Raw genomic sequence first — 60,948 nt, 5'->3', positions numbered from 1 at the left:
CTGGTTGACAGGTCAACGCTGGTCTGGTCGGCTGGTCAACGCTAGTCTGTTCGACGGTCAGCTGGTCTGGTTGACGGTCAGCTGGTTAGCCAACTGGTCTGGTCGACTGGTCCGCTGGTCTGGTTGATGGGTCAACTCTGGTCTGATCAAAGGTCGGCTTGGATACTGCAGAGCTGATGGTGGGTGTGCTTTTTTAAACTTTTATCTTCATGGTCTTCTTTTCACCTCAAGATTGTAAGACCATAACACTATTCCTTCAGATGTCTAGGCCTACTAAAATTGTATGTGTATGCGCTAAATTGATATAGCCACTAATCTTTCAGAGAGGATGAAAACAAATTATTTAAAACGTCTATATTCCAGCACAGTACGATCCTATGAAGTCTTCGCCAAAGTCATCTGAAGAATCTGCGGCCTGTGCGGTCCCTTCTGTGTCATGTGAGCTGAGTTACTAACCTACTGAAGCTTCTTTCCTTCCTCTCTTCCCGGCTGGTGGGAGGAGAAGAATCCTATTAGTTTGCTCCATAATGGCGGACACGTGTGGCCAAGTACTTCTGGGGTCTGGATTAACGGTCCTTTCCCACCCCCTCATGTACATCAAAGTTCTAGTTCAGGTAAGATATATATATAGAGATTTAACAAACCAGAATGTTTGATCCTACTAGCTTTACGTCGAGGCCGCTTCTGTAACTGACAGGATACTGTAGCTAACGTTAGCTGCAACAACAGCCATAACGACTAGCTAGCTAACTAGAACTAACGTTACTTTCCATACTCCTCATGGCTGATACATTCAAGCTGATCTCATGACAATATATTACCTAAACAGCAGTTTACTTATCGTTTCAAACCGTATGTTTCTATGGCTAGCTAGAATTAGTAGCTAGGGGGTTGACGCCACGCAAAGGTTAGGAGCTAAGCTACGTTAGCTTGTTAGCTAACTAAGGAAGTGGTTTCGACATTTTGTCGGTTTTGTCGCAGATAAACAATTACATTGTTTTACAATTATTTATATCTAGCGGTTTTATCTAGTAGTGATGCAGCTTTTGTCAAATTTGACTTTAAGTAGCAGGTTATGATAAACAATGACATGTACTGTAACAGGTTGGGAGAATTAGGTTAAGTTTAGGGAAAGGGTTAGCTAAAATGCACAAAAAATACTAATTTGTACCTAAATTTGACACAGTATCCCAACTAGACATGACCCTATTTCGCCAGCTATCATGTTAATTTGTGTGACATTATCAATACCTTGAGAATAACGACTGGCTAACGTTAGCCAGCTAACGTAACTAGTTCTCATTCAAAACGTTCATGACAGGATGGGTGCCCTTTGGCCCACTCACCCGAGTAACGCGGGCTAGCAAATKAGTAAGGTTATAACACGACCGGGTAACTTAGTTCGCTGGATCATAATGCATTACTGTGTTTGCTGTTGTCAGATAAGATGTATGATAATTGTACTGTGTCAAATGTCTGCAAAGAAAGTAAAACAAATGTAGCATATTGTTAATCTAGCTAGCCTAACAAATGGTACTAATTCTAACTATATAACTGACTGACACTTGGCCTCATATACTGACGTTCACTGCAATGTATTATATAATTACCCAGATAGCCTAATAAATGGCAATTGCACATGTACTCCTTTTTCAGGTTGGACATGAACCTCTCCCTCCGTCCCTAGGAAGAAACCTGTTTGGTAGACAAGTGTACCAGCTGCCAGGACTGTTTGCCTATGGTGAGACCTGAATTCCAGTCTACACACTTGCAAAATGATTAGCTGGTTTTTCAATTAGCATCGGGCTGGTTGCACAAGTTAGTTGTAAGTGGGTCGTAACTCTACAGGCCACCTTGGTATTCTTTTGGTATTGACTCGCGCATAGACAACTCGAAAAGCGGTTGTGAAATATGAAAGATAGTCCCGTATAAACTACGCCTAGTAGGGAGCAGGTGTAGGGTGTTAAATTGGTACTATTTTATATGATATTCACAGAAAATAATAGCAATTACATTTTTCAAAAGTATGTGAGCTTCGTGTTCATTTTTCACAACCGCTTTTCGAGTTGCCTATGCGCGAGGCAATAGCAAAATAATACCAAAGACAGTACAGAATAGGGCTGGGCGATATGGCCAAAATATAATATAATGGTATTAAAAATAAAGACGGCACATTTGCTTTTATTAGTAGTGCGAGACCGATCCAAGGGTGCCAACAAATACTGTTAACTAACCCCATTCCGTACAAATTTTCGCCACCGCGGCATTCAAATGAGGCTGCAATGAAAACTAATGCGACTGTGTTGGCATAAAAATATGGGGTGTGAACTACGTTTCTATTCAAGCTTTGATTTATATGGTAATGGCTCGATAGTTTTGGAGAAAAGTTGAGAGAAACGGACCGCTCTGACGCTGTACGTTAAATCTTGACATTTTTTAAAAAGACCCAACGGAGCTCATTGCTTCAGTCATGCAGAGACGGGGAGGTCTCGTCATTGATTTTGCTGGAAAGTGGAGAAATTGACCTGGAAGTATTACGTTTTTTGGGCACTAAAATAAGGTCGATTGTACATTACAGCGCAAAGTACAAAAGTGCGTTAGCTAACTATACATTCTAATTGATTTCAATGGGTCTTTCTCTATTCTGATTGTTTTATACTGTTCAACTCAACTTCAACCAAAAATAAATTTCAGCATTTTCATACATTTCTGCATTTCCTGCACTCATTTCAGATCATTTCCACACTGCCACATAGAGCTGCATGATTTGTGCAAACAATCTAGGCCTTCATTTTGACCAAATGTTGCAATTGCGTTTTGACTTGTGATTTAGAGCAAAACAGTTGGGTGAACTGTTGGAATCATGGAAATTGAATGATTATTCAAATTCTATAGTTGGAATATAATAGTGGGCTCTTTAAATAGTGTTTGATATGACGACAAATTAAAATGCCAGGGAGGAGTTATTGTGACAGGGCAGGAACCAAAGTGTTGACAAGTGTTTCCTAGGGGACCCTATAATCTTTGGCTACATTTGAATGTTTTCTCTTAACTACTTAATTTAACTAACATATTGTTTTGCGTATTCCTCTTTGATTTAGAAGATACTGTTGCACAAAAAAACATGCAGATGTACAGTACCAGTCAAAAGTTTGGACACCTACTCATTCAAGGGTTTTTCTTTATTTTTACTATTTTCTACATTGTAGAATAATAGTGAAGACATCAAAACTATGAAATAACACATATGGAGTCATGTAGTAAGCAAAAAAGTGTTTCAAAGTAACCTTGATGATACTGTAGCTTTGCATACTCTTGGCATTCTCTCAACCAGCTAAATTAGGTAGTCACCTGGAATGAATTTCAATTAACAGGTGTGCCATGTTAAAAGTTCATTTGTGGAATTTCTTTCCTCCTTAATGCGTTTGAGCCAATCAGTTGTGTAGTGACAAGGTAGGGGTGGTATACAGAAGATGTCCTATTTGGTAAAAGACCAAGTCCATATTAGGGCAAGAACAACTCAAATAAGCAAAGAGAAATGATAGTCCATCATTACTTTAAGACATTAAGGTCAGTCAATCTGGAAAGTTTCAAGAACTTTGTAAGTTTCTTCAAATGCAGTCGCAAAAACCATCAAGCACTATGATGAAACTGGCTCTCGTGAGGACCGCCACAAGAATGGAAACCCCAGAGTTACCTCTGCTGCAAAGGATAAGTCCATTAGTTACCAGCCTCAGAAATTGCAGCCCAAATAAATGCTTCACAGAGTTCAAGTAACAGACACATGACAACATCAACAGTTCAGAGGAGACTGCGTGAATCAGGCCTTCATGGTCGAATTGCTACAAAGAAACCACTACTAAAGGACACCAATAAGAAGAAGAGACTTGCTTGGGCCAAGAAACGAGAGCAATGGACATTAGACCGGTGGAAATCTGTCCTTTGAGTCCAAATTTGAGATTGTTGGTTCAACCGGCGTGTCTTTGTGAGACGCAGAGTAGGTGAACGGATGATCTCCACATGTGTGGTTCCTCCCTGTGAAGCATGGAAGAGTTGGTGTGGGGGTGCTTTGCTGGTGCCACTGTCAGTGATTTATTTAGAATTCAAGGCACACTTAACCAGCATGGCTACCACAGCATTCTGCAGCGATACGCCATCCCATCTGGTTTGCGCTTAGTGGGACTATCATTTGTTTTTCAACAGGACAATGACCCAAAACACACTTCCAGGCTGTGTAAGGGCTTCATGAAATGGAGCCCTTGCCTTGGCCGAGCAACCGCACGCAAGCCTAAGATCACCATGCGCAATGCCAAGTGTCTGCTGGAGTAGTGTAAAGCTTGCCGCCATTGGACTCTGGAGCAGTGGAAATGCGTTCTCTGGAGTGATGAATCACGCTTCACCATCTGGCAGTCCGACGGACGAATCTGGGTTTGGCGGATGCCAGGATGAAGCCGCCTGCCCCAATGCATAGTGCAAACTGTAAAGTTTGTTAGAGGATGAATGATGGTCTGGGGCTGCTTTTCATCGTTCGGACTAGACCCCTTAGTTCCGATGAAGGGAAATCTTAACGCTACAGCATACAATTACATTTTAGATGATTCCATTCTTCTAACTTTGTGGCAACAGTTTGGGGAAGGCCCTTTCCTGTTTCCGCATGACAATGCCCCTAAGCACAAAGCGAGGTACATACAGAAATGGTTTGTCGAGATCGGTGTGGAAGGACTTGTCTGGAGTGCACAGAGCCCTAACCTCAACCTCATTAAACACCTTTGGGATGAATTGGGAACGCCGACTGCGAGCCAGGCCTAATCGCCCCACATCAGTACCCAACCTCACTAATGCTCTTGTGGCTGAATGGAAGCAAGTCCCTGCAGCAATATTCCAACATCTAGTGGAAAGCCTTCCCAGAAGAGTGGAGGCTGTTATAGCAGAAAATAGGAGACCAACTCTATATTAATGCCCATGATTTTGGAATGAGATGTTCGATGAGCAGGTGTCCATATACTTTTGGTCATGTAGTGTACTGGAGCAGTGCAGAGCTGTTGTGAAGGAAGTTGTCAAGGAAGTGAGTTTCTGTTTATACAGGACCTCCCACCTACTGTCAACCAATCATATCAATCAAGAGCTATACGGAGCTCTTTGTTGTTAAAAAATTTGGGAGGCGCACGACATTTCAGTACGGACTACGGCGCTCAGTTAGGCCTCTGCGTGCCTCCGGAGGCTCCGCAATTGTCACACCCTCCATACGGAGCCTCCGAACACATTTTCGGATCAAGCATAATATATAAAATGTGCTGTAGACTAGTCAGACGGCAAACATTTTTGTTGACAGGGTGCACGATTTATTTTGCCAAATTTTTAAGTTATGTTGGTGCTTATATTTCCGACATTTTGGTAAGCTATCCGTTAGTCAACTTGTCTAAATTTGATACATGCAGCTTATCTTCTGTCATTATGTTGGCCTAGAAGACTAAATAAGCCCTTGCTTACCAGAATGTCATAAATCGTTAGAATGAATGCARTCTTGTTGACATCAGTAAAGTTTTCTGTCATCTCTGCTTCTTTTGTGGAGCAAAGACATTTAGGGACTGGGAAGAAAATGCAATAAATAACAAGGAAAGATTTGGCTAACTTTCCAAATGACATTAGTTTGACCGGTTGTAAGGAAATGGAAGGCTGTGACAGATTTCAGTTAGGCTTGGATGCATATTTTATGTGGTTGAAATACAATCAGCTTTTATGATGCTGATAAAGATAACATCTCTCCAGATGGCATCTAAATGTGGATTTGCATGCTGTTAAGATGCTGAAAGAAATAAACCATATTTCTCCACTCCTGTTCCGGAGTCAAAATGTGTCCTACACTTGGTAAATAATTTTACTGCAAGAAATGCTTAATTCTGCAGGAGTTCATATTAAGGATATGTGAGARGTTATAAACCTACAGTCAGAGTCCAGATTTCAGCTTCCATTTTAACCCATCTGAACAGTAGGCTACAGTTCCCTTGACGTGCCATAGGTCTATTTGAGTCCCTGTCTTGACTGCGAAATTTTTATAGCACCTCACAATCATCACACACAACATAGCTGGCACTGCCATCATCCTCTTTTACCACTTCACCAAATCTTTCCAAATCTTTTTCAACTCTCCATTTCGCGGCTTTTCTCTYATTGAATTAAACTCCAACATTGTCCTTTTTKCCCCCGTGGATCGATGTTAACTCTTTCTGCCCGTTGGCAAAAGCGTTTGACGGTTGGCGTGTAGGATATTTGGTTGGTGTACAGTTAGGCCCTAAAGCTTATATGCATAGGCACTAATGCCAGAGGGCATAAAATAATGAAAKAAAAAAATCWAKTTTGCCTATAGATACATMGTTTTTTTTAAAGGTATTGTTTTCTCTTTATTCAACCTGGCCTTCATTMACACAATATTTCATGATACTAAACCAGCCCGCCCAGCGGATATAACTGCGGGTTATGAGTCAACCTGCGCAGCACTACTAGTGATGGATTTAAAACTAGACTTATCTTGATGTTAAACTCCAACTAGTAGGCTACTCGGAAATAAGACTGGCCTATCCGTACCATACAGTCTGACTAATGAACATATTTTCTGTGTCCTTTTGATCCTCTAATTTCTGTCTTTTAGCAAAGCACATCATAAAGATTGATGGCAAGGCAGGTCTCTTTAATGGCCTAGCCCCCAGGCTCTGTGCAGGGACCATCGGCACCCTTGTACACAGCAGAGTCTTGCAGGTGGGTCTAACTAACAAGCTGGCTTAATGTAGCTTCCTAAATAAATGTTATCTGATGTTTTCAGACCTCAGCAGTAGTCTAGCCTCAAACATAAATGAATGGGAAATGTGATCACATTCTGTATTGAAAGTCATGCTCGTCAGAGAATAAGCTATATGCTGGCTTGGGAATTGACTGACTTGAACTGCATTGGCCTTTCACTGTCTTAGGATGGTGAGTGTGACAAATGCTATTTGTTTCTAAATTCATAAATGGCAATGTGTCGACACACCACTATGGAAATGKATCTCTGTTGAACTAATCACTGCTGTCTTTAACAGAGATGCCAGGATGCAGGCAAATATGAGGTAAATATTTTGGCCTGGTTATGGATTAATTGTATAATTTTCTCTTATTTTATTAAATCTTTTATCTTTTAAATGCAGGCTGTGGATATGGATGGTCAGTTTTCAATCTTTTTTAGGTCTCTGGAACCAGTCAGAAAGCTGAAGAGGGATCCTTACAGCATGTTGTGAATGAGGTATGAATTAATTTGTCCAGTAAAGCAGATGGTTTGACAGATGTCTTTTTTTTAGCATGTTATTGCTTTTGACACAACCAAGATCAATCAAAATATTCAGATTTGTTTCACAGTTCTGTTAGATGTGGCTTGAACAGACCTYATTCTGTAAATTGTCGCTTAGCTGTGTTTTTTGACCGTACGGAAGTAAGTTAATATCTTTAGGGGAGATGGTTCTTGGTGTAAGGGGAATTATCCCCAGCTTAAGCTGTCCAAACTGGATTCATGTTTTCTCCCAAATTCTGCATCTCCATTCTTTCTGATTTTCTTTTACCAGACAACCAAAGAGATGATAGCCCGCTCCTGTGCCACGATCATCACACACCCCTTCCATGGTAATTGTACCGTTTGTGTCGAGCAACTTTTGTCATGTCACCCTTTGCCTCAAATGTTCTCATAGGATAATGATTACTGCATGGATACTGAGTTCTGAATGGTTAATTTTCTGTTTGTTCCAAAGTGATCACCTTGAGATGCATGGTCCAGTTTATCGGTAGAGAAACCAAGTACAGGTGAGTTTTTCTTAACCTAAGTTCAATATGTGTTTTATACGATTTATAGCCATGTAATACTGAATATTACAAATGTTTCTYGTTTTCTTGCAGTGGAGTGTTTGATTCCATCGTCACTGTCTACAAGAATGAAGGAGTTCTGGGATTCTTTGCGTAAGTATGATCTTCCTTTGGCTACATGACCAATGTTTCATCAAGGGCAACCTTTAGTCTTGACCTGCTAAATTACTAGAATACATTTGACCTCAGTAAATTTAGTCAATCCTTTTTGAAGTTATTTTTAAAAGTAGGTTTATGCTTGCTCCTGAATCTTGCAAATTAATTGTTGTCTAGAGGCCGTTTTCTCTGGATGTCTGTACCATGACCTATTTTTCCCTGTCGTCTTAACCCCTGACTAATAGCTGTGCTCTCATGCAGGGGCCTTATTCCTCGTCTGCTGGGTGACGTACTGTCTCTGTGGATCTGCAACATGCTTGCCCACCTCGTCAACACATACGCCATTGATGACTCAGTAAGTCAGATGGATTTGGGGATTTTGACACTTGTTTAAAGGTCCAATGCCGCTGTCTTTATTTCCGTGTCAAATCATTTCTGGGTAACAATGAAGTACCTTACTGTGATTGTTTTCACCGGCAGGCCAAAACCCACCAAAACAGGCTGAACATTCAGGCGGCCTTTTCAGACTGCTCTTACACTTAAAAGGGCATTATAATTTTCACAGTATTATTCCAACCTCATAGTGTGGTATTCTATATAGATTTTTTTAAACATAGGAATATCACATTTTTGACTGCACTGGGCCTTTAAAGTAGATGTGGACCTCACATTTTAAAAAAACAATCCTGTACAGAAGTAGATTGTCAGTGTAGAATGTATGGGTAAGTGATTATTTTATTTTTTGATCTTTTCCTCACAGATGAGTCACACAGGAGAAATAAAGAATTGCTCTCAGGCTGTGACTGGGGTAAGTGTAAAACATTTGTTTTAAATCTATAATTTGTCAATGTAAGACCATAACACAGGCAACTATTAATACCATACAGGTAATAAACAGTTGATGGGATTTTTATTGGGGTCCAGTGTGGCAGAGCATGGCGCTTGCAACACCAGGGTTGTGGTTCAATTCCCACGGGTGACCAGTACAAAATGTAAATAAATGCTCTTTATAAGAGCTGCTAAATGACTAAAATGTTAAAGTATTGCCTTGGTTGCTGATGTTGTCAATTTGTTGGACTGTTTTAGTATCTCCCTCTTGTGTTCCAGTTCTTCGCCAGTATGCTCACATACCCCTTTGTTTTGGTGTCAAACCTCATGGCTGTCAACAACTGCGGGTAAGTAGCTGCGTTTGGATGTTTTTTACACCAACATCACCAGTTAGTTTAAGTTCATAGACCAATAACACAAAGCGTTTCAAATAGGTCTGGGCGATATATCAAATGAATTTGTTTTTGGGTAATATTCCAAATCTGTATCTCAAGAATCCAACTTTATTTTTGTTTTCAGGAGCATTTGTCCCCTTGTTCTCGTTTCGGTCTCGTCTCCTTCGATCCTTCTGTGCTGTGTACACCTTCCCATTTACACCAAAGATGCGTATATAATGAGATGCACATGTCTCTGCCCCGAAGGCAGGCTAAGGTCCAAAATAAAACCCATGGAAACGCATTGGGCTTATTCTGGACAGATTTTGGCGAGAGTGAAACCTCACGCTTTGCATCTTCCTCTCTGTTTACACACACCAAACCCCTCCCCTGCCACTCACAACAACATAGATGAGATGACTTCTTCCTCTCTGACAAGTGGATTCAACTCTCTATTTGCATTTGAGGTTTGGTTAAACAGAATCGGTCATATGAACGCCGAAACATTATTTTACTGTAATAGAGAAATTAGCCTTTCTAACGATACCCTTTGTCTCCACTCCTCAAATTGCACGCAGAGCAGACAACTAAAATGGGAATATTGATCCTGTAAAATGTATGATCAGTTTGTCGCGCGGCATTGCAGTACCACTAGCAGCACTTTAGCCAAAGACTGTCTAATCTGTTTTCTAAATGTGCAATAAGCTTAAGGTAGGTCACTTGATTTCCAACATCTGAACAAAGTGTATAGACTAGGATGCTGTTCAAACAGTATTCCAAAAAAGCAGGTTGAACCAATAAAATTATTAGTGGAATGCTTATTTAGCCTATGTACACTGCTCAAAAAAATAAAGGGAACACTTAAACAACACAATGTAACTCCAAGTCAATCACACCTCTGTGAAATCAAACTGTCCACTTAGGAAGCAACACTGATTGACAATAAATTTCACATGCTGTTGTGCAAATGGAATAGACAAAAGGTGGAAATTATAGGCAATTAGCAAGACACCCCCAATAAAGGAGTGATTCTGCAGGTGGTGACCACAGACCACTTCTCAGTTCCTATGCTTCCTGGCTGATGTTTTGGTCACTTTTGAATGCTGGCGGTGCTTTCAACTCTCAGTGGTAGCTGAGACGGAGTCTACAACCCACACAAGTGGCTCAGGTAGTGCAGCTCATCCAGGATGGCACATCAATGCGAGCTGTGGCAAGAGGTTTGCTGTGTCTGTCAGCGTAGTGTCCAGAGCATGGAGGTGCTACCAGGAGACAGGCCAGTACATCAGGAGACGTGGAGGAGGCCGTAGGAGGGCAACAACCCAGCAGCAGGACCGCTACCTCCGCCTTTGTGCAAGGAGGAGCACTGCCAGAGCCCTGCAAAATGACCTCCAGCAGGCCACAAATGTGCATGTGTCTGCTCAAACGGTCAGAAACAGACTCCATGAGGGGTGGTATGAGGGCCCGACATCCACAGGTGGGGTTGTGCTTACAGCCCAACACTGTGCAGGACGTTTGGCATTTGCCAGAGAACACCAAGATTGGCAAATTCGCCACTGGCCCCCTGTGCTCTTCACAGATGAAAGCAGGTTCACACTGAGCACATGAGCACATGTGACAGACGTGACAGAGTCTGGAGACGCCGTGGAGAACGTTCTGCTGCCTGCAACATCTTCCAGCATGACCGGTTTGGCGGTGGGTCAGTCATGGTGTGAGGTGGCATTTCTTTGTGGGGCCGCACAGCCCTCCATGTGCTCGCCAGAGGTAGCCTGACTGCCATTAGGTACCGAGATGAGATCCTCAGAGCCCTTGTGAGACCATATGCTGACACATGCACATTTGTGGCCTGCTGGAGGTCATTTTGCAGGGCTCTGGCAGTGCTCCTCCTTGCACAAAGGCGGAGGTAGCGTCCTGCTGCTGGGTTGTTGCCCTCCTACGGCCTCCTCCACGTCTCCTGATGTACTGGCCTGTCTCCTGGTAGCGCCTCCATGCTCTGGACACTACGCTGACAGACACAGCAAACCTTCTTGCCACAGCTCGCATTGATGTGCCATCCTGGATGAGCTGCACTACCTGAGCCACTTGTGTGGGTTGTAGACTCCGTCTCATGCTACCACTAGAGTGAGAGCACCGCCAGCATTCAAAAGTGACCAAAACATCAGCCAGGAAGCATAGGAACTGAGAAGTGGTCCTGTGGGTCATCACCTGCAGAATCACTCCTTTATTGGGGGTGTCTTGCTAATTGCCTAWAATTTCCACCTTTTGTCTATTCCATTTGCACAACAGCATGTGAAATTTATTGTCAATCAGTGTTGCTTCCTAAGTGGACAGTTTGATTTCACAGAAGTGTGATTGACTTGGAGTTACATTGTGTTGTTTAAGTGTTCCCTTTATTTTTTTGAGCAGTGTATAATTTCACAAGCCCTGAATTTGTTAATTATTGCTGACTGTTTGAAATGTAGTGTATTTGACCTTTTTTAATTGTACAACAAAGCTTATTTGGATAACCTTTATTTTGGGGGGCTGATAAATTGTGAAACAGCCATAACTAAAAAGAAAGAGGTATGATTGTTAGGCCGTATCGCCCATCCATAGTTTCAAACCTCTGCCAATGACGGCTAGTTTTCAGGTTACATATCCCTCGCATATAAGGCTCGTCCAAATAGGTCCCTCACTCCAACAGTCTTAGGAAAATTCTTGCTTGAGACCATTTCAATTAAAAACAATCACAGTAAGGTGCTGGTTACCCAGAAATGATTTGATAGCGATTTAAATTGCTCCATTGGACCTTTTTTTAAAGTTTCCCTGTAGTGAGTGGTTTATGTCTGAGGTTGGCTGTCCACGTAAGCATTCCTGTCTTTTACAGTCTGGCTGGCGGCCTCCCCCCCTATGCTTCAATATATCCAACCTGGGTGGACTGCTGGAGGCACCTGAGCTTAGAGGTAGGTTGCTGCTACACAAAAACACAGGTGTAACAGACATGGCTTGCAACCATAAGATCCTTAGTTATTCACGTTGGTTAACGTGTTAAAAATTATGAATTAGTGCCATTAAGCTGTTTTTGTATTCTCTCTATTCATAGGGAAACATGAGCAGAGGCAACAGTTTATTTTTCCGGAAGCTGCCTGTGGGGAAGACGTATGCAATCGACCAGAAGAGATTTTTTTAAGTCTTGAACTACCTGCATAGAATCTAATTGTAATAATATAAATTGACATTGCCTGAAAGGGGGTGGATCGCTGGCATCTAATCCTTTGTATGCACTTGTTTACGATTTTTTTTTTTTTTTTTTAACAACCTGTCCGAGTCTGTCATCAAGTAAAGATAAAATTGCAATGTGCTGCTTTGATTGGAAATGTGAAGAGCTTTATTTTAATATATAGAAATTTGTAAAACTGTACTGCAGGATAATTAAATGGAGCTGTTTCACCTAAATCCAGGAATAAACAAGATTGCAATAGTTCCCAGTTCACCTCTTTCTGTGATGGGAGACTAAATCGTATGTCACCTATTGCCAATATACAAACTTTCGGAATACCCTGTATATCTGGCTGGCATGGAGTGGAGGCCCTCCCTGTGCTCTGAATAAAAKATGGAAGTTTTAGCTAATCTGCATGTAACGTTTAATTCAAAAGTTATTGGGAATTGGGACCTTGTATTGATGTATGTAATCATGCGATAAGAAATGGATGCGTTAAGGTAACTTGGGGCCACACTGAGCTATGGAGAATGAGTTGACATGTCTATGGCCTTGTCGAAGCAGTCAGGTGCTTGTATTAACTCATTTTGACTGATCCAAATAAAGATGCTTTTTTGGACTTCTTGCTTTCTCTTACAGCATTGGGTTTTAAGCTTTTGATCTCATTCTCCAGTGTGTAGCTAGTCCCCTGAAACATTGATTCAAAATGAGTCATTTCAGACAAGTTACACCCTGAACATTTGCAACACAAACTGAATAGAATGACAATAGGTGATTAGTTTCACAGAAGTACATTGGCTGTTTCTGTCAAAGGTACAACTGAAGTCGACTGTCGGACAAAATGGTCCTTTTGACACTCCATCGGAAGTACTCGCCGGTAACAGCCCGAATATGGTGGCAAAATGCCCCTCTCATAATATTTGTAAATGGTAACATCTGAAATATGTGGCAATGTCTGCCACAGCTTGTTAATTATTTCCATCTAGCCAAATGGCTTAATGAAAAAAGCTTTTTTTATTCTTTCATGGACCATTGGTACCAAAACATGTCTCCAGTCCCAGCCCAAACAACTTCCGAAGCACCAAAGAGTGCGAAGTGGCAATTAGTGTTGTACACTAATGTGGACTATTATGGCTGCACAAATAGTACAGATTGGTTCATGTTTCGGATACAACTGGAGAGTATCACACACTTCCCCTGAAGAGTCTTAGGCGTAGTACTGCAGGTTGGCCTTCTTCTTAGCTTGTACTTCCAAGATGCCTTCCATGTAGTCCTCATGATTGAGCTCAGTTGCCCCCCTGCGAAGGGCGATCATACCCTGGAAGAAGGAAAGAAAGTAAAATCCTTGTTTGTTCTTGTTCCTAAATATATTTATATATTTTAAGAAAAAAGGGCAAATTAAGTCTTCCAATCAAAACCTTGACACAGGTGACTGATAACAGTATTTCACCAGGGGAAAGGAAACAGCGTAACTGTACTTTAGTTAATAGGGCTGGTTTAGTGTGAGAGGTATGACTCACCGCCTCCACACACACTGCTTTGCACTGGGCGCCGTTGAAGTCATCAGTGCACCTGGCCAGCTCCTCGTAGTTGACGTCAGGGCTGTGGGAACAAAACCAGTGTATAACTTTGAGCTAGACAGTACATTTAATCATAACATGCATATCAATTTGGCTAATGTAGGATGAAGCATAGTGGATTGGTCCGAACCTGACGTTCATCTTGCGTGAGTGAATCTGCATGATGCGGGCTCGTGCTTCCTCATTGGGAACTCAATCTTACSGTCCAAACGTCCAGAACGCAGCAGTGCGGGATCTAGGATATCMACCCTGTTAGTGGCAGCGATAACCTGGCAGAAGAGGATCAGAAAGYCAAGGTGTCAGCGTACAATATAGTAGTCTGGCTAACACCTAACTCGAAGTCCGCCYGACCTCAGTTTGGAAAAAGTTGATGTTGTCGATAATGAAGGGGGCTGTGCTTTTACTGATCATTTCTCCTCCGTGTCTTTCTCACTCAAACACCCACACACAAAATGAAATGAAGATACTCGTTTTAACCGAACAATATAATGCTTAACTCTGGTAGGCATAAAACATTCTCACCAAGTTCAACTGTCGGAGTCAGTTGGAGTGCCAGTGAGCACTGCCTTCATAGGCCTGCGGTAGCTACGGTTAATAACCATACCACATAAAAGTTGCTGAGCTTTATTGTGCTAATAAAAGTAAGTCAAGTCATTGTTTATAGGGAAAATACAAACAGGTTACTATAATGCGCCATTACATTACGTTTTGCATCTTGCCCTCTGATTTATCCTTTTCATGGTTTGAGTGCGAAAAGCATAGTAGGATTACCGGTAATTCTATTATATTGCGGCATACATTACAGCTGGAATTTAATTTGGCTAATGAAAATGGCTCAACAGAATGAAATCTTCAAAAAAAGTTTAACAGGCTCGGCCTATATTGCAGCTATTACCAACAAAGGCGATTACCTACCAAACGACAGCAATAGGCGAATTCAATTTATTTTACAACAAACGTATAATAATCATTAATGACTAAACAATTAAGAATAAATTCAAAAATAAATAAATTAAAAGGTATAAAATTGTTTCATACTTGAATAGTGAGTTGTCCATTTGGCCGTGCCAACGTTCTTCTCATCTTTGTCCACAACAACATTAAAACTTGTCCCCGAGGACAATCCCCTTGTCAGCTTCTTTTCACTATACTCTTTCTCCTCTCATTTTACTTCAATGAAAAATAACTCCATCTTCGCAATCAACAGTAGCCTCGTCCAAGGCTCCTTTTACTCTCCTCAGAGGAGAGCAGCTGGAACCAGTTTCAGCTGGACATAAGCTATACGTTTTATTGAGTTGCAATTGGCTGACATAACAAGCTCATGCAGTTCTCATCACACAAACAATAAATTAACAAAGGACAGGTCCAGTCGGTAAATAMATTTTTACCCAAGACCTGAGACAAAAGTCAGAATTTAGAACACTCTGGGTTTCAGGTCTGTTAGAATTTCGGATCTGTTGGACCTGTGAAGACCTTTAGAATAAAGATCACATATTGCAAACAAATAATCGGAACATCGTGTCAGTACAAAACTCCAGACATTTTGTAATGTCTGTGCATCCATGMCAATCGCTAATCAATATCCAAAAACACGTCATCATCTCTCTTTTGTGGCACCAATGTGAGGGGTTATGGCAGGGGAAATGGTGCTTTGTGTTCACATTTCCCTGAAAATGAAAACTGAAGTCAGACCACCTCTCGAGATGGTCTCAGTTCGGTTTGCTTTGGGGGCTCTTTTGAGGGGTCTAAGTTCTTTTGGAGTTCACACTGCACACAAAAAAAATTCAGCAATGAGAACCAATCAATAATGCATTTACAACAGCCTATCCAGACCAGTGCATCACAGCTCTCCCTGCACTCTGAGTCACGTGAGTCGCATCAGCCAGGCTAACAATATAGGGCCTTCCTCATAGCATAGTGAAACAGACACTTCTCCTTCGGTACCAGGTATCTTGGGTACCTCAAGTACAGCTGATTAAGATTTTTTTTTAAAGAACTGAGTAATACCTTAACTTGCATGTTGGGCTGGAACCCATCCAGCTGGTTGAGGAGCTCAAGCATAGTTCTCTGTACCTCCCTGTCACCTGCTTTCTCACTGTCAAACCTGGAGAAATCAAATGGATCAGAGGCTTGTGTCGATGCTATTAACTTCTTTGGGACTGGGGGGAAGTATTGAGTAGCTTGGATAAAAAGGTGCCCAGAGTAAACTGCCTGCTACTCAGGACTAAAAGCTAGAATATGCATATAATTAGATTTGGATAGAAAACACTCTGAAGTTTCTAAAACTGTTTGAATTATGTCTGTGAGTATAACATAACTCATATGGCAGGCAAAAACCTGAGAAAAAATCCAAACAGGAAGTGGAAACTCTGAGGCTGGTAGATTTTCAACCAAGCTCCCATTGAAATTATAGCAAGATATGGATGAGTTTTCACTTCCTACGACATCCACTAGATGTCAACAGTCTGTAGAACTTTGTCTGATGACTCTACTGTGAAGGGGGGCCGAAGGAGACAGGAATGAGTCACCACTGCCATGAGGTGACCATTCTTTGACCATGCGCGTTCACATAGTAGGGAGCTCCGTTYCATCGCTCATCTGAAGTCAATGTAATTCTCCGGTTGGAACGTTATTCAAGATTTATGTGAACAACATTCTAAAGATTGATTCAATACATCGTTTGACATGTTTCTACTGACTGTTACGAACTTTTGGACATTTCGTCAGGTTTTAGTGAACGCACTTCGTGACTTTGGAATTGTTTACCAAACGCGCTAACCAAAGTAGCTAATTGGACATAAATAACGGACATTATCGAACAAATCAAGCATTTATTGTGGACCTGGGATTCCTGGGAGTGCATTCTGATGAAGATCATCAAAGGTAAGGGAATATTTATCATGTAATTTCTGGTTTCTGTTGACTCCAACATGGCGGCTAATTTGACTATGTTCTGAGCGCCGTCTCAGATTATTGCATGGTTTGCTTTTTACGTAAAGTTTTTTTGAAATCTGACACAGCGGTTGCATTAAGGAGAGGTATATCTATAATTCCATGTGTATAACTTGTATTATTATCTACATTTATGATGAGTATTTCTGTTGAAATGATGTGGCTATGCAAAAATCACTGGATGTTTTTGGAACTAGTGAATGTAACGCGCCAATGTAAACTCAGATTTTTTTATATAAATATGAACTTTATCAAACAAAACATACATGTATTGTGTAACATGAAGTCCTATGAGTATCATTTGATGAAGATCAAAGGTTAGTGATTAATTTTATCTCTATTTGTGCTTTTTGTGACTCCTACCTTTGTCTGGAAAAATGGCTGTGCTTATTGTGGTTTGGTGCGACCTAACATAATCGTTTATAGTGCTTTCGCTGAAAAGCATATTTGAAAATCGGGCACTTTGGTGGGATTAACAACAAGATTACCTTTAAAATGGTATAAGACACATGTCTGAGGAATTTTAATTATGAGATTTCTGTTTTTTGAATTTGGCGCCCTGCACTTTCACTGGCTGTTGTCATATTGATCCCGTTACCGGGATTGCAGCCATAAGAAGTTTTAAGATAGGAACGGTCTTGGAAGCCATAGCAGGCCATTCAGCTGAACTACAGAGGGTTGTCAAGCGTGTGGATGAGGCGGAAGGAAGAATTACTACTGTGGAAACTTCAACTACATCAATGGACACTAAGATAAAGGCACTTCAATTAAGGAATCGTTATGGTTGAAATGTAACTAATGACCGCTAGCCCCAGTATTTTATTAGCTAGGTGGCTTGTACACAATTGTTACCGATGATACTGTATATACCAGCCTACTCRTACTACAGAAACATAGTGTAATGAAACAGGCAGGGAGCAGGTCTCGAACCCTCGGCCTCCTAGCCCGAAGTCCAGCGCGCTATCAACTGTGCCGCAAAAGCATGCTCGTGCGGCAGAGTCGATAAACCCAGGGTCGTTATAATACATTGTATTGGTTCTCTCTGTATTAATCCTGTTTCCCAAATATAGCAGGTAACTTGTCTGTGTCTATGTTGAGTTCAACTTGCCTAGTTAAATAAAGATTAAATAAATTWGAGAATTTAAAATATATGCTTTGGCCCATTTCAGGTAACCTCAACATGCTTGATTCTTTTGAAGAACTTTCCAGTCGTTTGTGCTTTACATTCCGACTTTTGAACGTATGTTTATTGGACATATATATTAGTGTCTAATAAAAAAGAGCAACGTATTTAAAGCATCCCATTTGTTTTAAGGTTATAGTGTGTGTGTGTGGTAGTTTCCCTTGTTGTCCACTAGGTGTCAGCACAGTTTCAATAATGTCACACCAGGTTCACATGTGTAACAAATCAAATTGTATTTGTCACWTGCGCCGAATACTACATGTGTAGACCTTACAGTGAAATGCCGACTTACAACCCCTTAACCAACAATTTAGTTAAGAAAAATATGTGTTAAGTAACAAATAATTAAAGAGAAGCAGTAAAATATAAATAGCGAGGCTATATACATGGGTACCGGTACAGAGTCAATGTGTGGGGGCACCAGTTAGTCCACTGGTGTAAATTACTTAACAAAAATGTATTTAAAGTACTCCCCTACATTCCGTTTATCTGCACTTTTAATTTTACTTCACTACATTTCTGAAGAAAATAATGTATTTTTTACTCCATACAGTTTCCCTGGCACCCAGAAGTACTTGTTGCATTTCGAATGCTAAGCCAGACAGGAAAATGGTCCAATTCACACACTTATCAAGAGAACATCCCTGGTCATCCCTACTGCCTCTGATCTAGCGGACTCACTAAACRCATGCTTCATTTGTAAATTGTCAGAGTGTTCCCATGGCTATTTCTTAAATACATTTTTTTTTTTTATAAAAAAGAGAATCATGCTGTCTGGTTTGCTTAATATGTGGAAGGTCAAATCATTTATACTTTTACTACTGATACTTAAGTATATTTTAGCAATGATGTTTACTTAGTATTTTACTGAGTGACTTCACTTGAGTCATTTTCTATTAACTTCTTTACTTTTACTCAAGTATGACAATTGAWATGACAACTGTTCAAGACATTTAGCACCCAAGACCCAACATTCACTTGGAGGCTTGAAGTAGGGGTGTTGAACTAGGATCTGTTTTAGCATTTCTGAGTAGAATTAATAACATTACTTTGACAGGGGGGACTGATTCCAGTTCAGCATTCTTAGCTGGAGACATTTAATAAATGCGTACAGAGGAGTACTGTTCTATGATCAGCTTTGCCTAGATCATATTGAATCAGTTGTCTCTGTGTAACCGATGTGAAATGGCTAGCTAGTTAGCGGGGTGCGCGCTAATAGCGTTTCAATCGGTGACGTCACTCGCTCTGAGACCTTGAAGTAGTTGTTCCCCTTGCTCTGCAAGGGCTTTTGTGGATCGATGGGTAACGATGCTTCGTGGGTGGCTGTTGTGTGCAGAGGGTGCATGGTTCGAGCCCAGGTAGGGATGAGGAGAGGGACAGAAGTTATGCTGTTACATCTGGAATAAGATTATATGGACAGGGGTGGGTTTGATCAGAGATCAGCACTCCTACTCAACACCAGTTGCTGTAACATAACATTTATTAATCCAATTTCCCTTGCTGTCTATGTCCTTCCGGAACCCCACCTCAACATTGTTCTGTCAAGGCAACAAAAGCAAGTTGGCATGCTTTTGCAAGGATTTTAACTCACAACCTCTCCTTTGGGAATTCACCACCATAACYACTACTACAACTATTTCTAAACTATCTTAACATATGGGCTTCTTCAGGGGGACCAAGGTTAAGAACAACTTTAAATGGTCTAYAAAGCATGYCCCCAGGTAAAAGTAGGCTTTTGCAGAGAATGGTTGTATTGTTACTCCTCAGCATAATGTTATCATAACTCTATTGGAAGTACATTTGAAATAAGGTGGCACTTCATTCTTGCTATTTGATGGGAACTAGCCCCTGTCCCCCTACATACCTCTTGTTTGCTCTTTCAGGCCCACAAAGGCAACAAGAAAAAGTTACCCCATTAACTGCTCCTCTGGGATTTGAACTTTCAAAGCCTCCTTTGGGGAGCAACCACCACTCTACCAGACAGACAGAGTCAAAATGTTAAAGGCTACTTGAAAATGCACACAAAGACATTTCAGAGATTGGGGAAGGGTGTGGGGGCTTGTACTTCTTGGATCCACCAACCGTTCCTCAATCTTCTTCTGATGACTACAAGCATAGATTATGAACCTTCAAAACCTACACTATAGGATGGATGTGTTTAGGAATGGGGGACGAAATTCGAAAGGTACGCGTTTCCAATCACCAGCAAATAGGACRCTAGAAATGTTATACCATCATCTTATTATTGTACCTTTTTCCCTACTACTGTTTCTAAGCTATCATAACATGTGGKTTTTTTCACAGGGACCAGGTATCAGAAGACCTTTGAATGGCCTACAAAGCATGCCCCCAGGAAAAAGTAGCCATTTGCAGAGAAGGTTTGTATCAAATCCAAATTAAAGTTTGTTACGCCATTACATAATCTGATATCACAACACTATTGAAATAACATGTTACAAGGTGACTGGAGTCTTTGCCCTTTCTCTGACACTGCCTAGTATATACAGTAGGTCCTGGATGGCAGGAAGCTTCTACCCAGTAATGTACTCGGCCATACACAATCAAATTTTATTCATAAAGCCCTTTCAAAAATCAGCCGATGTCACAAAGTGCTATACAGAAACCCAGCCTAAAACCCCAAAACAGAAAGCAATGCAGATGCACGGCGGCTAGGAAAAACTCCATAGAAAAGGCAGGAACCTAGGAAGAAACCTAGAGAGGAACCAGGCTCTGAGGGGTGGACAGTCCTCTTCTGGTTGTGCCGGATGGAGATTATAACAGTAAATGGCCAAATGTTCATAGATCACCAGCAGGCTCAAATAATAATAATCACAGTGGTTCTAGAGGGTGCAACAGGTCAGCACCTCAGGAGTAAATGTCAGGTCCGGGAAGAGGTAGCACGTCCGGTGAACAGGTCAGGGTTCCATAGCCGCAGACAGAACAGTTGAAACTGGAGCAGCAGCACGACCAGGTGGACTGGGGACAGCAAGGAGTCAAAGTGGCCAGGTAGTCCTGGGGCATGGTACCAGGGCTCAGGTCCTCCGGGATAGAAGGGAGAGGCAGAGAGAGAGAGAATTAGAGGGGGCATACTTAATAACCTCTTGACGCTAGGGGTCAGATTATTATTATTATTATTTTTTTTTTTAAATAACGTTCCCAAGGTAAACAGACTATTTCTCAGGTCCAGATCGTAGAATAGGCATATAATTTTACAGATTAGGATAGAAAACACTCCAAAGTTTCCAAAACTGTCAAAATATTGTCTGTGAGTATAACAAAACTGATTCTGCAGGCAAAAACCTGAGGAAATCTAACCCAGAAGTAATTTTTTATTTTATTTTAATCTGTGTTTCCTTGCCCGTCTTTCTTCTATTTAAAGGGGTATCAACCAGATTCATTTTCCAATGGCTTCCCCAGGCTGTGACTAGGCTTTAGACATAGTTTCAGGCTTTTATTTTGAAAAATTAGCGAGATTTTTCAAAAGTAGTCAGGTGTCCTTTGATTAGTTCCTGCGCGCGAGAGGGGTAGCTCTCCATTTTCTTTCTCTCTTTTATTGAATAGGTTACRGTCCGGTTGAAATATTATCGATTATGTTTGTTAAAAACAACCTGAGGCTTGATTATAAAAAACATTTGACATGTTTCTACGAACATTACGGATACTTTTGGGAATTTTCGTTGAACGGAACGAGGCTTTGGTTTTCTGAACATAACGCGCAACCCAAATGGCGTTTTTTTGTTATAAAAGTAATATTTATCGAACAAAAAGAACATTTATTGTTTAACTGGGAGTCTCGTGAGTGCAAACATCCGAAGATTATCAAAGGTAAGCGATTAATTATTGCTTTTCTGACTTTCGTGATCATGCTAATTTGGGGATAGCTGTTCTAGCATTGATTGATACACTCACAAAAGCTTGGATTGCTTTCGCTGCAAAGCATATTTTCAAAATCTGACACGATAGGTGGATTAACAACAAGCTAAGCTGTGTTTTGGTATATTTCACTTGTGATTGCATGATTATAAATATTTAGTAATATTTAGTAATATTAGCATGCAATTCAGCGGTTGTTTAGGAAAATTATCCYGCAAAAGGGATCCGTAGCGCAGAGAGGTTAAATTCACACGGGAAACCGGATTAGACAGAATAAATACTCCAGGTATAACATCCTGAACCTAACTCCCCTACACAAACGACTGCAATGTAAATACCGGGGGCTGAGACAGGAGTGGTCAGGAGACACTGTGACCCCGTCCGAYGATACACCCTCAGTAGCGCCTCACGGTCAGATGCCAAGCAGTTGCCATACCAGGAGTGGATGCAACCGGTCAGGATGCCTTTTTGGACATTATGGACAAGCAGGTTTTCCAGGATGATGGAAACAACTGGGTGGCTCCACTACACTCGACGTCGCCTTCCTAATAACAGGGAGCAGGCCATAAACCGTCTCAMATCACTTCGCAGGACTTTAGACAAAAAGCCTGACATGAAGCGTCATTTTATTGACTTCATGCAAAAGATGCTGGATAACGACCAGGCCGAACCTTCACCGCCACTAGAGGGAGACAAAGAACGTTGGTATCTGCCCATATTTGGTGTTTACCATCCACAAAAGCCTGAAACAATTAAGAGTAGTATTTGACTCCAGTGCTAAGTGTCAAGGCGTGTCACTTAACGACGTCCTGCTCAGTGGTCCAGACTTAAACAACACACTCTTGGGTGTCCTAATGCGCTTCCGCAAGGATTGCATTGCACTAACAGCAGATGTGCAACAAATGTTTTACTGTTTTGGTGTACGTGAGGATCACAGAGATTACTTAAGGTTTCTCTGGTATGAAGACAACAATCCAGATAGAAACATAACTGAGTACAGGATGAAAGTACATGTATTTGGGAACAGCCCTTCACCAGCCGTAGCCATCTACTGCATGAGACGAGCAGCGCTACAGGGTGAGAAGGAACACGGATCAGAACCCAAGCAATATGTAGTGAGGAACTTCTAGGTCGATGATGGGCTGACAGTAGCTACTACAGAAGAAGCTATCAACATTCTAAGAAAAACACAAGCAATGTTGGCGGAGTCCAACATGAAACTACACAAGATTGCATCCAATAGCAAAACAGTTATGGAAGCCTTCCCTATGGAGGACCGTGCAAAAGACTTAAAAGATCTGGACCTAGGAGTGGATCCTCTCCCCTTTCAACGGAGTCTGGGACTTTCCTGGAACCTGGAAACAGACAGCTTCTCATTCCAGGTGTCCCACAATGAGAAGCCTTTTACGCGGAGATGCATCCTGTCCACAGTGAATAGTCTTTATGACCCCCTTGGGTTCGTGGCTCCAATAACAATGCAAGGTAAAGCCTTAATCAGAGAACTCTCTTCTGATCAGAGTGAGTGGGATGCCCCTCTTCCCCCAGAAAAATAAGAGAAATGGAAAATGTGGAAGGCATCTTTGATGGAGTTGGAACATATGTATATTCAGCGGACCTACATCCCAGTCTCCTTGTCTACCACTCAAAGAGAGCTACACATCTTCTCGGATGCCTCTACAGTAGCCATAGGAGCGGTAGCCTACCTGAGAGTTATTGACTCGGAAGGTCAATGCCATGTTGGATTTGTCATGGGGAAATCAAAATTGGCCCCTCGTCCGGCCCACACTATCCCACGCCTAGAACTGTGTGCGGCTTTGCTAGCTGTTGAGATGTATGAACTGATCAGAGATGAAATTAACATTGATGTAAATGCGGCCAAGTTCTACACAGACAGTAAGATAGTTCTCGGTTACATCCACAATGTCACCAAAAGATTCTATGTGTATGTTGCCAATAGGGTAACTCGCATCAGGAAGTCTACCCATCCAGATCAGTGGTGTTATGTAAACACTGACAGCAATCCAGCAGACCATGCAACCATGCCTATACTTGCTGCGCTCTTAAAGTACACCAGTTGGTTCTCAGGTCCACCTTTCCTGACCTAAACAAACTCAAGTGAGCCTGAGAACATAAATTTTGACCTTGTAGAGCCTCACGCAGACGCAGAGATTYGACCAGACGTCACTGTCTTCGCCTCTAAGGTTTCTGGAGCTCAACTCGGCTCTCATCGCTTTGAGAGGTTCTCAAGCTGGAAAGCTCTCAATCGAGCCACAGCACGACTCATTCATGTTGYCAGATCCTTCCATGAAGGTGCGGACAACACCAGCTGCAGAGGCTGGCATGACTGTAATAAACCATGCGGTACAAGCGAGTTGTCACAACCCAAAACAGCAATCATTCACTGTGTGCAACATGAAGCCTTCAGAGAGGAATTCAAATGCCTTGAAAAAGGAAAAGAATTCCCTAAACAAAGTACACTCAAAAAGCTGAACCCAGTGATTGATGAGGATGGATTGCTGAGGGTGGGAGGCCGCTTATCCTCCGCCGACATGTCACAAGACGAAAAACATCCTCTCATCATCCCACGGACACATCATGTCGCCACCCTGCTGGTAAGACATTATCACGAGCAAGTGGCTCACCAGGGCCGTCATTTTTCAGATGGAGCCAATCGAGCAGCAGGCTTCTGGATTATTGGGAGCAAACGTCTGGTCTCTGGTATCATTCACAAGTGTGTCACCTGCCGCAAGGTTAGAGGAAGGTTAGTTGACCAAAAGATGGCTGACTTGCCTGCAGACAGACTCTCATCTGAACCACCATTCACCAGCGTTGGACTTGATTGTGTCTTGGACCATGGAATGTCATAACTCGTCGCACTAGAGGTGGTAGGCAGACTCCAAGTGCTGGGCGGTGCTCTTTACATGTATGTACTAGAGCAGTCCAAATCGAGCTCATCGAATCCATGTCCACATCCAGCTTCATCAACGCGCTGAGGCGTTTTTTCTCTATCCGGTGCCAGCAAAAGTGCTACGCTCTAGAGGTACAAACTTTATAGGGGCCTGCAGGGAAATGGGTATCGACACAAATGACTCAGAACTGACTAAATACCTCTCAGATAAGGGATGTACTTGGATATTAATCCTCCACACTCGTCTCATATGGGTGGTTCTTGTGAGAGACTCATTGGGGTTGCCAGACGTATCCTTGATGCTATGCTGTTCAGACGGGCCCCACTCGTCTCACACATGAGGTCTTGAGCACTCTTATGTCTGAAGTCATGGCAATAATCAATGCGAGACCCCTAGTGTCAGTGTCAACCGACCCTGACATGCCTGCCATTCTCACACCCTCAATGTTACTGACACAAAAACCCAGCGCTACCTCAGCCCCTTCTGGATACTTCAGCATGAACGACCTTCATGGAAAACAGTGGAAGCAAGTCCAGTGTCTCGCTGACACCTTTTGGAAAAGGTGGAGACARGAGTACCTGACAACGCTGCAGAGACGCAGAAAATGGACAGCAGAAAAGCCAAATGTAAAAGTGRGAGAYGTTSTCTTATTGAAAGACAGTCRGGCACACAGAAATGACTGGCCAGTCGGGCTTGTGGTCAAAACCTTTCCCAGTACYGACAAAAAGGTTAGGAAAGTAGAACAAAAATTGTCAAGGAAGGAGCTGCGAAGGTGTTTGAGACCAATCTCAGAGATTGTTGTTCWTCTTTCTGAAGCATCCTAGAGACAAAATATAAAAATAAAGAAAGGACATTATTTGTTTCTTGATATGTTTTATTTCATAGTGGCACAATTTCATTATACCAGGCGGGGAGTGTGCTGCCATCCTGTTAGAAGGTAACAGATTATTTTATTACAATGGTTAAAATGGATTTTAATTGTGTTCCATGGTGTTATTTGCCCCCTAGTGGAGCTTTCTGGTACTTAGACTGTACGCAAACAGGAAGTAGAGAATTCGTTCTGCACGCATAGAAGCAGCTAAAAACAACGCTACGGTGCAGGTCTTTCAGTGTAGTTATTTCTTGTCACGCTTCAGCCTTGGAAAATATTTGTTTGTAAGTTCGATTCAAGCATTTAGCTAATGATGATAATCTTGTTATTGATAGAGTTGGTTACATATCAATGTTGGTTGGTTGCATTTACTCACACAAATTGCAATGCCTTCCATGTATGCCGCTGTATTACTTTGCTCGTGCGTCATGCAAACGAATTGTAAAATATACAATACTGTAGTTTTGTTACTGTTTCTAGTGTAATATGCTTTGTTATTCTACATAGATGGTTGTACATTATTCGAGTAATGAAAGGAGTTAGTCAATTACCATATGAGTAACAATTAGCTATATGGTTTGTCATCATGCCAGATGCATGGTGCCTTGTATTTATGCAACTTCAAAATGTATAATGTAMAGCTACAGTATGTTGGTGTGAATTGAATACTAAAGTACATTCTTTTCTGTATTTTGCAGTTTTACAACAAACGTTTTCAATATATTCATTCAAGAAAAGTCACGCCTTGGGAGTTTTATTGAAGACTTAGTCGTTAGCCATCTGTCTAGTTTTGCATGGGAACGCAACTCAAGGGCAGAATACCCTGGCTTTATACATCTACAGAAATAAGACCGTTCCTGCTTCTATTGGCTGTGAGTGTTTAATAGCTTACTGATTCCATGAGCGTCAAGCCTCATGCAACAGCAAAAATAAATGAATCCAACAGTGTGCTTCAACATCAGACAAGCTCATTGCATATGTAGTGGGTTCTTCAAACACATAGGGCGTGTCTGTCTATATGGAAAAATACATTTAAACCAATCGATTGGTGGAAAGAACAGGAAGACCAAGTCGACCAAGATTTTTTCCCGTTGGGACAGCCCWAAAATATACCCTGTAAATCGTTTACACCTCTGGACATTATATCAATTTGACACAGTATCAACCCAATAGTAGCCTTGGTGTGCAGGTATTCAATTGTGGCAGGGTGGGCATATCCATCGTAAGGCAGGATTATCCATGTGTTGATTTTAAATGATGATGGATACCCCAGCACAGGAGGTGTAGGATCAACTGGAGCACTCCATCTGTGAAAGTACATGTCAATTAGGCCATTGATTCCATTATATGATGTCACAGCTGAAAGGACAGCTCAGCTGCCATTCGATTCTAGAAGAAATCATTGACCGACAATCCATTCAAGAGGTGATTTAGCCATGAATGTGGCGAAGAGGGGAAATTGACAGTTTGAAGAAATTACAATTAGCATTTGTTGGCAGTGGCTTGTTAAAAAAAAAAACTGAAGATTGAAGTAACTACCCGCTTTAAATGTAAGAAAACGTTTAAATGAGGGAAATTACTTACCCATCCCTTTTAGGTTATAAACATATATTCACTACAAAACTCAACACCCCCTTAGACCACAGCAATTGCCTACACTCCGGCCATTGTTCATAGAGCAACGGAAATGTTTGAGCCCCTTCAAACAATGAAAGGTCAAAGTTCTTAGAGAATTGTCATGTCAACTGTGTGACAAGGAGTTGGAATGCTAACTGACCGGCACTCAGGCTTGCTTTGGCGTAGCTTACGTGAATGTGTAAAATTATTCTCACACAGTTGCCCCCCTCAACTGCAGTTGAGTTTCCTGTCAAGTTCTGAAAGAAAAAAGGAAACATGTCAGCTATATCACATAATGCCTTAGGATGATATACTATATAGAGTTATTGGCAAATATATGGTCACCCTTACAATTCTTAAATAATTATTAATTTCTTCTAAAAGATTWAAAAAATGTTTAGGTGGATTTGAGAAGTTTAGTCGGGCTTCGCGTCTTTCAGCAGTGGGGTCTTTCTATGTTTACCAACAACCAAATTAATAATTAAAAGAAAATGACAACCTCCCTACAATCAAACATGGGGAGGTTATGTTAAGTTATAGGCTACTGAGGAATTATAATTAGTCGGTCAGCTACTTTGACATCCATGTAGGCTAAAACTACAACAAAATGTTGCCAAACGCAAACATGTCAGGTAAAACAATAGTGCTATCGAACACTATTAATAGTCTATTAAAGTGGGGCCAGGACAATGTAGCAACAGTAAATGAGATAAGGCAGCAGGGGCTTGGCTGTAGCACCTTATTTCCCATCACACGGTAATGAGGAGCAGTGTATGATGTAGACTAGGCTACAAGTCTTCAGCTTTCCATTGTCAGATTGCAAAAAAAGTGATAGACAATCTCACCTTTGTCCAGGATCTCTTTGGCCACCTCCATTCTGGCACCACCGATGTTAACATGCATTGGGACAGTTGGGTCACTTAGTGCCTTCTCCCTCTGCATTAACGCTGTCAATCTATGTAGTACATAAAGGACAGACAATGGGATAAATATGTCTACCATCTATAGGGCCATTGGGAAATATAAGATCATGGGAAAGCAGGCCTCCAACTGCCTTGTCATGTTAACAATAGTAATCATTTGAGTCATTGGGATAATCTTACACTTTGGAAAACCTTTGTTTCTTGGCTGTAATCATGAACACAAGGCAGCACACTGGTGATGTTGAAGCTCCACTGATTTGATGATATTACACCATCATTTCATTTAGAGTTTGTCACATAGCAACCAAGTTCCCTATTGACCTGGGTCATATTCATTAGTGGACACCATAGGACATTGGTTAGCAACAGAAATAAATGGTTTCTTCTTGAACACATACTTTCCTTCCCGTTTCAGACCATTTTCTTAGGCGTGCACATGACAGGTGTGAAATGTATACTAATTTGTTATGCTAATCTAATCCTTTCAACGGAACGACTTTGGCTAAACCCTCAAAGATCTCTTCATGTGAACATTGGGTGCATTTGCTTTTGACCCGCTTTTGGGTGGCCTACCATTAAAGGTTACCCACAGATGTCTAACATAACAGATTTGCCTACTGAATTATCCTGGGAACTAATTATCATATGAACTCACCAGCAGCACATAAACTCCCCAATTGTAGCCGTCGCTTTGCTTGGTGTGCGGTATTGTTGTCGCCTGCCAGGGAACATTGCTGAACACAGATTCTGTACCAGTTCATTCCTCAAACCAGTATCTGTTTGGGGAGGAAAACATTAATTGTTTCTACATAGGCCATGACATTCTCTCCTCACTGTTATACTTCCAACATTCATACACTGGCATAACRCATGAATGRCTGCTCATGATTGAAAACGGCATGCCTGAACAGAAATCAATGCTTCATAATTCTCTTCATAGCATACAACATTCATAACATGAACACATAGGCTAATTGAGTCAATATGCAACCGGACCATAAAAGTAGTCTCAACATTGACAGGTCAACTTACCTGGTATGCCGGATATTGTAGAAATGGTCAAACAATATTTTTGCCTGACCATACAATAGATGTACTCAGTTGTGGGAAAGTACTGGGGTGTAGAAATCAGAATTAGCTAAGTAACAGATAATTAAGATGTCTTATCTGCAGAATATGCTTATATGATTGAACTTGTCATTAGAATGTCTCCTTTCCGACTCAGGTGTTGGCAGCTGCACTGCCTCCCTCATATGGGCCTCAGTCACCTGGGCCCAGAGAGGGGAGAAGTCAGGCTCGTCTTTCACATGTCCCCGTTGCTATGCAGAATATCAGCAAGGAATATGGCAAAGGAGGTAAGAAGGAAACATTGTTTCCATATGTGAACTGTCTTTATTGCAAACCTTGAAGGGATGGCGTGAGTTACTTGGGAACCAATCAATTGTCTCCAGTGTGTGCGGCAGTCACCCCCTAGGGGGAGAGAGTTCAAGGTGAAAACTAGGGCAGAGAAAACAAATTAACAACAAATGTCCTAAGTTCTTAGTACAGAAGTTATTGGTATTTGGGGCCTAAGGTCTGGCACAGGATGTGTGGGGTTTGTGTTTGGAACCATTGTACGTCATCTGAGGTTGCACCTATCCTGAACAATGCTGAGATCGCTTCTGGATTATATACTAACTCCACTCAGTGAGTTCTCACTATATCCACCTTGTATGGCGACCAACTCCCTTGTCGATAAGTTATTTGAATAAAGATTTACACTACCGTTCAAAAGTTGGGTGACTTAGAAAAGTGGTTGTTTTTGAAATACTTGTTTTTGCTTAAAATAATAAAATAACTTAAAATTGATCAGAAACAGTGTAGACATTGTTAAATGTTGTAAATTACTTTTGTTGCTGGAAACAGCAGATTATGGAATATCTACATAGGCATACATAGTGCCATTATCAGCAACCATTACTCCTGTGTTCCAATGGCACGGTGTGTTAGCTAATCCAAGTTATTCATTTTAAAAGGCTAATTGATCATTAGAAAACCCATTTCAAATTATGTTAGCACAGCTGAAAACTGTTGTCCTGATTAAAGCAGCAATAAAACTGGCCTTCTTTAGACTAGTTGAGGATTGTAAGTTGGTGGTTGAARGTATCCCTCTRGTGGTGCGGGGGCTGTGCTTTGGCAAAGTGGGTGGGGTTATATCCTTCCTGTTTGGCCCTGTCCGGGGGTATCATCGGATGGGGCCACAGTGTCTCCTGACCCCTCCTGTCGCAGCCTCCAGTATTTATGCTGCAGTAGTTTGTGTCGTGGGGCTAGGGTCAGTTGGTTATATCTGGAGTACTTCTCCTGTCTTATCCGGTGTCCTGTGTGAATTTAAGTATGCTCTCTCTAATTCTCTCCTTCTTTCTCTCTCTCGGAGGACCTGAGCCCTAGGACCATGCGTCAGGACTACCGGGCATGATGACTCCTTGCTGTCCCCAGTCCACCTGGCCTTGCTGCTGTTCCAGTTTCAACTGTTCTGCCTGCGGCTATGGAACCCTGACCTGTCCAAGACCTGCTGTTTTCAACTCTTAATGATCGGCTATGAAAAGCCAACTGAAAATTATTCATGATTATTATTTGACCATGCTTGTCACTTATGAACATTTTGAACATCTTGGCAATGTTCTGTTATAATCTCCACCCGGCACAGCCAGAAGAGGACTGGCCACCCCTCATAGCCTGGTTCCTCTCTAGGTTTCTTCCTAGGTTTTGGCCTTTCTAGGGAGTTTTTCCTAGCCACCGTGCTTCTACACCTGCATTGCTTGCTGTTTGGGGTTTTAGACTGGGTTTCTGTACAGCACTTCGAGATATTAGCTGATGTACGAAGGGCTATATAAAATAAACTTGATTTGAGTATCTGGAGCGTCAGCATTTGTGGGTTCGATTACAGGCTCAAAATGGCTAGAAACAAAGACCTTTCTTCTGAAACTCGTCAGGCTATTCTTGTTCTGAGAAATGAAGGCTATTCAATGCGAGAAATTGCCTAAAAACTGAAGATCTTACAACACCGTACTACTCCCTTCACAGAACAGCGCAAACTGCCTCTAACCAGAATAGAAAGAGTGGGAGGCCCCGGTACACAACTGAGCAAGAGGACAAGTACATTAGAGTGTCTAGCTTGAGAAACAGACGCCTCACAAGTCCTCAACTGGCAGCTTCATTAAGTAGTACCCGCAAAACACCAGTCTCAACGTCAACAGTGAAGAGGCGACTCGTTTTTCTGTCCTGCTAAGCATTCAAAATGTAACGAGTGCTTTCGGTGTCAGGGAAAATGTATGGAGTAAAAACAACATATCTTTAGGAATGTAGTAAAGTAAAACTGGTCAAAAAATATAAATAGTAAAGTACAGATACCCAAAAAAACAACCTAAGTATTTTTACACCACTGGATAGACCATACCTGATGTGCTTCACCAGGTTCTCACTCATATGGCTCTCCGCGTTAGGGGAACCAGTATGGTCCAGGACAATGGTAGAGTGGGTCCTGCAATTGACATACTAAACACAAGCGGTAATTCCAAGTCAGTATATCAAAATGGCCTCAAACATAACATATTCAAGAATAGTAATGTCCAATCTCGCACTAAAATGGTCAATCTTGTGCAGTTTACCAAGAGTATCCAGTGGTAGTTTCCCCACGTTGCAAAACTCCAACCCAGCAACTGTGCCGCTCCAGACTGGTCTACAGGAATAGGAGTGAAGATACATTTATACGGTGTGGCAGGCAATCTTTTGTCAGGAAGGTGGCAGCGCTCCCTACATTGACCCCTCTAGCCTCTTATTTAGAACCATGACACAAAAGCAACTCTGCGGACATACCTTTACCTTTGACAAGGTGTTCACCTTATCCCCATGCAGGATAATCCMTGCCACAAAGTGATCCACAATAAAAACATCCCCCTCCACTTGAAGGTCAATACTCTTCAGTTGGAAGTAGAAGTCAATTACTTAAAGCAGAATGGCATATGGTTGGTCAAAGTTGACATAATGCCCAGGCAATACAGTCAGCCCAAGCAACAACTAATTGTACTTTATACCAACTGCACGCATGGAAATTTCATACAATTCAACCATAACATGTGGGGGACCTTAACATACCTTCCCACTAAGCCACTCATTGGGCTTCAACGTAAGGAAGTCATGGAGGTGCAGGATGGCAAAGGATCCCTCCAACAAAATTGTGGTTGCCCTGTCCACTCACTCCGACATTGCCCACACTTGCGTCACCTATACAAACACATTTTGGGCATCAAAAATGGGGTCCAAACTGCCTGACTGTACAGATGTGATCAACATGCAGTAGGAAAACATGCAGAATGTAACCAAAAGTCACATTCCACTTACTCTACTCTCCAATTCATCATCCCTGCTGGGGTGTTTGTCAGACAGGGACAGGTCACCCTATTGAATAAATGGTGACAGTTTAGTTTGGGACAGACCTGCATTTTGTGTTCACAGATATTACGTAAAACCCATGAGGAACACATGGCTTAGTAAAACGGTCACCATTTTAACATACCCAAATAAGACATGTAACTAAACAGCAACACATAAGACCAACCTGTTGATTAACGGTCGATTGTTCTTCCTGGTGTTTGGCTCCTGTCTGGACATGCTCCTTGGTGGCACACTTATGGCCAGAGCGTTTTGTGGCCAGATGCCTTGTCCTCAGCTTTATTGGCATAGGACTGTACACTTCTGCTAATGGCCGGTACAGCTGCCAGTCGGCGGACACAACTCTGGGCACTGTCAGATGCAGAGCAGGAGCACGTCTCTATTGGCAAGAGTAACAACATGCTGCTTGTCTGAGAAGCCCTGGTAGAGGAATGATTTGGTGCTTGGCACCAGGAAGATACGTCCTTTTGCCAAAATCATCCTGGCTAAGGCCTCCGCGCCAGTTTCTGCCATGACAACCTCTTGTGCCACACAGGACTGGATGCCTTCAGTAAAAGACACCATGTCTTCCTCTGACATGTGGTAGGGGAAACTGGTGGTGGGCATTCACCTGGAAAATTGCTCATGGCACTCTGGGGTCAGGTGGAAATTCCCTAGGTTACAGTAGCCACGCAGCACCTCCCTCAAGGCATTGGTTTGGAGTTGGTAGAGTAGATAAATTGGTTTATCTACTCTGACCTTCCATCCAACCAATGCCTTGACAGCATTGAAGCTCTGAGCAGTTGTTGGTAATTCCATCTGACTGGATGCCCAAGCTGTTGAGCACATATTGTGCACCCTTGTCCATGGCATCAGAGAGCGACTGATGGAAATAAGCCTCAAAATCAGGGCTCCAGGAGGCACACTCTMCAGTGTGCATTCGTAGTCACTCCTTGATTTCGTGGCCAAGAGCTCTTTGATGGCCTGCTGGTAATCGGCCACACCTTCGGCACCCTCTGACCCCATCTTCTGCTTCACATTGTTCGAGATGTGGTTCCAGCAATTGACAATCCTGGCTTGCGGCAGCACAGACTGGATTGCTCCCTCAATAGCCGCCTCATGGTCTGTGCAGAAGATTGAAGTTGATAGTTGGGGAAGGAGTGAAAGGATGGTGCGAAAGAACTGTTTGTGGTTTTCCATGTGGTGTGAATGAGGAATGACAGGGGAAGGACAGGTGCCTCTTGAAATGCTACATGACGGAAAGGGGTGAAACATTAAAATTGCMGAGGTCAAACGTGGTGTCATTGTGAAAAATGTGTGCTCCTTGGTGTTTGCTTTTAATAACTGCCTTGGCCTCTTCAACTATTTCTGGTGCTGCCACTACCAGAAGGGTTGCGGGTTGAGTCTCCATATGGGTGACAAATCCGGGGAGAATGTCACCCATCATATGTTTTGCCACCAACTCGTCCCGGTCCAAAACAGTGACGTCCCTTGCTCGACGAATTGTGTTCTTCACTTGTGCCAAATTGCGAGGTTGGTAAACTGGCATGAATGATGCATTTGGGGGTGGTGGTGGGTTATTGGTCATGTCCGAGTTTACTTTGCCAGGTGTTTCAGTCTTTCGCCGGGACATTTCATCTATAATTGGAGGTAGCTGATCTGATGAAATCCCTTGCTTGCTGCTGTTGGCTGTTGCCGTGGGGGTGGGGGACATTGGAGGGTGCCTCCTCACCAAAGTAGTGAATTAGCACAGGAGTATCAGGCTGGTGAAGCAACTCATACTCCCTTTTTTGGAGCCCTGGTGCTTCCTTTCCTGCATAGTACCGCACCCTTCGTTTTGGTTTACGGCAAGGAAGGCTGTGGGATCCCTTCTGAAACCAACTTTTTTGGTCCGCCTTCGTCCTCACATGACGAGGAACTACCTGCAAACAGAAAAATGTCTCCAGGCTAGAGTTGGAGTGGTGGAAGGTGGGATACCTTGGCGGGATCAACCGTTTCAATCATTTCAGCTGCTTGTGCTGGTGTTAAAGGCAGCTGCCGCGTGGCGTATACTTGCTGGGGTAGTGATTGGGGGGACCTGGGGTAGTGTAGGGGAAATCTGGGAGACGGAGTGGGGTTGTGCATAGGCCATCCTTCCCTTATTCCACACATCGTAGAGTTGACGGCGATAGCTGAGGGTGTTACACCTTTCCAGTTCAATGACCATGACAGAAAATAATACATTTTCCTGATGGTCGCTCGCTGCTGTAACTTCCTCGGAGAGACCTAGCCTTTCAACAACTGAGGCAATGTCATCAAGTTGGGGCCCCCTTTCTCTTTGGCATTCTGACAAGGAAAATTACATTGTATAAGTATTGAGATTAAACTTAGGACAAGTTTAAGACAGTTAACTAACTATATGGAAAAACATCCCCAAGTGCTTCAAATAGTTTACCAAGCCAGACTAGGGTACATTCAGATTGAAATTGAGACCTGCTACATTCTACATAAATTACATCATTTTGAATTAAAATCTGCATACAGAATTTGACATTGAAGGTTAAAGGAAACAGATTTAAAGTGAAGTATATTCTTTGAATAAATTAAACCATATCCCCCTGTAATCAATGATCATTTCTAAATACATGACTTGCCAAATCATGTCTAAGCAATGATTACTTCCAGGGAGGATGGAATTACGCTATCATTCATAACCAGTGGGCTGCAGGTATAAGCGACATAAGCAGTAGCTAGGGGGCCACCTACCAATATTATTATGATTTATTTTTTAAAGAATTCAGCCACTTACTATTGTATTAGAATAGTAAAATACACAAGGTGAAATTGAAATTTGGTTATGAATCAGCGGTTGGTTTATTTCTAGCTCCCACAATGCAGTAATACCTAACAATAGAAAACACAATCTTAAAAATGTATATAATAAATATCAGAACAAGTTGTAAGTCAGAGTCATATGTCAGCTACAAATTTAGATTGTCTAGCCAGTTTTCTAAACTTCAAGTAATAATGGCCCAATACCGATTTTGTTAAGTCATTCACTCAGATATGGTTAACATACATAAGTCTTGGCAAAACGTGTAGAATTGCAGGAAATTCCCTGTAATACTGCTCCATGGTTAAATGAGTCTAATTGCATGAAATGTATTCTAAATGTCTATTTCTCTCCACTGTCAGGAGGGGGGGGCACCCCAACAAAATCTCAGTTAGGGCCCCCAAAAGGCATGTTAAGATCCAAATGAACATCCGAACATGGACAGAGGGGGACCTGGGACTTCATCCACAAATCATCTAAGAGTAATTGCTGATCTAGGATGTGTATGCGTCTATAATCTTATTCTTGTTGTAAACTGCAAAACTGATCCGAGAGGAACACTTCGACTCTGAGACACTTCATACGTAAGGCCCCAGGTTAGATTGAATGTTGACACTTGGCCCCTGGGGTTGAGTGGGGTCATATGGGTATCAAACTTCATGCTAATGAATTTACCTGGAGTAGGAGTGATGAGTTATTGCTGACACGGACAACGCAGAGGCTCAAGTGTTTCCACTGTACGAGATATCTGTGGAATGGTACAGACAGTATACAGGTCAGAGGTCAAAAGTCTAATATATGCAAATAACACGATTGGGTTGTCGAGCTGACAATAGTGGCTCGCTCAATCTTTACATATATCCCTCCTTTCTTCCTCCCTAAAAGTAATCACTGATTATAAATAACTAGAAGGGTTAAACCCATGTAGTGGAGCCCTTGGTTTGACCTGCCCAATCCTGTCTAAGCAGTGATTGCTTCATTGAGGGAGGAAGGAGTTGCGCAGTAATTAGTACCAAACTTCTCAGTTCTCCCAAAGTGCACCCATTAAATTCTCGGCAAGTAGAGGAAATATGGTGCAAACTCATTTTAGCCCATGCATATACCAATCTAATGCTTTTACATTTATGGCGAACAGTGAATAATATGTGCGCCCTTCAGGAGAAGTGAGTGTTTGATGTCATTAAACTGAATTGAAATCATGATCATTAATTATTTYTTACAGACATCCAACCAAATTATGTAAAAATATTTACAGGCCACTCAAAATGACAAATTGAGAAAGACTAGAAATGAAATGCTTCACCCACATATTAAACATGTTCAAAGTATGTCGACATGAACAAATATAGCGATGTGCAGAAAATATTTGCTATTTCGTTTCCACATCAGGGATAAGCTCAATCTTGCTCCAGTCAAAATAAAACAAATCATGAAAGAAAGCCTGCTCATTAACACACTTCAAATTTCTCTTACGAATAAAACGTGGGTTTGTCTTTGGAACCTTAGTATTTCTAACAGCAACAGCACAATGGTCACTTAAATCGTTACAAAAAACACCAACCGCAGAATATTTATGTGGAACATTTGTCAATATCAAATCAATCAGGGTAGATTTATCTGGGCATTTAAGATTTGGGGGAGTGGGTGAGTTAATCAACTGGGTWAGATTCATAGAATTACAAAACATTTTTAAATCAGACACCGGCTTTAACCAACACCAGTTGAGATCACCAATCAAGATCATTTCACTATAAATAAGTTTAGACATAAGGTGCGTCAAAGAAGAAAATGCATCACCGAGAGCAGAGGGGGTCTATAAACAGCCAATCACAGTTAGAGGCCCTTTGAAACCTCAATATTCAAAGCAAGAAATTCCAACTTTACAAATAGTTTCAGACTTTGCCACACTTACAGGGAATTTAGTTTTTACATATAGCCACACCCCCACCTTTCTTAACTCGATCAGTGCGATAAACATTGTACCACACACAAATATCCTTATCAAAAACAGACTTGCTGAGCCAGGTTTCAGAAAACACAATTACATCAGCATCAATTGATTTAGGCCAAATCCTAACCCCATCAATTTGACAACAGGCTGCGTACATTTAAATGAAAAATAACAAAACCAGATCTAGATTTAAAATCAGAGGGGGTTTGGAGACATTGCATATCAGGGACAGGGTTAGGTTGCACGTTACCTGATATCAACAAAAGAAGAATAACTAGGCACCTCTGTTTAATAACCTTGCACGGCTTCTCTTTTTTAAGATACCTACTGCAAGTGAGTTTCCAGACAATACAAAACAGTCATTTAAAACCATTAGACTTTGGTAGTGACACAAATTCGTACTGGTCACATGCCACAAATGCATCGGCACTTGGACAAGTGGACCGAGTAAAAAAGAGCGAGTTCCTGCAGACAAAATGTCTAATGGACGGGAGAGCACTTTATCAGAAGTACTCACCCTGCGACAATGTTCGTTTTCGCCAGAGTTCAGTAAAGTCAGTGCACAAAGCAATACCACGAAAATTGTCCTTTTCTCTGACAAAAAAAGAAAAAGAAAAAAAAGAGGCCAACGAAGGTAAGGTGAGASAGGGACAGCGTGTATGTATGAGTCAATGTGAGTGTTTGCACGTGTGAGTAGATTGGGTGTTGAGGGCGATAGAGAGAACGGGTTGGGGATTGTTGAGCTGCCACTGACAGCCAGGCGAAGAGCAAAAAGGAGCAGCTTGGACAAGACACTCCGCGGACGAAGGACGAACTCAGGCCAGCCAGAGATAGGGTTACTTTGGTAAACTTCAAGTAATGAAGTGCCGAGTTGAAGATCACGGGTCATCTTCACACCAGCAAAAATAATATAGTTTGCACTACACAACGAAGTTACGCAACCATAAATAAATAGATTATTATTAGGTTAAAATGTACTAGTCACAGACAAACGACTTGACATGCTGCCATCTTGGAATTACGGAATTCCAAGATGAATTCGGAGAAATGGCTTGTTTTTTGTATAAAAGCAAAAAGTTTAATATTTTCTGATAGGTTCTACTACATCATTGGAGAATGGCCCTTAGTGGTGCTGCATACCACCAAGGTAGCAGAAAACCCACTTTCAACATTTCTGTATATTTCCATTTCTGTAAAGGCAAAAAACGATTAGGGTAATGCATGCATGCGTGTTTGTCTGATAATGCAATCAGTCATTCTGATCAATTACAGGGTATTTCACCTGCATGTGTTACTAGTGCCATTCTGGGCCTAAAGATTACAAATTGGACCGTTGACCATTCTAAATTCCAGATGACCTCCACCCATACGGTGTTCATCACCCCATCATTTCATATAGYCTGGATGACTGACTGACTGCAACAACCCTTTTTCAAACACTTTGTCAACAGTGTGTGATCTAATATCAATTCAAACACAGGAATAGTCATAGCATTAGAGCAATCCTATTTCAATTCCTCTTGTGCCTCAAGGCCCCCAATAACCTCCTACCACAGGATTTTCAAATTCAAGAAATGTAATTTAAGGGACATAACATTTCATCAAATTATATTTCAGAGTGTCTTCATGAAACTACTTTTGAAATGTGAAGATAAGTCTTACATTTTAGATTGGAGGGTCACGTCCTTTCACTTCAATTAGAAGGTTGATGTGACAGAGCTGGCCGACGGCTTTGAAGGAGTCTGGTTGAGGCACAATGGGACATGACAATGGCATGTGTATGTTAAAATTATCTTTATATGAATTTTGGCATGTCCTATGTAAAATGTGATAACAAATAAACCTCACCAGTCACAACTGTGTCAATTACTTGTTGGAGGCACGTTGCAGACAACTTTTAAGGCAAGTCCAGACTGATTTAGATTAACCTTGATTTATAAATAACTACTTCATATTATTTGTAGCTCAGCAATTCAGTCACAATTCACCCTTGATCGATCAGTCTTGATGCTCTGGAACACCGCAAAGGCGTCAATCTATGATTTCAAGCACTTATAACGAGCACCTAGACTACAGACACCTGTGTAGCATTGACTACGCTTCAACTTGCACCAATGTGTGGTCAATTAGACATTAACGACCAGAAATGACTAGACACCTTGTAAATACTTGACCTAACCCTGTGTAGTCTTAACATACTGTTTACTCCCCTGTTTACTCAGAAATGACTCACCTTCACCAAATCCTGAAAATAAAGCAGCTTAATTGAATTGGAAAGGCCAAATCTATTATGCATGAAGAAACAACCTGTCATTCATCACAAACTTTGTGAATATCTGGGTTTTCCAGAAAGACTGCATTTAGTCAGTGGACACCACTCATTTTTATTACAACACACCTGTCATAATTGTTTTCTTTACTAAAGTAGAGGTTTCTTATTCTTATCATTGCTAAAGGTACTGCATAGGTATAAACATGTTTTTTTTTCAAGAGATAGCACTTGTATAGTGTAAAAAAGTAGCAGAAATGTGCAGAAAGTATTTTTATTGAAGGGAAACAATAACAGTCTTGAACTTTTTGGGCAACATACTGATATGAAAGTCCATGGAGAATAAGAGCACCTCCTCCCAGCTGCCCACTGCACTGAGGCTAGGAAACACTGTCACTACCGATAAATCCACAATAATTGAGAATTTCAATAAGCATTTTTCTACAGATGGCCATGCTTTCCACCTGGCTACCCCTACCCCGGTCAGCAGCCCTGCGCTCCCCACAGCAACTCGCCCAGCAACTCCCCCACTTCTCCTTCACCCAAATCCAGATAGCTGATGTTCTGAAAGAGCTGCAAAATCTGGACCACTACAAATCAGCCGGGCTAGACAATCTGGACCCTCTCTTTCTAAAATGATCTGCCGAAATTGTTGCAAACCCTATTACTAGCATGTTCAACTTCTCTTTCGTATCGTCTGAGATTCCCATAGATTGGAAAGCTGCCGCGGTCATCCCCCTCTAGACCCAAATTGCTACAGACCTATATATATTCTACCCTGCCTTTCTAAGGTCTTTGAAAGCCAAGTTAACAAACAGATTACCGACCACTTCAAATCTCACCGTACCTTCTCCGCTATGCAATCTGGTTTCAGAGCTGGTCATGGGTGCACCTCAGCCACGCTCAAGGTCCTAAACGATATCATAACCACCATCGATAAGAGACATTACTGTGCAGCCGTATTCATCGACCTAGCTAAGGTGTCACGACTTCAGCCGAAGTCGGTCCCTCTCCTTGTTCGGGCGGCGTTCGGCGGTCGACGTCACCGGCCTTCTAGCCACCGCCGATCCACTTTTCATTTGTTTTGTCTTTGTTTTACACACCTGATTTCAATCCCACACTTACTGTTTCATTATTTAACCCTCTCTTCCCCCATGTTTTTTTGTGAGTGATTGTTTATTGTATTTTCGGTCTGTCATGGTGTGCGTGTATATTTGACATTTTGAGTAAAAGTACGTTGATTACTCATATCTGCTGTCCTGCGCCTGACTCTCTACACCAGCTACACATAGGACCCATTACAGAATCATTCACCCGAAGAATGGAGTCCAGTGGAGGAGCTCGTTCAGCAGACTATGCTGCAGACTATGGATCGTTTGGAGAGAGGAGGAGGTTTTTCAGCGCCTCCACCAGCCTAACTACAACAGGTCCCACTCTCCACCCCTCTTTCCCCTGGTCCCAGCGGGATACGACTCGCGCTCCCGAGGGAGTATGATGGGACGGCTTCCGGATGCCAGGGTTTTGTACTACAACTGGAGCTCTACCTGGCGACCGTCCACCCGGCTCCTTCGGGGCGTGAGAGTGTGTCCGCCCTCGTCTCCTGCCTCTCAGGCAAAGCCCTGGAATGGGCCAACGCCGTATGGTGTGAGGGAGATGCGGCGTTGGATCATTACGCAGAGTGAACATCTGTTCCACCTGAGGCAGGGGACGAGGGGCGCGCAGGATTTCGCCTTGGCCTTCCGGAACCTGGCCGCCAGCGCGGGATGGAACGACAGGGCCCTGATCGATCACTACAGGTGCAGTCTGCGCGAGGACGTCCGTCGGGAGTTGGCCTGCCGAGACACCACACTCACATTGGACCAGCTGGTGGACCTGTCCATCCGGCTGGACAACCTGCTGACTACCCGCGGACGTCCGGATCGGGACCTTTCAGTTCCATCCCCYAGCACCTCCGCTCCGACGCCCATGGAGCTGGGAGGTGCTGCACTCAGGGCGACCGGAGGAGGGGACATTTCCTGCACCATCTGTGGCCGCAGAGGGCACACTGCTGGTCGGTGCTGGAGGGGTTCCTCAGGGAGTCGAGGCAGCAGGCAGGGCACTATCATGTCACCCCAGGTGAGTCGGCACCAGGCTCACCCAGAGCCCCCTGTTGCTCACGTGTATGTTAATTTCATTTCCTGAGTTTTCCCCGCATTCCCAGCATAAGGCACTAGTAGATTCAGGCGCAGCTGGGGATTTTATTGACCGTTCATTTGCTCATAGTTTAGAGATTCCCCTTGTTCCTGTGGATATGCCTTTCCCTGTGCACGCCCTAGATAGTCGACCATTAGGGTAAGGGATGATTTGGGAGGCCACCGCTCCACTTGACACGGTGGGGGGGGGGAGTGGGCGGCATTCATCCCCTGGGCATTGATGGCCCAAAACTCACTCCGCCACTCCTCCACTAACCTCTCTCCTTTCCAGTGCGTACTGGGGTATCAGCCGATTCTGGCACCGTGGCATCAGAGACAGATCGAAGCTCCTGCGGTGGACAAATGGTTCAAGCGCACGAAGGAGACCTGGGACGCCGCCCATGTGTACCTACAACGGGCCGTGAGGCGGCAAAAAGAGTGCGCTGACCGCCACCACAGCAAGGCCCCAGTGTTTGCACCGGGGGACCGTGTCTGGCTCTCGACCCGAAGCCTGCCCTGCCGGAAGCTGGGTCCGCGGTTTGTGGGGCCATTTAAAGTCCTGAGGAGACTGAACGAGGTATGCTATAGGTTACAGCTTCCCCCAGATTATCGTATTAATCCCTCGTTCCATGTGTCTCTCCTCAGGCCAGTGGTGGCTGGTCCACTCCAGGAAGCTGAGGTGCGGGAGGTTCCTCTGCCCCCTCTGGACATCGAGGGGGCCCCGTCGTATGCTGTTCGAGCTATCCTGGATTCGAGGCGACAGGCGAAAGGCCTTCAGTACCTCGTGGAGTGGGAGGGGTAGCTGAGATGCTGCCGATCCACTTTTCATTTTCCATTTGTTTTGTCTTTGTTTTACACACCTGATTTCAATCCCACAATTACTGTTTCATTATTTAACCCTCTGTTCCCCCATGTTTTTTTGTGAGTGATTGTTTATTGTATTTTTGGTCTGTCATGGTGTGCGTGTATTTGTTACTTTGTATATTTGACATTTTGAGTAAAAGTATGTTGATTAATCACATCTGCTGTCCTGCGCCTGACTCTCTACACCAGCTACACATAGGACCCATTACATAAGGCTTTCGACTCTGTCAATCACAACATTCTTATTGGCAGACTCAACAGCCTTGGTTTCTCAAATGATTGCCTCGCTTGGTTCACCAACTACTTACATGCTGCCATCCTGCCCTGGTTGTCATATGGTGACAAGGAACATGTTATTTTGCTGTTCTTTGGAAAAAAAATATCTCTTTCACCTTGGGGGATTTCTTCTTCATCTGAAGATGATGCATTGTACTCTGGGTTGTATTATTCTCCATCTTCTTCAGATTCCTCTTCTAAATCATTGTTCTCTTGATCCTTCTGGACAATTGAAAAAAGCATATCTACGACCTGTCGGGGACTGAAACGTGAAAGAGAGCAAAGAGAGAACTGGGGGGACTGTAATCTGTGGCACCTTTATAGCCGCTGACTGCATTCCCCACTAGTAAGCAAGGAATGGTTTTATTTCAGACAAATAGATTTTGTTTATTTTGTCTGAAATTGTTTTTATTTTGTCTGTGACTCATGTGTGGGGTCGTGGAGGGGAGATGCTGCACATGCACAAGAAGGTTATAGTTTTGTCTGAGTTAAATCAGTACCACACATAATCTAAATTTCTCATTGTGTGTCTGTGTGTGTGTGTGAGAGAGAGAGAGAGAGAGAGTCTTTGTGGTTTTTGTGTTGTGTAAATGATTGTATAAATGCTGTGTGAAAAATGACCATAAGACAATCTTTGTACCCTGGTGGTGTACAGTTTTAATGGAAATATTAACAAAGGCGGTGTTTCACTTTTTCTAATGTTGGGGTCACTCTAGGAAAAGTAATCAAATATAAAGTAGAAAAAACATGATTTAGGGGGTTTTCTCTGCTGTTAAACATAGTGGTGGGTCATTTTTTACCCTTAAGACAACACAAGGGTTAAGAGGCAGGGTTGGGGTGAATTCCATTTCACTCAGCAATTCAGGAAGTAAAATTAAATTCCAATTGCCAACATCTTCAATGCTTTCAAAAAGGATTAAAAAAAAAAATAGGAATTGGAATTTGGTTTACTTTCTGAATTGAGCGGAATTAAAATGGTATTGAACCCAACCTGGCATGAATACAACCCTTGTCTGCAAAAGCCAACTTTTACCTGGGGGCATGCTTTGTAGACCATTCAAAGGCATTCCGATACCTGGTCCCCATGAAATAAAAACACATGTTTGAAGGTTCATAATCTATGCTTGTAGTCATCAGAAGAAGATTGAGGAACGTTTGGTGGATCCAAGAAGTACAAGCCCCCACATCATTCTCCAACCTCTGAAATGTTGAAACAAATGTTGAAACATTTCAATAGAGTTGTGATAACATATTATGCTGTGGAGTAACAATACAACCATTCTCTGCAAAAGCCTACTTTTACCTGGGGGCATGCTTTATAGACCATTTAAAGGTGTTCTTAATCTTGGTTCCCCTGAAGAAAACTACATGTTAAGATAGTTTAGAAATAGTTGTAGTAGTGGTTATGGTGGTGAATTCCCAAATTCCCAAAGGAGAGGTTGTGAGTTAAAATCCTTGCAAGAGCATGCCAACTTGCTTTTGTTGCCTTGACAGAACAATGTTGAGGTGGGGTTCTGGAAGGACATTAGACAGCAAGGGAAATTTGATTATAAAATGTTAGGTTACAGCAACTGGTGTTGAGTAGGAGTACTGATCTATGATCAAACCCACCCCTGTCCATATAATCTTATTCCAGAGACAACTGATTCAATATGATCTAGGCAAAGCTGATCATAGAACAGTACTCCTCTGTACGCATTTATGAAATGTCTCTGGCTAAGAATGCTGATCTGGAATCAGTCCCCCCTGTCAAAGTAATGTTATTCATTCTACTCAGAAATGCTGAACAGATCCTAGTTCAGCACTCCTACTTCAAGCCACCAAGTGAATGTTGGGTCTTGGGTGCTAAATGTCTTGAACAGTGGTTGAAAAAGTACCCAATTGTCAAACTTGAGTAAAAGTAAAGATAAGTTAATAGAAAATGACTAAAGTAAAGTTGAAGTCATCCAGTAAAATACTAAGTAAACGTCATTGCTAAAATATACTTAAGTATCAGTGGTAAAAGTATAAATAATTTGACGTTCCATATATTAAGCAAACCAGACAGCACGATTCTCTTGTTTTTTTATTTAAGAAATAGCCATGGGAACACTCCAACACTCAGACATAGGCAGTAGGGATGTAGGGATGACCAGGGATGGCAGTAGGGATGACCAGGGATGTTCTCTTGATAAGTGTGTGAATTGGACCATTTTCCTGTCCGGCTTAGCATTCGAAATGCAACAAGTACTTTTGGGTGCCAGGGAAACTGTATGGAGTAAAAAATGATTTTCTTTTGAAATGTAGTGAAGTAAAATTAAAAGTTGTAAAGAAACAAAGTGTAAAAGTACAGACACACACAAAGAAAACAGATATATAAACGGAATGTAGTGGAGTACTTGAAATACATTTTTGTTAAGTAATTTACACCAGTGGACTTGAAAGGAACACCTCAATTACCTCGACTAACCGGTGCCCCCACACATTGACTCTGTACCGGTACCCTATGTATATAGCCTCGCTATTTTTATTTTACTGCTGMTCTTTAGTTATTTGTTACTTTTATTTCTTATTTTTTACTTAACACATATTTTCCTTAAAACTAAATTGTTGGTTTTAAGGGCATGTAAGTCAGCATTTCACTGTAAGGTCTACACATGTAGTATTCGGCGCATGTGACAAATACAATTTCATTTGTTACACATGTGAACATGGTGTGACATTATTGAAACTGTGCTGACACCTAGTGGACAACAAGGGAAACTACCACACACACACACACTATAACCTTAAAACAAATGGGATGCTTTAAATACGTTGCTCTTTTTTATTAGACACTAATATATATGTCCAATAAACAGACGTTCAAAAGTCGGAATGTAAAGCACAAACGACTGGAAAGTTCTCAAAAGCAGCTGTAGTGATTCAAGCATCTTGAGGTTACCTGAAATAGGTCAAAGCATATATTTTAAATGTTCTAATTTATTTCATCTTTATTTAACTAGGCAGGTTTAACTCAACAACATCGACACAAGTTACCTGCTATATTTGGGAAACAGACTTAACACAGAGAGAACTTGGCAAAATACAATGTATGTTTCTGTAGTATGAGTAGGCTGGTGTATACAGTATCATCGGTAACAATTGTGTGTAGCTCCCTCCAGTAACCACGAGCACAACCGTTCCTTGATTTTAACTGGCGGCTTTATTCTGTAGATTTAGTCAGAATTATCACCTTCCGTGAGAACTATAAAGTAAATGAAAAATACAGTTAAGCACACTCTTACAACCTTATCTTACGAGTGACTTATTAGCTTGGTATAACTCTGAAGTGGGGCATTACACATGTACATTAGATACCGTGAATGTTATAGCTGGGCGCTATAAACAGTATTAGATTAAACACATGAATAAAGGAATACCATATCATTGGCTGCTTATTCAGAAGGGAGGAAATCAGCTTCACACTTATTATTCCTGGCATGAATTCACGCTTCATCCTTAATTATTATAACGTTACCATCCTAACATATACGCTTCAAACTTTATGAACTACACCCGATGACATGAAAACTTAGCTAACACAGCGCGGATTGCCTTCCCTCCAAAAGTGTGTTGCTACAATAGGATCCCCGTTACAACAGTTATTAGCTACGTAGTTCCGCTTCTCTTATCATTCCCCGCACAGCAGACACGATAACAATTCAAACACAAAACAACGACATAACTTAAGTCTAACTGGCAGTTACACTCCCACCAATCACCGGTGATTTCTGTGAAAGGGGTCTGCAGGTTTCTTGATCGGCTTCCAGGAGGGTGACTGTCTTATGGATGGGCCTCTACAGATAGGTGGTTTGGTGATGCGTTTACCTCTTTCATCCAGGGTTGAGTCGCTCCCAGTCGATCTTGTCACGACACATCTGCTGCACGATCTGCTTCCCTGCCAGGACAAAGGTGCCAAAACCCAAGCGGATCATGCAGAGGCTACTGTAGACAATACTCCTCTTCTTGTGAGTGGGCGTTCTTGGCATACTCTAAACTGGATCTCGTCTGATGCGACACACACACAGTACACCAAGCGCTCTCTCCTGTGTGGTCACCCAGAGCCATATCCAGGTCTTTGGCACCCTCGGCACGTTCTTCTTGGGAATTGTGGCTATAACTTCCTTGCTGTTAGAGATAAACTTGTGCAACCGGAGTTTGCCGATGCTGCAAACTCTTGCTTCTTTCACCAGCTGGGCGCTTCAGCTTCAGACGATCGCTCATCAACCCATCATCAACATAAAAGTTCCTTTCTATGAACTGGATATACCTCTCGCTGAAGCTTCCTCGTTCTCGGCAGCAAGATGTTTGAGACCATAGTTGGCGCAACCAGGAGATGAAGCTGCGCCGAACAAATGGACCTTCATACGATACACTGAGGGCTGAGACTCTAGATCTCCGTTCTCCCACCAAAGGAACCGTAGATAATCTTGGTCTTCTGCTTTCACATGAAACTGGTGGAACATGCGCTCTACATCACACATGATTGCAACTGGACCCTTGGAAAACGACAAGGGACGCCCAGCAATGTGTTTGTCACTCTGGACCGGTAAGGAGATGGTCATTGAAGGACGTCTCTCGAACTTAGCTGAGCAGTCAAAGACGACTCGTATTCTTCCAGGCTTTTGTGGGTGATAAACCCCATGGTGCGGGATGTACCATGCTGGATGCTTGTTAATTTCCTCTTTGGAGACCTTCTCAGCATCTCCACAAGCTATGGTCTCTTCCATGAATGCTGTGTAGTCCTTGTAGTACTGCTTGTCTCTCCTTAGCCTCCTTTCCAGGCACTTGAGACGGTGAACTGCACATTTTTTATTGTTCGGCAGGTTGGGTCTTTCTTCCTAAAACGGCAGCGGCATCTCATAATGTCCATGTCCTTGCGTCTGATTCCCGCTTTCATTTGTAAGGAACCGGATATCCTCTTGAGATATGAGGTCCTCTTCTGCAGTTCTCTCCGTTGAAGTCGGATTCAAGCGTCTTGAAAATGTCCAGTGCTGTGATTACCTCTCTTACGCGTGTTCTACTAACATAGTGTACTTGATTTTGATTTGTGACGTTGGAAGAAGATTGAAGGCTTGGCATCACCTGTCTAACGATAACCCATGACTCACTCCAATAGCGTCGCCATGGTCGATAATGGGTTTCCATAGCCGACTATGCCCAGCCAAGTCTGTTCTCTGAGCAAAAGGCTGATTTTCCTTACCAGACACAATTTCTCTTGAAGGAGAGCCTGGGAGCAGTTGTAGCCAATTAAGAGACCGACATCACAGCTCTGTTGAGGAGCAATCTCCTCTGCAATGTGTTCAAGATGAGACCATCTCTTGCAGTCTCTGGAGTAGGAATATGATCTCTGTTTGCAGGAATAAACTCTCGAGTAAGTCGTTGGCAGAGGGATTTTCCTCCAAGTAAAACCCTCTAACCTGCAAACCAGACAGCTTCTGGAGGGCACCACGGTATCTCTGAAGCCATTGTAGAGAGTTTCAGTTGGACTGGCTCCTTCCTTGTATTGAGAGCGTTTGTTGTCTCTTCAAGGATAAAGGTGGTGTCGCTCTGGGTGTCAAGAAGTGCATACACAAAAACTTCACGATCTGGCTCGCTTGTGGTTGACACCCATACTGGAATGATTGTGGAGGTGTGAGTGTTGTTAATGCCCTTACGACTCTGTTGGATATGGCCTCACTTGACGCTCTTGTCCCCTTATCTTGTGGGGGCTCTGTCTTCCTATCCCTTAACCTTTCTTTAGTACGATCTTCGTGCAGGCAGGATGGATGCCTCCTCTGACACGTGTCGCAGGTGTTCCTGTTATCACAATCTTTCGAGTGATGCCAGGCCTTAAACAGCCAAAGCACAATTTATTCTCGAACAAACTTCTGTCGCTCTGTGGTGGCTTATCCATGAACTTACAGCATTTGTGGAGACTGTGACCTGACATCTCACAGAAGACACAACTAGTAACAGTATCTTCTCATCAGAGTTAGTTACTAACACCCTTGCTCCGGGGCTTTGAATCCTTGTGTCTTAGGTTTTCCATCTTCGCTTGATTGCAAAGCATGAAGGGATGTTACAGGATTACAAGCGATCTTTGCTTCTCTCGTGAGAAACTTCACAAACTGACTGAAGCTTGGAAAGGTCTCAGTTTCTTCTAAGATGTCTACGACCTTTCTATTCCATCTTGAAGTTAGCCAATCTGGAAGTTTAGCGAGGATCTTTTGGTTTTCATTACAGTCGTTAAGCACCTCCAGGCCTTATTCTGAGACATAGCGCCTCACAGCTGCGAAGAAGTCTACAAGGTCTCTAAGTTCAAGACTGTCCTTGGATCCTATCTTAGCCATGCATTGAGCTTATCTCTGAAGGATTGGCGATGAGGAATTTGTTTTCCGTACCTTTCTTCAAGATGGTCCACGCAGCATGGTAGGCTGACTCTGTTCCTAACATAAAGACTTTCGATGGCTTTCTTGGCAGGCCCACTGACATATTTTCTTAAGAATATATCTTCTCAGTTGCTGTATGTTCTTCCTGTCTATCAGAGTCTGAAAAGAGACCTTCCAGTCAGTGAACGAGAGTGGTTCTCCATTGAATGTTACTGGTTCTGGTATGGGAGGCGGCATTCACTGATTGATTCCGCTAGTACCTGAACATGGTCTTGGTGCCATCTTCTTGTTGTGTGCTTGTCACAACATGTTGTGTGTGAGAGACTGTGAAATGACCCACTTCTGTGCATGACTTCTTTCACAGATTTGCAGTTAGAGAGTAGTTTCTCTCTTCTCGTCCTCTGAGTTTTCATCTTGCTCATACACTTGCATCCGCGCCTTGGCAGCATTTAGTTTCTTGAGCACTTCTAGGCGCTCTAACTCTCTACGCTTGTCTTCTAGCGTCTCGTCTGGCAGCATTTTCTACCTCTAACTTGACTCGCAGCCTAGCTTCTTCTAAGCTGCGTTTCACAGCCTCAGCTTCTTGCTCCGCTGTCCTCTTCTTATCTTCATCTTCGAGTCTCTGAGCTCTTCTAGTTGGCGTTCTTGCTTAACCATTACTTTAAAGCTGCTTGGTTAGCAGCAACTTCCCGCGCAGCCTCTTGTCTCTGACAGATGACACGCTTGAGCGTCTGGAGTTGACCTTTGAGTTGCTTTGAGACTGGGAGGAAGCACTTGAGGGCTGATAGTTGAGACTTGACTTATGTGAGAGTTCGGACACGCACAAGGAATTGCTGTCCTTCCAGTTCAGTTCTATGAAGTTACTTTGACCTTCTTCCCTGCTCTTTAAATGACACCTTACAGTTCTGATAATAGACATTGTAACTGCTTCACAAGTATCAACTCTGCGTCTTATATCGTTGTCGGGAATGTCGATTTGACGCAAATTTACATAGACAAGGTTTAGTTCTGTAGAGGTATGATATCTTGTTTAAGAGGTCTTCTAGTAGGTCTTCAGAGCAACAGCCTGTCAGTGACTGTTTTGCTTCCTTTACCAGAGCCTTCCACTTCTCATAGCTGACCCTGAAACGATGTTCGAGCTGTCTCCACCTTTCGTCGCGCAGTCTCTGCCCTTTTCAGTTAACCTGCGGACCCTCTCACTTTTCGTGGCTCTTGTTGTGATATCTCATTAGCAGCCTCTGTTCAATCATTCGCTGGCAGAAGTGACTCCACACCAGTCTGGCCTCTTCCTGCTGCTCTGTTTGTTCTGATGAAGGCTTGAAGTTTGCGAGGTGTTGCTGCAGCTGCTCAACTTGCTACCCCATCTCTATCACCTTTAGTGAAACTACCTCTTTCTGACATTCTAAATCAAATCAATTCTAGGTAAGGTTTGGATAAGTGAGTAGGTATTTATACTCTAATTCACTGTAATTTAAACCTTAGTACGTGGTATAAACATGTATAATGCTTGTAACAAAGGCTTGAACAAACACCGTACCAAAACAATTACACTATTAACTTACAGGTGAAAAGTAATAATAGGTGTACGCTGACCCTTAATGTTTTGTAACTATATATATATATATATCCCTTTTTTTTATTAATATATTTTTTTTTTAGTAAGTATCAAATATATTTTTCCAGTATACAACACTACCAGCGATACATTAAGATAGAAGGAACAAATGCATAAATCCAGCCTCTTGAAATACAACTATTTCCAGTCCTTACGAATTGTAATCTTAAGTCTCTTATTAGCTGTTCACAAGGCTAGGACCACCTTCAAACCCTTGACTTGTACTTGCGTGTCTGACTTTCCTGTTAGTCTTGACCTTATGTTGCCTCACGATGCTTCCTTATGTGGAGATTTTCTTCTTACGTTGCAGGTAGGTGCAAAACTCTTATCTGGCAGATGACAGTGCCTACCAGGATTTGGGAATCTTGTAGACGTTTTACAGCTGGGTAAGATTCTTCTTTCTCTCTTGCTCGTGAAGAGCATTGAGTTCTCACTGTAGCTCCCTCCAGTAACCACAGCACAACCGTTCCTTGATTTTAACTGGCGGCTTTATCTGTAGATTTAGTCAGAATTATCACCTTCCGTGAGAACTATAAAGTAAATGAAAAATACAGTTAAGCACACTCTTACAACCTTATTTACGAGTGACTTATTAGCTTGGTATAACTCTGAAGTGCTTACATACATAAAACAGTTTAGCTGGCGCTATAACAGTATTAGATAAACACATGAATAAAGGAAAAAATACCTCATTGGCTGCTTATTACAGAAGGGAGGAAATCAAGCTTCACACTTATTATTCCTGGCATGAATTCACGCTTCATCCTTAATTATTATAACGTTACCATCCTAACATATACGCTTCAAACTTTATGAACTACACCCGATGACATGAAAACTTAGCTAACACAGCGCGGGATTGCCTTCCCTCCAAAAGTGTGTTGCTACAATAAGGATCCCCGTTACAACAGTTATTAGCTACGTAGTTCCGCTTCTCTTATCATTTCCCCGCACAGCAGACACGTAAACAATTCAAACACAAAACAACGACATAACCTGTAAGTCTAACTGGCAGTTACATTGTGTACAGGCCACCTAGCTAATAAAATACTGGGGCTAGCGGTCATTAGTTACATTTCAACCATAGCGATTCCCTAATTGAGGTACAACAGAGTTCACCGGCGAATGCCGGAAATAATAACTAAACCAACGAACGACAAGTGGTGGAGGCTACCAGAATGAAGAGAGAAATTTTTCCGAATAAACGCGGTGAGTGAAAAACGTAATTACATATCTCATTCTACCGTTATACGACTTTGTATGCGTTGTTTGTTGGCAACATTGATATTTACGTAGTATTTGGAACGGATTCCTGTTGGAACGTTCCACAAAGTATGCCCACCTGTTGTACGAAGACGCAAAGTGTTTGATGAGATGAAGGCTCGACTCAAGAGAATGTAAATGGACTACGCACTGCTGTAGCCGGCCACATTGAAGATTATGGTCATCGGATCGCCTAAAAAAACTCTACACACCTGAAGATGTGGAAGAGCCTCAATCTTCTATTGATTTTCATTTCCATATATATAAAGGATGAGGCTATAGAGTGGCTATGCGGACTTAAGAGTCTACATTGGAAAGTTGAAATCCCCTGCATGTTAGCTCGTGGGAAAACCCCCTTTTAGGTCTTTACATGTTTAGTATAGTTCAGGGTTCATATCGTTTGTTTATGCTCGGTGAGATTGGAGTTGAACACATGGGAAAAGGTACCACGCCATTTTTACAGTAGGATTCAGTCTGGATATTGGTAGGGTTAAGTGCAATGGCAGGTAACAGACTGCGTGTATGTACATGGAACATTAGAGGGAGCCATAACCCCATTAAAAGGAAGAAGGTACTGTCTTTTTGAAAAAAGAAAATACTGATATTGCCCTGTTGCAAGAAACTCATTTGGATGATAAGGAGCATCTGAAATTTCAACAAGGGGGGTTTGGTCAAGTGTTTTTCTCATCATTTACATCCAGAAGTAGAGGTGTAGCAATTCTTGTGAAAAAGAACCTACCACTTAAGGTCTTGAATTGTGTGAAAGATACATTTGGTGGTTTTGTTATAATTAATGGTACTTTACAAGGGCAGAACATTTCCATAATGAATATTTACTTCCCCCCTGCCCACCCCCCTGATTTCCTCACTAAGGTATTTATAGACTTCTCAGAATTAAACTCAAACACTGCAGTGGTTGGAGGAGATTTTAATTGTTTGTTGAACCCCCTTATTGATAAGTTTCCCAGCAGTATAGCTTCACTCTCTCCTCGAGTCACTTAAAGTCACTTAAAGCTATTTGTGATGATCTGGGGTATTCTGATGTTTGGAGAACCTTTCATCCCTCCAACAGAGAGTTAACTTTTTTCTCTTCACCTCATGGATGTCAGACTAGAATAGATTACTTTTGTATGCCCAGGACATCTTTGCAGTCTGTTTTATCCACCAGGATAGGAAGCATAATCATATCTGATCATGCGGAGGTGATCCTGGACATAAAACTCAATGGGGTATCCAATCTGTCAAGACATTGGAGGTTGAATACCACCATTCTTGAAGACCATACATTTACATCATATTTTATTACAGAGTTTAACTTCTTTGGGGTAGGGGGCAGTATTCGGAAGTTTGGATGACTGAGGTGCCCAAAGTAAACTGCCTGTTACTCAGGCCCAGAAGCTAGGATATGCATATAATTGGTAGTATCGGATAGAAAACAAAATAATGACTGTGAGTATAACAGAACTGATGTAGCAGGAGAAAACACGAGGAGAATCCACCCGGGAAAACATTTTTTTTCAGCTCACCACTGATTATAATGGCTGTCTATGGGAATATAAAAGGAATACCTCCCAGATTGCAGTTCCTAGGGCTTCCACTAGATGTCAACAGTCTTTAGAAAGTGTTTCAGGCTTGTTTTTTGAAAAATTAGCTAGAATTTGTAAGTTGCTCCCATTTTGGCTATAGTGTTGTGGTGCATGTCGGCGAGGGCGCGCACTTCGTTATTTATCTCCGGTAATGAACATACTATTCATCATCTTAAATTTGATAGTTTATTTACATATTAGGGTACCTGAGGATTGATTAGAAATGTTGTTTGACTTGTTTGGACAAAGTTTATTGGTAACTTACGGGATTCATTTGTATGCATTTTGAACGAGGGAAACCGCTGGATTATTGAGTCAAGCGAGCCAACTACACTGACTCTTTTGGGATATAAAGGAGGACTTTATCGAACAAAAGGACTATTTGTGATTTAGCTGGAACCCTTTGGATTACAAACAGAGGAAGATCATCAAAGGTAAGTCATTTATTTTATCGCTATTTCTGAGTTTCGTGATGCCTCTGCTTGGTTGGAAAATGTTTGTAATGCGTTTGTATGCGGGGCACTGTCCTCAGATAATCGCATGGTGTGCTTTCGCCGTGAAGCCTTTTTGAAATATGTCAAAGCGGCTGGATTAACAAGAAGTTAAGCTTTTAAACAATGTGAGACATTGTATTTTCATGAATGTTTAATATTACGAATTTTGAATTTCGCGCTCTGCAATTTCACCAGATGTTGGCCAGACGCTAGCGTCCCACCTGCACGAAAGAGGTTAAAGCATTTTTCTCTATTAACTCTCAATCAACAGATAACCTCTTGCTCCTTTGGGAAACCTGTAAAGCGTATGCCAGGGGTCTGATTATGTCATACACAGCCACTAAGAGGCAGAAAAAGCGTGAAAAGCAAAAAACTTTAGAGGGTGAATTAGGAACTAAAGAGAAGGACTACATTAAAACTCCCACTCCTGCCCTATTAAAGGAAATATCAGTCCTTAGATCAACGTTGGACTCTCTCCTAACACAGGACGCTGAAAAGAAAATGAGATTTTCTTTTCAGCAAAAGCTATATGAACATGGCGATAAGCTAGCAAAGTACTTGTTGTACCTAGCTAAAAAGAGAGCCGACTCAGTCAATTGCTGCTATTACTGATTCTGATGGCAATCATTTATATGAAAATAAATTGATAAATGACTTAAGAAATTTTATGCAAATCTTTAGAACTGACAAATGACGCAACCAAATTAATGGAGGACTTATTTTCTAAGATTGAGCTCCCTACTATCTCCGAAGAACAGAGGTCTCTCCTTAATGCCCCTATTAGAGGAAGAGATAATGTTTGCAATTAAGAATCTGCAAAATGTTAGGGCCCCAGGACCAGACGGGTTTTGTGGTGAGTTCTATAAGGAGTTCCATGGCCTGATCCTTGAGCCATTGCGTGATATGTTTAACCACTCATTTTCAAATGATCAGCTTCCTCAAACACTGAGAGAAGCCAACATATCMCTTATTCTCAAAAAGGGAAAATGCCCAGAGTCTTGTTCCTCGTACAAACCCATTTTCCTTCTGAATGTGGGTAGAAAATTGCTTTCTAAAATACTAGCCACAAGATTAGAGGACTCACTGCCACTAATTGCGAAAGGAGACCAAACTGGCTTCATTAAGGGCCATAAGTCATGTAACAATGTCAGGCGGCTTCTTAATGTAATTCAAGCCTACCAACGAAGTGCTATGGATGGTCTTGTGCTCTCCCTAGATGCTGAGAAAGCATTTGATTGTGTAGAGTGGTCTTACCTATTCTTTGCTCTAACTAAATTTGGTCTAGGGGACAACTTTATAAAATGGGTGAAAGTTTTATATGATGATCCTCAGGCTGCTGTCCTTACTAATGGGCTAAGGTCARATAGCTTCTCTATAMAYAGARGTACCAGACAGGGCTGTCCTTTGTCCCCTCTCCTATTTGYACTCRYTATGGAACCACTGGCCGAGGCCATCAGGGTAACGCCTGCTATACAGGGGCTGCTCATTGGTGATGTTCACCATAAAATAAGCTTGTATGCTGATGATGTCCTGATATTCATCTCTAGTCCCGAGACTTCAATTACATCTCTTGTTAATATTATTGAATTATTCAGCGAATTCTCAGGCTACAAGATTAACTTAACTAAATCAGATGCTATGCCACTTGGTAACCTTCACTCTGTACCTAATACTTCTCCCCCCTATCCTTTTAAATGGTCTCCCTCAGGTTTTACGTATCTGGGTATATTTGTAACTCCTAAATTCCAGCAAATGTACAGAGCCAATTTTGTCTTGTTTGATACAATAAGACAGGATCTGGAGCGCTGGAACTCTCTTCCGATTTCATGGTTGGGTAGAATATCCCTCTTGAAAATGAACATTTTACCTAGACTACTTTACCTAATCCAAATGATTCCAGTATTACCTTCCAGTAAGGTAATAAAGGATGTAAATGGATGGCTAAGTTCCTTTTATATGGAGTAAACGCAAGCCAAGACTTAAGATGGAAATATTGCAGCTGCCAAGTTCTATGGGSGGCTTGGATCTGCCCAATATCAGGTTCTATCAATGGTGTGCCCACCTATGTTATATTTCTGACTGGATCACAAATGATGACTCCTCTATTTGGTTAGACATTGAGACTTCTTTCAAAATACCCCTTACAGGATCTTTTATTTTTCAGAAGTTTCAAGTCTGTAGAAAATCACTGCAGTAATCCCATTACACTTAACACACTCAAAGTATGGAGGTCAGTTCAGTGTTTTTTGGGAAGGTCCAAACTAACCTCTGCTCTTACCCCAATTCTTAACCCAGATTTTGGTCTAGGGTTGCTGGATGCTGGCTTTAACTTTTGGCATAATAAGGGCATACGCAGACTAAATGATTTATTTGCTGATAAGATTGTCATTTTAGCAGATGGTTGAGAAATACCGACTCCAAAAGCAGGACTTTTTCCGCTTCCTACAAGTAAGACATATTAAGAAGAGCACCACCTTAATTGGCAACCCTGATGTGTCTGTCATTGAAATAATGTTTTTTTTCCCCCACAAAGGAAAATGTCTGTAAGTCTGTTTTATGATGCTGTAAGGTTCTTTTCTGCTGTCGACACAGAGGGTGAAACAAGTGTGGGAGAAAGAATTGTCTGTTACTATTGACGAAGAGATGTGGGAGGACATTTTGAGATATGCAATCGTACTAGAGCAATCCAGTTTGCATATATCCCCAAATCGCAGACATGCTTTTAGCCCCTCTTCCTCTTTTCCTCAGTGTCTCAAATGTAAAACTGATACAGGCACCCTAACACATTGTTTATGGTCATGTACCAAAATACAAAGATACTGGTCTGGCGTTCTGCAAGAAATTGAAAAGATCCTAGGGGTTGATCTAGAATTGGACCCAGTTTCTTTACTGTTAGGTCTCCCTAGTAGGCATGTTACTTCTGTGGGTAAGAGGCTTTACAACATCCTTACCTTTGCAGCAAGGAAAAACATCCTCTTACAGTGGATTAGTGATAAGGTTCCTTCTATTAAAGATTGGCATAAGATACTATTTGAATGGGTGCCACTGGAATATCTGACATGTTCATTGCATTCTGAACCAGATGGGAACCTTATCTAAATGATCTAGAACCTGAGGTAGCAGCTATTATGCTGCAAAGATTCTCTTAGAATGGTGGTGATCTATGTATTTCAGAATTACACTGTACGTTCCATGGTTTAAAAACTGAGCTTTTTTGTTTAATTTCTGTTTGTATGCTTGTTTAAAATGTATGTATTGAGACGCAATGATGGGGATGGGGTGTGAGAGAAGCGGGGAGAGGAAGATGGTGTGTAAGAGTAAGTGAGTGCTGTTTTTTATTTTTTTACATCTCTTAATATGGGTGAAATTCCAATAAAAATACTGTTACCAAAAAAACAGGTCTTCCCAGGCAGACATTTTAGGAGATCAAATTGACTGGATAACATTAAACCACTCTGCAAATGTTCTGTATGATGCTTTTCTCAATGTTTGCTCAGAGTTTAACTCTTAACGTAATGGAGAGTATTCAAAACATGTTGATCCTGCCTTGTTCATAAAATTCTACAATCAACAATTTCTGAGATATTGGCACACATTCCCAATCAAGAACAGCTGGGGCGGCAGGTAGCCTAGTGGTTAGAGCGTTGGACTAGTAAACGGAAGGTAAGATTGAATCCCCGAGCTGACAAGTTAAATCTGTCATTCTGCCCCTGAACAAGGCAGTTAACCAACTGTTCCTAGGCCGTCATTGAAAATATGAATTTGTTCTTAACTGACTTCCCTAGTTAAAAGGTCAAATAAAATGCAATTTTCACTTGTAAGATACACAATTAGTTCACCACTAGAGGGATTCCTTGGGTCACACTGTAGACTGGAGGTAAATGAATAATGGTAATTATGCCAGTCTGCACTACTTTTCTAGCTCCTCTTTCTAACCAAAGATGCTGAGGACTTTTACAAAACAAACTCCATTCATCAATACTAAGATTAGTGTAGTCCACGGTCAATCAATGCTATAAATTCCTGAATCAAAACATGTAGGTAAACAGAATACACACAAACAGCCTTCTGACAAATATGGCTTTGGTAATATTTTATTTATTGTCCAGAGATTAAAAAGTGATATTTAATCCTAATAGGTCTATACTGTGCCCTTGAAAAAAGACAGATTGGTTTAACAGATACCTATAAAACAGTCAAAGCAATGTTATGTACCAGGGTAAGCCACTATGCAGTATAAGAGCAGTGAAGGCATTGTGTGTGAACAAATGTCTCTCCCAAAATGAACAACATTTAGTTCCAAATTCCATATCATGTATTTGCATTTTTAATTATACAATACTTTGTCCACTCAATCAGACATATTTCTCAAAGTATCCCTTACATTTAAGCACATTATAGTAACTTTGGTCAGCAAACTATAGACAACCTATTGGCGCAATACTTGGTCATAATTCTGAGCAAACCCACTTAGATGGAAATTGTTAGTGTATTTTACAAGCCTCAAAATAGGATTGTTTGAATGATATACCTTTTCCAAACTCATCTGTGAGCACGTTTCCTATTTTCAGCCCTTGGGCTGAAGCACAAAGCATTGGTAATCAACAAATAGTTTATCATAGAAAGCTTTAAAAATCCAATTAAGTGCAAAGAGTCAAAATCAATATTGCAAATGTGCAGCAGTAAGTCAGGAAAGTACGGCAGAATTTCAGCATGAGCCATTAGCCCACATCTTCCTGCTTGCCGTTCCATCAGTGGCTTCTGTTGAGTCGAATGGCAACATTAGGGCTTCTAAAACGTATGAGGAGAGGTTACTGCATACACCACCACATCACTACCAATGAGGCAAGAAGGCCCAGCAAGGGCTTGCCAGTGCCAATGGATGTGGCTCCGTTGCATAGGTCATTGGAGCAACAATCAAAGGTGAATTTTGGTACAGATGGGAACATCTGGGCCAATTGATTGAAGTCGCAATCAGAGCCCTTGATGCACTGCCGAGTGATCTGTCCCCCTGTGCCAAATAACATACGAGTTACAGGGGAATGCAGAGAAATGGGAGGATTTTCATAATTTGATTCAGATTACACATTTTACGGCACCTCTCTCAGTCAGTTTCAGGCAGGCATCGTCAGAAGGGCAGTCCTGTGTTTTTGTGCAGTTCCCTGTCTGATCCTTGCATGTGAAACAGCGGATGGCAGAGCCTGAGAAAACAAGGTGAGACACTTAGCCCTTCACATGACTCATCATTCCACTTCCCTTTTGATTAGCTACTGTGATTTGGTCAAATGTTCCATCCTTGATTGCGATACAGTTTTGGAAAACTTGAACTCAACTTGAATAGCATCCCAAAAAGACTTTACATATACAAAACATATACTTACTGTTTTACCACAAATGTCCACTTATGTTTTTGGAAGCTTTTGTTTCCTCCTGAGTTTTCATTAGCTCAGGAAGTGCGATGCAAAACACTTCTGTGGGAATCTGTTAAAACGGCGCACAGTAAATGCATCTTTTGTATTTGTAAACTAATTTTTGCATGCTATGAACGTAGAGTGAGGTTTCCAAAACCGTATTGTATGCAGTGATTATTAACGGTTAGACAGAGCATTGTAAATGTGAACCCTATGGCTATATGACCTTCAATTTGAGAGCTAGCGGAGACTCAACAGTATCAAAGAACCAACTTTAAAGGCAGAAAAATGATTACTTACCCAATCCAAATATTGCAAAACAGAACACTAAGCACATCCCGGGATAATTAGTCATGATTTTCATTTCTGCTGACTGTCACTTCTGGATAAGAAAAGAGAATCATTTAAAGCTATACTCCTTAGTTGCTAAATCCATTTTTGGACGTGTAAATTAATTATATATACCCATTAATTTTTGAAGAATAACTTAAATTCCTCATAAGCTTATTTCAACTGTTGTATCCCATCAAAGCCCAAAATAAGCTTCTTTTAATGTATAGCCTCAAAACATGGTTAAAACTATCATTTTGATGGCAGTTTATGAATTAGTGTTACATTTTTCATTTATTTATTTTGCTCCTTTGCACCCCATTATTTCTATCTCTACTTTGCACTTCCTTCCACTGCAAACCAACCATTCCAGTGTTTTTTTTATTTTTTTTTTATTAACTTGCTATATTGTATTTACTTCGCCACCATGGCCTTTTTTATATTTTTATTTATTTATATATATTTTGTTTGCCTTTCACCTCCCTTACCTCACATTGTATATAGACTTATTTTTCACTGTATTATTGACTGTATGTTTGTTTTACTCCATGTGTAACCATGTGTTGTTGTATGTGTCGAACTGATTTGCTTTATCTTGGCCAGGTCGCAATTGTAAATGAGAACGTGTTCTCAATTTGCCTACCTGGTTAAATAAAGGTAAAATAAATAAAATAAATTCTCCAGGCCCATCCCTCAGCGTTTTACCAAAACAGGGGCATGGTGACTTTGTTATTGTGTCAATTAAGGACTGGGGGTAAAAACCTATACAGTTACATATCGGGATATTATGTTTGACGCTATATCATTTTGACTAT

At 41.8% G+C, this 60,948-nt stretch overlaps 2 protein-coding genes, 1 long non-coding RNA gene and 1 pseudogene across 5 annotated transcripts in view; 1 reads left to right on the top strand and 3 right to left on the bottom strand.

Moving 5' to 3' along the window:
* Positions 1–432: 432 nt before the first annotated feature.
* Positions 433–13,000, top strand: LOC111969229 (mitochondrial carrier homolog 2). Of its 2 annotated transcripts, none has more exons than XM_023995236.2 (13): positions 433–614; positions 1,657–1,741; positions 6,650–6,756; positions 7,077–7,103; positions 7,220–7,276; positions 7,593–7,650; positions 7,776–7,827; positions 7,921–7,980; positions 8,245–8,338; positions 8,744–8,791; positions 9,070–9,158; positions 12,049–12,124; positions 12,265–13,000. In XM_023995236.2, exons 1-13 carry the CDS (start codon positions 528–530, stop codon positions 12,349–12,351), a joined length of 927 nt encoding a protein of 308 aa, XP_023851004.1. In that variant the 5' UTR covers positions 433–527; the 3' UTR covers positions 12,352–13,000. The 2 variants fall into 2 exon arrangements, with proteins under 2 accessions (XP_023851004.1, XP_023851005.1); XM_023995237.2 differs by having other exon boundaries at positions 436–614; positions 9,091–9,158.
* Positions 12,733–19,441, bottom strand: LOC111969087 (26S proteasome regulatory subunit 6A-A-like; annotated as a pseudogene).
* A 7,006-nt stretch (positions 19,442–26,447) lies between these two features.
* Positions 26,448–39,298, bottom strand: LOC111969228 (uncharacterized). 2 transcript variants are annotated; one of them, XR_011480475.1, is made up of 11 exons: positions 37,980–38,399; positions 36,187–36,259; positions 32,887–35,024; positions 32,670–32,726; positions 31,937–32,552; positions 31,726–31,823; positions 29,693–29,759; positions 28,945–29,557; positions 28,212–28,321; positions 27,558–27,623; positions 26,448–27,056 (listed from the first exon to the last, which is right to left on the bottom strand). It is a non-coding gene; the product is annotated as an uncharacterized lncRNA (long non-coding RNA). The 2 variants fall into 2 exon arrangements; XR_002877968.2 differs by lacking the exon at positions 37,980–38,399 and adding an exon at positions 39,125–39,298 and having other exon boundaries at positions 28,945–29,759.
* Positions 39,299–58,517: 19,219 nt separating this feature from the next.
* Positions 58,518–60,948, bottom strand: part of LOC111969227 (CD59 glycoprotein) — a 4,120-nt gene continuing 1,689 nt past the window's right edge. Inside the window, exons 2-4 of the mRNA XM_023995235.2 lie at positions 60,104–60,185; positions 59,492–59,593; positions 58,518–59,403 (exon numbers count right to left, since the gene is read on the bottom strand). Coding sequence (XP_023851003.1) covers positions 59,204–59,403; positions 59,492–59,593; positions 60,104–60,167 — 366 coding nt within the window. The 5' untranslated portion in view covers positions 60,168–60,185 and the 3' untranslated portion in view covers positions 58,518–59,203. The remainder of the gene's footprint in view (positions 59,404–59,491; positions 59,594–60,103; positions 60,186–60,948) is intronic.

This window comes from Salvelinus sp. IW2-2015, linkage group LG10 (assembly GCF_002910315.2).
Source record: "Salvelinus sp. IW2-2015 linkage group LG10, ASM291031v2, whole genome shotgun sequence".
Classification (NCBI taxonomy): Eukaryota; Metazoa; Chordata; class Actinopteri; order Salmoniformes; family Salmonidae; genus Salvelinus; species Salvelinus sp. IW2-2015.
The sequence above is the reverse complement of the archived record's forward strand: the minus strand, read 5'-3'. Positions and strand labels throughout refer to the sequence as shown.

Coding starts and splice junctions, on each gene's coding strand:
- LOC111969229 (XM_023995236.2), top strand. CDS start 528: ATGGCGGACACGTGTGGCCAAGTACTTCTGGGGTCTGGATTAACGGTC. Junction 7,104..7,219: donor AGGATGCAGGCAAATATGAG/GTAAATATTTTG, acceptor AATCTTTTTTAG/GTCTCTGGAACCAGTCAGAA. Junction 12,125..12,264: donor GGAGGCACCTGAGCTTAGAG/GTAGGTTGCTGC, acceptor CTCTATTCATAG/GGAAACATGAGCAGAGGCAA.